The sequence below is a fragment of the Oryza sativa genome, chromosome 1, assembly GCF_034140825.1.
Source record: "Oryza sativa Japonica Group chromosome 1, ASM3414082v1".
Taxonomy (NCBI): Eukaryota; Viridiplantae; Streptophyta; class Magnoliopsida; order Poales; family Poaceae; genus Oryza; species Oryza sativa.
Genome location: NC_089035.1, coordinates 39,599,593 through 39,667,071, shown reverse-complemented (window position 1 = coordinate 39,667,071; position 67,479 = coordinate 39,599,593). Strand labels below are relative to the sequence as shown.

The 67,479-nt window shown below is 43.5% G+C and overlaps 11 protein-coding genes and 1 long non-coding RNA gene across 13 annotated transcripts; 6 read left to right on the top strand and 6 right to left on the bottom strand.

Moving 5' to 3' along the window:
- The first annotated feature begins 483 nt into the window (after positions 1-483).
- Positions 484-10,212, top strand: LOC4325108 (sister chromatid cohesion 1 protein 4). Its single transcript, XM_015760959.3, has 14 exons — positions 484-1,012; positions 3,971-4,229; positions 4,313-4,407; positions 4,506-4,555; positions 5,110-5,159; positions 5,558-6,333; positions 6,427-6,810; positions 6,892-7,036; positions 7,304-7,440; positions 7,617-8,392; positions 8,552-8,585; positions 9,131-9,239; positions 9,329-9,458; positions 9,741-10,212. Exons 1-14 carry the CDS (start codon positions 889-891, stop codon positions 9,837-9,839), a joined length of 3,168 nt encoding a protein of 1,055 aa, XP_015616445.1. The 5' UTR covers positions 484-888; the 3' UTR covers positions 9,840-10,212.
- Positions 10,213-17,583: 7,371 nt separating this feature from the next.
- LOC4325107 (formin-like protein 1) lies at positions 17,584-21,555 on the top strand. Its single transcript, XM_015773549.3, has 4 exons — positions 17,584-19,314; positions 19,404-19,609; positions 20,201-20,448; positions 20,539-21,555. Exons 1-4 carry the CDS (start codon positions 17,714-17,716, stop codon positions 21,364-21,366), a joined length of 2,883 nt encoding a protein of 960 aa, XP_015629035.1. The 5' UTR covers positions 17,584-17,713; the 3' UTR covers positions 21,367-21,555.
- Positions 21,556-25,530: 3,975 nt separating this feature from the next.
- LOC4325106 (beta-glucosidase 4-like) lies at positions 25,531-30,521 on the bottom strand. 2 transcript variants are annotated; one of them, XM_015794675.3, is made up of 14 exons: positions 30,334-30,521; positions 29,468-29,534; positions 29,333-29,391; positions 29,057-29,132; positions 28,838-28,912; positions 28,674-28,761; positions 28,282-28,507; positions 27,964-28,079; positions 27,385-27,596; positions 27,029-27,064; positions 26,852-26,886; positions 26,661-26,763; positions 26,015-26,123; positions 25,531-25,930 (listed from the first exon to the last, which is right to left on the bottom strand). In XM_015794675.3, exons 1-14 carry the CDS (start codon positions 30,418-30,420, stop codon positions 25,732-25,734), a joined length of 1,488 nt encoding a protein of 495 aa, XP_015650161.1. In that variant the 5' UTR covers positions 30,421-30,521; the 3' UTR covers positions 25,531-25,731. The 2 variants fall into 2 exon arrangements, with proteins under 2 accessions (XP_015650161.1, NP_001415112.1); NM_001428183.1 differs by lacking the exon at positions 27,029-27,064 and having other exon boundaries at positions 25,555-25,930.
- Positions 30,522-32,639: 2,118 nt separating this feature from the next.
- On the bottom strand, positions 32,640-34,834 carry LOC4325105 (small ribosomal subunit protein mS80 (rPPR6)). The gene has a single exon (XM_015794663.3). It carries the CDS (start codon positions 34,742-34,744, stop codon positions 33,050-33,052), a length of 1,695 nt encoding a protein of 564 aa, XP_015650149.1. The 5' UTR covers positions 34,745-34,834; the 3' UTR covers positions 32,640-33,049.
- A 2,775-nt stretch (positions 34,835-37,609) lies between these two features.
- On the bottom strand, positions 37,610-38,107 carry LOC136356425 (uncharacterized). The gene is made up of 2 exons (XR_010741215.1): positions 37,980-38,107; positions 37,610-37,898 (listed from the first exon to the last, which is right to left on the bottom strand). It is a non-coding gene; the product is annotated as an uncharacterized lncRNA (long non-coding RNA).
- On the top strand, positions 37,849-41,035 carry LOC4325104 (ribonuclease 2). The gene is made up of 9 exons (XM_015794714.3): positions 37,849-38,320; positions 38,418-38,446; positions 38,538-38,611; positions 38,761-38,862; positions 38,980-38,983; positions 39,409-39,500; positions 39,686-39,847; positions 40,222-40,309; positions 40,690-41,035. Exons 1-9 carry the CDS (start codon positions 38,100-38,102, stop codon positions 40,752-40,754), a joined length of 837 nt encoding a protein of 278 aa, XP_015650200.1. The 5' UTR covers positions 37,849-38,099; the 3' UTR covers positions 40,755-41,035.
- A 672-nt stretch (positions 41,036-41,707) lies between these two features.
- LOC4325103 (ribonuclease 2) lies at positions 41,708-44,541 on the top strand. Its single transcript, XM_015794703.3, has 9 exons — positions 41,708-42,002; positions 42,153-42,181; positions 42,322-42,395; positions 42,542-42,643; positions 42,783-42,786; positions 42,941-43,032; positions 43,245-43,406; positions 43,966-44,062; positions 44,153-44,541. Exons 1-9 carry the CDS (start codon positions 41,779-41,781, stop codon positions 44,221-44,223), a joined length of 855 nt encoding a protein of 284 aa, XP_015650189.1. The 5' UTR covers positions 41,708-41,778; the 3' UTR covers positions 44,224-44,541.
- A 479-nt stretch (positions 44,542-45,020) lies between these two features.
- On the bottom strand, positions 45,021-48,846 carry LOC4325102 (uncharacterized). Its single transcript, NM_001424300.1, has 5 exons — positions 48,688-48,846; positions 47,716-48,082; positions 45,825-46,942; positions 45,524-45,719; positions 45,021-45,298 (listed from the first exon to the last, which is right to left on the bottom strand). The coding sequence occupies exons 2-4, from the start codon at positions 48,056-48,058 to the stop codon at positions 45,651-45,653; spliced, it is 1,530 nt and encodes a 509-aa protein (NP_001411229.1). The 5' UTR covers positions 48,059-48,082; positions 48,688-48,846; the 3' UTR covers positions 45,021-45,298; positions 45,524-45,650.
- Positions 48,847-51,185: 2,339 nt separating this feature from the next.
- Positions 51,186-54,209, top strand: LOC9269568 (cyclin-dependent kinase B1-1-like). The gene is given in 7 exon segments (NM_001424299.1): positions 51,186-51,771; positions 52,288-52,349; positions 52,459-52,570; positions 52,650-52,743; positions 53,124-53,193; positions 53,511-53,649; positions 53,872-54,209. Coding segments are annotated over 7 exon segments (912 nt in total). The 5' UTR covers positions 51,186-51,429; the 3' UTR covers positions 53,965-54,209.
- A 721-nt stretch (positions 54,210-54,930) lies between these two features.
- On the top strand, positions 54,931-58,188 carry LOC107276811 (uncharacterized). Its single transcript, XM_015792396.3, has 4 exons — positions 54,931-55,945; positions 57,368-57,508; positions 57,595-57,647; positions 57,864-58,188. Exons 1-4 carry the CDS (start codon positions 54,992-54,994, stop codon positions 57,895-57,897), a joined length of 1,182 nt encoding a protein of 393 aa, XP_015647882.3. The 5' UTR covers positions 54,931-54,991; the 3' UTR covers positions 57,898-58,188.
- Positions 58,189-58,970: 782 nt separating this feature from the next.
- On the bottom strand, positions 58,971-61,862 carry LOC4325100 (60S ribosomal protein L5-1-like). Its single transcript, NM_001406189.1, has 9 exons — positions 61,766-61,862; positions 61,010-61,082; positions 60,835-60,926; positions 60,599-60,725; positions 60,428-60,507; positions 60,223-60,339; positions 59,922-60,056; positions 59,552-59,721; positions 58,971-59,467 (listed from the first exon to the last, which is right to left on the bottom strand). The coding sequence occupies exons 1-9, from the start codon at positions 61,766-61,768 to the stop codon at positions 59,350-59,352; spliced, it is 915 nt and encodes a 304-aa protein (NP_001393118.1). The 5' UTR covers positions 61,769-61,862; the 3' UTR covers positions 58,971-59,349.
- Positions 61,863-64,309: 2,447 nt separating this feature from the next.
- On the bottom strand, positions 64,310-67,224 carry LOC9271934 (60S ribosomal protein L5-2-like). The gene is made up of 9 exons (NM_001404913.1): positions 67,128-67,224; positions 66,334-66,406; positions 66,145-66,236; positions 65,909-66,035; positions 65,738-65,817; positions 65,539-65,655; positions 65,240-65,374; positions 64,884-65,053; positions 64,310-64,797 (listed from the first exon to the last, which is right to left on the bottom strand). Exons 1-9 carry the CDS (start codon positions 67,128-67,130, stop codon positions 64,680-64,682), a joined length of 915 nt encoding a protein of 304 aa, NP_001391842.1. The 5' UTR covers positions 67,131-67,224; the 3' UTR covers positions 64,310-64,679.
- Between the last annotated feature and the right edge of the window lie 255 nt (positions 67,225-67,479).

Genomic DNA, 67,479 nt, shown 5'->3' with positions numbered 1-67,479 from the left:
AAAATTCAAAATACTACACGTACTCCACGTATATACTACGGGGAAAGAAGAGTCACGCACACGTGACAGGTCTCAGCTAGTCAAGCGAGCACGAAGCCAACCGCAGCAGTTGGGAGACGGCGCCAACATCTCGCGAGACGATCCAACGGTAACCACACACCACACCGCCTCAAACCCATTACCCATCCCCCATCCAACGGCGCTCCTCCCCCCACCCCCAACACGATATCCTGATATTCTCCCGGTTTTCTCGCGAGCGGAAGCCCCTCTTCAAAAATCCGCTAATTTTACATTAAACCCCCTCCACCCATCCTAAAAAAGTGAAAAACACATCCACACCCTCGCCCTCGTACCAACGGTACGCACGCGGAGAGCCCCGCGCGTAATTTGTCAATTCTCCAGGGGCTAAATTGCGAAGCGTGCAGCACTTTTGCTTCGCTAGCTGCCTCTCCTCAAGTCGCTGCGAGTGCGAGTCCACACAACACTGTGAACTCCCCCCTCTCGAGAAAAAAAAAAAGATCCAAAATTTTTTCGCCCTTGGGTTCGAAATCTTCGTGCCTTCCTCCTCCTCGCGGCCTCCAATTCGAACGCCCCAGTTGCTCGCGCCGCCGCGGATTCCCCAGATCCCACCTCCTCCCCAGCTCGCGCGGCCCAATTCGAAGGCGGTTCTAGGGTTTCCCGGCACGAATTTAGGGTTTCGGGGGAGCTTCGGGGGGTGTTGTTCCTTGTTCCGCCTAGGGTTTGGAATTTGGGGGGCGTGGAGAGATGGGATAAGGAGGGTGTTGGGAGGGTGGGAGCTTTGCTTGGGGTGTGTGTGTGTTTGGGTGGTGCTGAGCTGAGCTAGGGTTTGGTGGTGAGGTGCTGAGGAAGGGAGGTGGGGGGTGGAAAATGTTCTACTCGCAGTTCATCTTGGCCAAGAAGGGGCCCCTCGGGACCATATGGATCGCGGCGCATTTGGAGCGGAAGCTGCGGAAGAATCAGGTCGCGGATACGGATATCGGCGTCTCCGTAGGTGGGTGATTTTGCTGTTTCACAAGCTTTTTTCTTTTCGGATCTACTACCATTTTTTTTTGTTTCTGTTCGAGCATGTTAGGGCCTCACACGTAGACTGCTAAAGCATTGTCTTTGCTAATGCTCGTTTGTGCTGTAGGAGGGGGAAAACATTTTTTTTCTCGCTTATTTATGGTTATATGTATTCTTACTGCTCATATGTTGCGATTAATTAGTAAAAGATGTTAGCTTTTTTGGGATAGTGTTAGTTCCTAGTTGACCTAGTTGTTGCTGGCAGAGCAACCATATTTTTACAACTATGCTAATGAGCTGTCTCTTCATTTTTGCTTATACGTGCTCGTCTGCTGGATTATCACTGTTGTACTACAGTAATAGGAAAAGAAACCACCTGTATCAATGCAGTCGCTGATTAGCTTCTTACAACTGATAGATTGGTAAAAAGTTTCAACCTTGAGTTGCACTGGTCATTTGGTTGTTAGTATTAATGCTTCATGTGGATTTTGTTATGCCATCACTAGAGTTGTAAAAGCTATATGCTTTTAGATGTCTGACAAATTGCGGATATAGTGTTTTTGTTCTTTCTCGGGGACAAAGAAAACACTAACTCCCTCACTAGTTACAAGCCACTTGTTCACTAATATGACACAATATTTTATTTTATTATGTGCTTTTACAGTATCCATCGTCGTCGCTAGTTGTTTTATAGATTTAATCGTAATAGTTAAGTACAGCTTATTAGATTGAGAATGCTGGTAGCTTGCCTTCAAGCAGAACTACTACTGGACTGGTTTTATCACGGATATAGTGGTAGAGATGAGATCTCTTTTTTTCCTCTGATGTTGCTCTGTTGCTAATGCTATTATATGCAAGTCAATCCAGTTCAAAATCTGGGTTTACGATGACCAGAATTCAATACTTCTGTGAAGGTCTCAGACAACATAAGTGCACAGGGTCTGTAGAGAAGGAAGCAAAATTGTAGCATAGGATTTGATTGCATGATAGCTGATAATGCATTTGTACACAGTGAAGCTTGTGTTAAGGATTGGTATCTGTGATGCATGTGGTATGTAAGGACTTGGTTACGGAATTCTAGTTGAAGTGTAGCAAACATGAGAAAGAACATCTTTTTTTTAGTGCCATGATCATGCAATATTGTGAAGTTGGTTAAGGCTCCGTGATATTAGCTGTCAAGTCGTGTCTCTACACAGTGAAGCTTGTGTTAGGAATAGGAATGTGATAATTTGTAAATGAAGCCCAGCGAACAGAAAGTTATGGAATTTAGAAAAGTGTAAAGCTAGTTAAATGTTGTTTTGACCAAAAAAAAAAACTACACAAGCATCATTCGGACAAATTTCAAGTAATATTGGAGTGTATATGGGGAATGCCATGAGCTATCCATAGATTCCATTCACAACTGGATTGGGGTGTATATGGGAATTTTATTGAAATATGCAAAGAGGTGCGCCCAACTAAACAATACTCCAATTCACTTTCACCATGTACATCACTTTCCTGCCAAATTTAGAAAGATATGAGGATTCCAAATACAGATTAAAATAATGTTCCAAAGGTACCAACTGATCCGTCTCATTATTTTTTAAAGCATACCATATACGGTCAATATAGAGGATGCGAACCCGACAATAAAGATATAGAGAGAGAGGACTCAAGAAAACCTCCAGTAGCTGTGTCCTGTATGCATGTGCAGCAAAATGAGTAAACCAGAAGCTTCTTTGGTTATTTTCCCATTTATTTAAAGGTAAAAGCAGGCTAGAGTGGCAATGGTTTGATGGAGATCAAGGCTGATAACAACATTATTTCCATCTCCTTATACCAAATTTAATACGTGTCTGTTTCATTGCATGCATATTGAAGGGTGACTAGTATACGACTTGAACCATGTAATTTGTAAAATAAAATAAATACGTGCATGTTAACCCACTTCTTACTTAGAAGATCACTCAAACCTACATAAGTGTATGTAGCATGTAAGAGCCATCGAGCAATGTAAGGTTCCATGCCATATATGCATGAGTTATATATTGAAGAAGGAAAAGAAATCATGTTTTGTTCGCATATGAGAAAAATGCAAGCTGTCGTTGTCTTCTCATTTCGTTCTTACCATTTTGGGATATATTTGTTTTCTTTCGTGCAATTACTGTGTAGTTACTTTTATGTTCCTAGCCTTTTTTTTTCCGTATTGCTTGCATGGGTTTTAGTAATGCCTGTGTCAATGCATGCTATGCCAATTGGTTGCCAGCTATCTTTGGTAGCCTTTAATTTTCTCCAATGGAAAAATGTGATCAATTTACTTTTTTATGAATGTAAATATTCCACTACATCGGAAATCTAGTGGTGCGGTGTACGCGTGAATGCCTTTGGCCTTGTCCAGGCACTACATATCCTTCCAGCTGTCCTACATCATCCTGTAGCTGCAGCTGCAGTCCCACATTGCTCAGTAGATCCACCCCTGGCCACCACATGTCCTTACATCTAATATGTTAATTTCTTCTAAAAGGATAGCATTGATGATAGAAAGCGCTGTCACGCCATCATTGGGCAAGCAAACCAGCTTATAGCAGTTAATTGGTGAAAAACATTCAACTCCATTCCTTTCTCCAAAGATAAAAATAGAAGTACTTAGATGCCACATGTGTCTGTTATGATTCTAAATAGTACTCCACTATTTAGTAGTATAAATACAGGAAAAGGTTTCCATTATAAGTTTATTATAACATCAACACATGGACTTAAAATCTTAGAGCAGCTGAAGCATGGCATTAACTCTGCCCATGATACAGGGCAAACCACCATGTGCATCACTAAAACACTCACTAGTGCAATTCACAGAATTTTGTGATGGAAATGTTATGTTTTCCTAACAGTGGTCATATATCTGCCATATGTCTTTTTTTTTTTCATTTTGAGCTTAGTATTAATAATCATTTTTTTCCTGCAGATTCAATTATATTCCCTGAAGTTCCGATTGCACTTCGATTATCAAGCCATCTTATGCTTGGTGTGGTCAGGATCTATTCTCGCAAGGTGAACTACCTATTCCATGATTGCAGTGAAGCGTTGCTGAAGATAAAACAAGCCTTTAGGTCTACTGCCGTTGATCTTCCCCCTGAAGAATCAACTGCTCCTTATCATTCTATAACACTTCCAGAGACATTCCATCTGGATGATTTTGAATTACCGGAGGCTGCATTTCAGGGGTAAGTTCATTGGTTTTGTTGTGATAAGTTTGTTATTTAAAATGTGCCCTTCAACTCTCTTAAGATTTTCCACCATGATCCAGTGACATTGATCATCATGTAAGCACAAAAGAACAGATCACCTTGCAAGACAACCCAGAGAAAACTGGATACTCAACATCCCAATTTGGCTTAGATGGTTGGTCCTTCTGTATTCACGCCATCTACTTTTCGTCATCTACTTTTCAAAATTTGAAGCCAGCCATTTAATCATATTAAGCATATCTCTATTTACAGAAAGATTTGGTGATGGCAATTCTTCACATATTGGGTTGGATTTGGAAGAGGTAATCTCAGCTAATATATCTTTTCTCCAAAAATTCATTGAAATGTTTGTGGTCTTCATCCTGCATTATCTTGTATGTGCTGTTTGGATCTTTTTTTATCATCTCAGTCTTCTCCGCATTATCATAGATGTACTTCCAGAGTAAATATTTACTGTCATGCTCCATAACATGGCAGTTCTTCACATATTGGTTTGTTTTTAGGTCATAATGATAGGGAATGCAGATTATGCAGATGAAAACTCATTTTGAGTTGTACAAGAATGTTTAGAGCATGAACATTGAACATAACAATGATTTTACCATGTACCAATTCCTTGCGGCCATTGTCTATGCCTTGTCTTCTGGTTGTATATTTGGCAGCTTTGGTTCATTACCTGTTAGTAATCAATATTTCTTTTGAGTATAGGGTAACACATGGCTAATAGATGACTGATTAATGGAAGCTCTCTATTTCTGGTTGTTGTGTTATTGTGTCCTATCACTTGATAAACTGCAATTCCAAAACAAAACTTTGTATATCTTCAGCAGCTAAATTTTATTTGTTTCCCCCTCAGGAATTAATGCTGAACAAGGACCAGTCAATTCAACTTGAGGCTGATGATGGGTAAAATCACCTCTTCCACTTTTTTTTATAAAAAATAGCTATTCAAGTCCCTTGGAAATTTTATCTACACGTCTCTGCTCCCATATAAAGGGTCTTTGATCCTATCTAAAGGAGCCTTTGTGGGTTTTCACAGATGAGGTTAAGTTTCTCTAGGCAATTTTATGTTTTCCTATAACTTCTGACCTTATATTGTACACTTGGACTGAGTCTGAATCAACCCAGGGTCTAGTTACTACTTTCTCCTGATTTGAGTCCAGATGGCCATACTGGGGTGTGACACTGATATATTTGCTACACGTGTTGTGATTTTTTTCCATGACATTTGAAAGTGGCAGCATCTTGCATTTGCCTTTTTCTGTATTTTTACTTTATTTACATTGGTTTGTGCCTCTCTTCAGCATTATTATTCAAGGTCGATCAGCAGTTCATCCTACCGATATGGAAGTTGATGATAACCAAAATAAAGATGAAAGCGCTGAAGGATACAACATGGAGGATGGACCTTCCAGTCACAACAAACTAAATCCGTTAAGTGCAGATGGTCTAGTAGGAAACAGTCTTCCTAATTGGCATACATACAATGTGCAAACACCTGATCTGAATGATATGCTATTGAACAATGATGGGAATGCAGGACCATCAGCTTCATACTATCAACCTAGTCCCTTCCCTTGTGATGAGCCTGCATCACCAGAGTTTGTAAGTGCCCAGGCCCCGGCTACACCTGGCCTAATGGAAGAGACTGTTCCTTCCAGAGTGCATGAAAGTCCTGTTCTGAGTCCACAGCGAAAAGCTTCACCATCAAGCAATGATGAAACTGCAAAGACAGCTGAAAATGCTAATGATCTTGTGGGTGCTGAGACGACTGAACTTGCATTGACAAAGCCTGTGCAAATTGAATCTTCTGGTGCTGTACAGGAGATTGATTCCTTGAGTCAACAATGTGCAACTGAGGAATTGCCACCCCAAGCTGAAACCTCAAACTTGGAAGCTACCATGGACAAGTCAATGATAAATACTGATGGTGTAGCTGCATCAGGTGAAGCTACAGCTGCTAAAGAAACCACTGAAGTGTCATTGGTTGAAAATTCTTTAGAGCTATGCGCTGATGGTCCTACTGAACCTGTGATTGAGAACCAAACACAGTTTAATGATGGATCAGTTGATGTGCAAGGTAAATTGACTATTCGTTGATTTTGTTTTTAAAGTCATTGTATTTGATAAAAAAAAGGTGAAATCATCTGCTTTTTGATTATTTGTTTTGCAGGGGGCGGTCAGCATGCACCTCATGCTATCTTAGCAACTGCAGATTCCCAAGTGAATGTAGAAGCATCAACACAAGAAATGGCATCTAACGATATACCAAGTGACCTACCAACCTTGGAATTTCCAGAACGTGAGAAAATGCTGTCAGCTCCAGACGTTGAATTGTACCAGGCAAATGACTTGGGCCAGGTAACTGCAGAAAAGGGAACCACTGAATCTGATGGAAGTAACAAAGTAGGTAGTCTCACTAGCAGAAAAAGACACTTGGAGGACAGTTTGCCAGCTCTCGAAAGTGCAACTACTGAAAAATTGTCTAGCAGACCACGTGGTAAAAGAACCATTGATGGTATTCCTGATGATGATGATTTACTGGCGTCTATATTAGGTATGGATGAACCTCCTCAACAATAATTGTGCCTGGCTTTTGCTGCATTGTCTAACACTAACTGTGTGGACTTGTATTTAGTTGGTAGAAGGACCCCTGGACTGAGGCTTGATTCAACACCAATACCACCTAAGACGTCATCTTTGAAACGTCCAAGGTTGACGTCAAAGAGTACCACACCGAAGAGAAAAGTGCAAATGGATGATGCCATGGTTATACATGCTGAGTATGTATACGCCTCATAGCCTTCAAACAAGTTTGTTGAATGGAACTGTGTGACTGTTGTTCTTTAGTGTTATGTCCTTAAATTTCTGCCATCACTGTCTTCTGATGGGAAACAAATAGTATATTTTTTCCGTATATTCTTGTAAATTTTGTGCAGTATATACATTGAGTTGATTGGTCCATCTCTGGAAATCAGATTGCGGACTATTTTGCTGTCCAAATTATTTTCTGCTGTGATATTATTTACTGAGTTTCTTCCATTCTCCAGTACCATACGGCAGCAGTTGATCAGCACTGAGGATATAAGGCGCATTCGTAAAAAGGCTCCATGTACCCGTTCCGAAATATGGATGATCGAGAAAGGTTCCTTAGAAGATGATATATTCCATGAGCCCATCTTTTCCTGTAAGCTACTTAAATTGGTTTTTATTCTCTGCTTCCTCTTTACACATTTACTGTATGTTCAATTCAATTAGGAAAGAACTGAAACAGAAGTGAAATTAGTTTTGATATATGAGGATAATTAGTGGTTAGTTTTATGCTCTGAAATTCTACTGATGCATGTTTGTGTTCCCAACTAGGCATGTGCAAGGAGCTAAACGATTTGCAATATCGGACCTATGAGATTGTTGCTCATCCCACCATTCATAATATGGAAATACATGTACGGCTAGACATGTCCCAAACTATGGCAGATGGCAGCAATGATGTTGGCACCTCTGGCGCAAAGGACAGTGGAAATCACCAAGATCATGTAGTGCTACCAGATGGAGCTGAGTCAGATGCGATGCATCCTGAAGCAACTGATGCAGCAGATACTAGAACTGATTTTGATTCACACATGCCATCTGACAAACAGGTTAACAATGTTGAAGGAGTAACTGAACAATTAACTGATAATGAGAAAGAAACTGCAGTTGTTGAGAAAGCAACCACTAATATGGGTGACAGTGCTCAAGTTGATTCACTTGATAAGGAATATCTTCAAGATGTTCCAGCTGATCTGCAGAGGAGCACAAATACAAATACACCTCTGTTTGTGCTAGATGACATGCCTGGTCCAGATGTGGTTCTGGATAGCTCTGATCCAGTTTCTGCACAAGCAGTGGATGATATGAAAGGGGAGTTGAGTGACATTGTCCATGACAATGTCAATGCATTTGACAATAAGGATATGCCGACTTCTGAGATTACCGTACTGGAATTTACTCAAAACGCTTCTGGTTTTCCTCAGCCAACAGAGGATGAAAATGTTCTGTCCGCAATGGGTGAAAATTCTGGATTGCAAGAAAATCATGTAGGATCTGTTATGGATCTGGACAATATGGGGCATGACTTTTCACTAAAGGAATGCAGTGTAAGTCCATATAGAAGTTTCCACTTGTCTTCAGACACTTGTCAGATGACTTGTGTTTCTCTTAATTCCACAATGTAGCATGCTATACAGTACTTGCACTATTTTATTCAGTCGTTATTTGAAGTCCATGGCATAATTGGTATGCTGTTCACATTGCAGGATTTTGGCAGTGCGATTCAGGGTGTTGACACAGGTATTGCCTTTTGTTCTGATACATAAGTGTAAACTAGTGTAGTAGTGTTCTAATATAATGTGGATTATGTGTACAATGCTTTGTAGGTGCAGCAGAAAACTAGCTAAATACCCATGCACAGATTTTCTAATAAATATATCATCAGTTCGAAACTCAAAAAGTGAGCATATTTATCCTGAGAATCATATGTAATTTGCAAGACGCATATTACAATGTCAAAATAAAAACAATCTTATTACAAGACGCATGCTCAGATATTCTAATTATTCACAGAAGGGTCAGGCTGACTCAAGAAGTGGCGGTGGGATTTCAGACTCACCATAACCACCATTCCTAGGTTCTTTTGTATTAGTAGAAATAAACATGACATTAACCTTCATGACTAGTGCAATATCCGTTCTTAATTGTATTTTATATGCAAATTTTGTGATGGGAACTTCCACACGCCCGTATGTGACACTGGTGGATCTTACTGTTCTAGTGTTGCATCGCGAGAGGTTTATAAGTTTTATGACTTGTGTCATATTTGTACTCTACACTTTCAGATTTTCTGATGTATGATGATGAGGTGGACTGTGATGAGGCTAATGATGATGAGCCTAATCCTGAGGAATTCCAGTCTCTTGATAACAGTGGATGGTCTTCACGTACTAGGTACGATTGGATTTCGTGATAATATTCTCAGGGTTTAATGCTCAATATTTTTTTGAGTTCTATAATGAGTTGTTACAATTGCTCTTCAGGGGTGTTGCAAGATATCTCAAAACTTTATTTGATGAGGAATCTGGTCTGGGAAGAAAGAGTGTGGCCATTGATCATCTGTTAAGTGGAAAGACTAGGAAAGAAGCATCAAGGATGTTTTTTGAGACATTGGTAAGACGGTTATGCTTTTCTGTTTCTCCACTCAAGAAATGGAATACCTACCTTCAGCTCCAGTGTGATTGGAGGCACCTAGAATTGCATGATCAAGAATACGCCATTCATTTTATATTGCATGTTTCGATTAGCCATCTTCTCATTAGACAATCTTACTGGCATCAACCAATTTCTGTAGTCATTGTCAAACTAGACCTGCAATGGTAGCTTAAATTGTTTTCTCGAATCATTTCTGTTGACATTATCCTTGGTACTTATTGTGTTCTGTTCCATTCACAGGTTCTGACAACAAAGGACTTCATAAGTGTGGATCAACCAAACTCCTTTGATTTTGTCAGCGTTAAGCCAGGGCCAAAGCTCCTGAAGTCAGATTTCTAGATCAAAAACCAGCTAGCGTGGCGCGATACATACAATCTTACCATATCTGTCACATTACCAACAACATACAGATCTCGCATCGCCGTGACCGTCATTTTTGTTTTGTTCTTTTTAATTTATCCTCCCTCTGTAGTATCCCCGCACTAATCTGTGTTTACTAGGCTTCTTGGGTAGGATTCTGTTGTACCCCCCTCCGTGTTGGCTATTCAGTGTATATATGATTAGCTCTTGTAAAGTTGCTTGTGTAATGTGATAGCATCAGCTCCTAAGTCCCCGTCTATTGTTGCTTTGAATAAACCTTCAAACCTGTATACTTCTCTGACTTTGAGCAACCTGTCGATTAATTTCAAATTTATTCAGATTCGTAGGTCAATCGTGAGAAAAGAGATAACCTTTTTTTGTTTGTTTTGCCTGAAGTGGAGGGGAAAGGTTGCTCAAAATTCTGTATTGGTATTATATCATTACAACCACTCTGCTGGTGATCCGAGTCACCAGCATGAACGTCTGAGTGACCATTGAGCAATGTGGGGCGTGTGATTAAAGCAGCTTTGATCCCTTTCTAGCACATACGTAAAGTGACACGCTGCTGTGTGCTCTCGCTATTCGCAGAAAATGTAAAAGCATCAGCAAATGCAAGACAGAATTGGCAGAGAATAAGGTGTTTGGAAAATGGAAATTCTTGGAAGGATGACAAGTATTAATCGACGGCCAAAAGGACAGGGGAAAGCCGACCAGAAATGAAGAACGGAGCAGCGAATGTCGGTGCCGAAATTGTTTTTATCTGCACGGTTAGCACAGGGTTTTCGTGTCGCGCGTCTCACTAGCTCACTGCTCATGAAAGACTGAAGTGAAGCCTAGCAAGCATTGCCACCTGACGAGTGACGACCATACTTTGATCGATGGATGGATGTATGGGCGCCGCAAGGCAGTTTGTCCCATTGTCCGGCATTGCTGCCGATTCCTTTGCCTCGTGCGCGCGGCATCCTCCACCAACAACGTCCGCACGAATTCCACGCCCAAACACCGGCAATTCCCGTGCAAAATCACGCGACACATCTCCGCGAACTCAACGCCACGCACGCGCGCGGACGCAAAGCCGCGCGCGCGAGCCACGCCGTTGCCTTGCCACCACGGCGATTTTCATGGCGTCGTGCGCGCGAGATGCCGAGATCCGCCTCGCGTGCCCAGCGCCATCCTGTCGGCTACAGTACGCCGATCAGTGGAGTTCCCATGGGTTGATCAGACGGACGGCGAGCCCGTGCGTGAACAGTAGGGTGACAAGCCACACCCAGCCAGTCAGCCACACGAAGTGGCATATATCTCGAGCTATAGCCTGACCTGACCTGCTGTTTAGCTTGTTACTACCTGTAGCGCCTCGGCTCTCACCAAGCAAGTGTCGGTGCATTGTTTTTTTTTCCCTTCTTCCTCTCTCAAAATATAAGAGTTTTTATCCAGATGTGACATATCATAGCACAACGAATCTAGACAGAGATTATATCCCGATTTATTGTATTAGGATATGTCACATCTAATAAAAAAATCTTATATTTATAGACGGAAGGAGTACCTGTTATTCATTACCATTAGTAGTACAACTCGATTGGTTATTATTTCTTCCATGAGAAATGTCCTATATATATAGCTAGTTTGGAAAATGTTTGCTTAAATTGGAAATATGAGATTAGCTTAATTATGTGATCAAAATCGATGCCCTTTGATCTAGAGGTGTATATATATGTACATATGTGTAAGCATGATTAGGCGAAGAAAGTTCAAGTGTGAGGTGTAACCTGTTATCTTATTCGGCGGATGCATGAGGCGCACATGGCATGTGACGCCGTACGCCGATGTTGGTTGATGCACACTAGCATGGATGATGTGTGCATTGTCCTCATTCCTCCTCCATTATATGGCTAGCTCTTCACAATGATTAACAAATAATTAAGCTATAAGCACGTCCCTCGTCTCTCAATTCCTTCCGATCTGAGCATTTTGTCACCACTTCCCTGTTCCGTCTAATTTAATGACCTAATCCAAGACCGTATCTGGGTTAGAAACCAACAATCTCAACGTTTCCTCTCACCTTAAAAGGGTACTAGTACAACGATGTAAAATTGTGGTACTACTACCTCTTTTCCTGTCGTCAAAAGGGAGATTTTTACATTAATTCCCTTCTCCTGTCGATCATCCAACTCATCAACTACTTTTGACCTAATATTTTCCCTTTTTTTCTCTCTTTTTTTTTCCAATGTGCTTGCATTACATGATTACATCCATGAAGGTTGGGCTGTCTGTACGGCACTCATTCATTCGTTCCTCTCACAAACACTGAAGCCTGAAAACGATTGAGAAGCAACACAAGCTACTCCTAGCTAGGAAGGCATGCAGACCTAACATAATCCAGCATCACTTAGTGGGTCTAATAAAAAAGAAACAAATCCAACAAGCAAACAACCATGCATAACAAAATGCTCATTGCCACCACAACTGCTCTAATCTCACTGTCTCTCTCTTTCTCTCCTTTCTGCACTCTGTTTGCTTACAACACAAGAAGAGGAGGAGGGTTTCGGTTCAGCAGTCGGCATCAGGCTCCATGCAGAGACATGGATGGATCCATCCACTGTGAAAAGGGTAGTATCGCTTTGTGATTAAAGAGAGCAGGAACAAAAGGGCCTGCGAAAGCTGGCCCAGAAAGTGCCGATCGAATAGATTCTGTCATTACCAGCAGCGGAGTATCTTCCTGCAGACATCTCACATTTGCATGCCTTCTCTGGAAAAGGGCACGCGAGTTTGCATCGTCACTGAACAGCTCGAGGTTTACCAAACCGTTTTGAGTAGGGTTATCGTCACCTACGGTTTTACGGTTATCGTGGTAACCACGTGGTTATCGCGGTAACCACGCGGTTATCACGATACTTTGGTTTTAAAAATTGAAAAGGTGGTTTTGTAAACTCTGCACAGCTCATAACATTGCTGGCTTCTCCAGCCTCTAGTGTCGTTGTCAACAAGAACAACGAGGTTGATTCTGATTTCTGAAATGTGAAGTTGGGTAGTAACAGCGAATCAGCGATCTGACATGCTTGCTCACTTCCATGGTGATTTTCTGAGCCAAAAAAGAGTGAACTGGAAGACAGAGCGCCCAATGCAAATAGTTGCAGTTTTCCGCGTAGTTAAGAGGGTGTTTGGGAACTAGGGACTAAACTTTATCCCCACTTTAGTCCCTCCAACCAGACACCACCTAAATTCTGTTGTGGGGGAACCTAGAGGAGCAAGCAGGAGTGACTCGTGAGCACCGAAGGTTCCAATGTACCAGAGTTGCATGCATCGGCCGGCGTCCAGAAGCAAAGACGATCGATCGGCTAGAAAAATTGAAGTTCACCGAAACCGATGGCCGTTCCATCCACCACCCGGAGCGCCAGAATTTTTCGTGGTTAGCACCGTGAAGAAAAAAAGGAGAAGAAAACAGTCACACGGCGCAGAGCGACATGCGTCCACTCCCCCGGCCCGCGGTGCTCTGCACCTCTGCTCGGCTTCGGCGAAGGAAGTCGCGGTCGGTCGGTTGCCGCCCCACGTCGATCGCGCGGAGAAAGAGGCGGAATCGCACGGAGAAATTGCCTCCGGATCACGGTGTTCTCCTCCTGCCCCATCCCGCACGCGCGCGTCGCGTCGCCCAGTTGGTTCGGTTGATCACCTGTTGGATGCGGTGCGGTTTGGTGAGTTGGCCTCGCGCGCATGAGTTGCATCGCACGCGCGTTGGCTGACCTAGTGACCTGACCTGCTGCGCGCGTGCCATCGACTTGGTAGCAGTTAGCTACTACTCCGTGCGCCGTGCATGCACGCCAAGGAATAATGCATAGGGAAGGGAAGGGAAGGGAAGGCTGCAGGCTGTTTGCGGTGTATTCCCTCTGTCCCTATAAAATATGAATCTAGGATCAAATATATTTAGATTTATAGTTTAAAATATGTAATGTAGGTTAGTTTTTTTTAAAACGGAGGAAATATGTTTTAGACCTAACGAAGTATAATAGACTGTACCGGCCGGCCGGCCCTGCAGCTCACGAATTGTACTAGTACGTGACATACGTGACAGGAAAGAGATCTACACTCCGTATATCGATATCATACCAATCGTACACAGGTAAAAATTCTGTATAGTAGATTAGTACTACTACCGAGTAGTCTAGTACATGGTGCCGTCCTGCGGATCGAGCACGGCACTCGTCAACGTTTATCTCGAGTCCACATCGATATTTCTGACACACCAAGCATAGAGCTTACTAATTTAATTACTGGTCTCTAGGTGCAGAGACACAGATCGATGGAGATTAATCCGTCTGACCTCCGCGGATCGATCGGCCTTCGCGTACGACGCAGCGAGGAGAGAATCACACGGGAAACTTCTGCGGATGACGGCATTTCTTCCGTGAGCTAGGCTCCGGCAACAGCAAGTCGGCAACAGTGTTAAACTACTCGTTATACAGTACACAACGGGAGTGAGCCAAGTGAAGGCTGTGCCTATCCACCGCCTTGCAGATCGATCGATCGATCGATCGAACGCGGTTAATTTGTACTCAAGCCTCCAGGTTTACCTGCAGTCTACTACTACGAGACCGCATCTGACAAAGACTAGTACTGTACGAGCTTACTTTACTCATCTCGAGGCTGCAAACTTAACCTCTGAGGGACAGAAAGATAGCAGCGATTAGTTTAGTACTAGTACTACTCCATAGCAAAGCTAATACTGCAACAGTAATAGTATAATCAACTAGTGCTAATAATGCACCGTGCTGATGATGTCACCCAGATTAGCCTAGCTGAATAATTTTCCGTCATATTATCTGAACGCCACGCAACGTGTCCCGTCGACGCCTGCGTAGTACACACACAAGACAAGACAGCTCTCTCAGGTCGCCATGGCGATCACCGGCCATGGCCATCATCGGTCTCTTGACTCTCGAGCAGCCGACATGGCTATGCACAGCACAGCACACAGTGTCACTGATCTGTTTGAAATTTGTACGTACGTGCAGTGCCATTGGGTGTGTACGTTGCTGCAATTAACGGTCGGGAGTCAAAGGCGAGAAGAAGAAGAAGAAGAAGAAGAAGCGAGAAAAGCCATCTGACAAAGACGATGATACTGCTGCTTTAGGTGAGTAAACCCACATCATTAAGCAGCTTAATGAATGCTCTATCTAACATGATTATTATCTCATCTCGTGGCCTGATAAAGTGAGAGACGAAAGTCACATATACTACTAGCAGTATTATGTGTGCGTGTCAGTGTCAAGAGTTATCATGCTTTAGCCGGTAAGAGTGGCTATCTTCGCTAGCTACATGTATGCAAGTATCATCAAGCTAATAGAGTTTATATATATTGCTCTAGCTAGCTGGTCCGTCAGGTAGGTCAAGTGTCCCAAGCGTACGTACGCCATAGATGTGCTCGTGCGGCGAGGTCGACGCACGGCCGTGTCGCGCTCCATCGTTATTATAGATGCACCATCATATCTCTCGTCTATTTCTCCGGCGATATGATGCGACCACCATCATCGAGCCCCATATTTCCATCAGATTAAGCAGACCAAGGCAGCCTGATGAACTTGATTAGAGGCAATTACAAATTTATCACTGCTTTGAATCGTTATTGTAAGACTGCCACTAGAAAATTATAAAAGTACTACTAGAACTGTCATTCAAATGACATCCTTACAAAATTAAAAATAAATGATAGTAAATTTGCAAATGTCCCGATTGATTAGGAGTACTAAGTAACATCAGAATTTCTGTACGTGCTACTGTGCATAGCTACACTACTGCCTTGGTCATTCACTCATTCACAATGCAATTAAAAGAGTACTTTTCCATATTAAAATAAATTAACTTCATATCAGACATGATAATTCTACTACTACGAATCTAACTAATAAACACGACTCGTCCTAGGGTTGTGTTCGCTTGAGGAGGATAGAAATGCGCACGGAAAATGGAGTAGTCCATTAGCGCGCGATTAAATAAGTACTAGCTATTTTTTTTTTCTAAAAGTGGATCAATATGAATTTTTAAACAACTTTCGTATAGAAACTTTAAAAAAACGTACCGTTTAACGGTTTGAAAAACGTGCGCGTGGAAAACGAGACGGGAGTCTTGCAAACACAGCCTAGGTTTATTTAACGGCGCCCCGACCTGCCTCCTCCGGTCCTGCACGGTAGCCTGGTATGCACGGGCACGGCAATTCAATGCACGCATCCATAATAGATCGATCGCCGGCGCGGGCCACGCACGCACGGCGGCGGCGTTTACGCCATATACTACCTCGAGTGAAGGTGGAAGAATCGCGTACATGGGGATCGGATCGCCTGGATGGTTTGTGAAATCCACGGGAGAGTACGTACTCTATCTACTGTACAGACCGCGACGCCGACGCGTCCGGGCTTTTTGGCATTGGCAGGCGGACGCACGCAGACGCAGGGCATGGGTTGATGGAGTACGTGAGATTCACACGCAGACGCACGCGGCTCCGGCCTTTTTTTCTCACGCGTCCCACGTTGGGGGGCTCTGGGACGTTGGACTGCCAACGGATCCCTTCTGTGCCGCTTGTGATGGCTGACTGCCGAGGTTTTCATTGCCAGTAACATCTCACTCACACACTGCAGTCGCTGATTAAATTTACCCAAAATTTACTACGAGTACTACAGTACCACGACGACTAATAACAAGTGGACCAGCAAGGACCGTACAATGTAAATGGAGGGGGTAAAATCTTGAGTAATTAGATGAAGAGGAGTGGCTATAGCTCGTGGAGTAGTGTATGTGACTGGACCATTGTATCATATCATCCAGTAACAAAAAAAAGGACCATCCGGTTTGTTTGAGTGTTTCCTCACGAACTCGATGGATCCAGCCACAGTCAAAGCTTTCGGCTTTCGTTTGCATGCATGCATGCTTGCTCGATCGATCAGCTCGCTACTTACTGGATACCAACACGTCTCATGTGTCTGCCCTGATTTCTAGCCGGCTGTTTCTTCGTACCCTAGCTGGAAATCAGATGAGCTCATCATCCTCACCGACTAATTATACTCGCTTCCATCGCACATCAATTTGCGGCGACGATCTGAAACTGAAAGTACCAATTAATTAACAACCTATACATCATTTATATGAGTATATTCCTACGTGTGATTGCATATTTGTATATATATTCAGTTGCTAACTCAGAACGCAAGCACGCTTCTAGCCAACAAACCGAAAGAACACCTAACATTTGGAGACATCTGAACCAAAAACGAGCTCAATTTTTTACACTCCTTAATATATATACCACTGATCATTCAGTCCCCACTCTAAATTATATATATAAAAAAACAGTTCTTTTCAGAGTACAAAATACAGTTGAGTTACTAGTAGCATTCTGCTCGTGCTTGTGCTTCTCCTTCCACACTTTGCCTATGCTCTCTCACTTGTCTTGCACTCTTCTCCAACTACCCTCTTCATCTCCACATTATTAAACAGCCCAAAAAACGGACAAAGAATGAGAACAAAACCAAGCAAGCCATCAACCACCACCTCTCTCCCTCTCCCTAATTAATATCTTCACCCTTCACTAATCACCTACCCTCATAGTGACCCTTACTTAGCTAATTGCCTAATCACAATTAGAAAAAGAAACAAAAAAAGCAAAAAAAAAATCATCAAAAAGCAGCCAAAATACTCCTCCTCCATGTAAGCTGTATCCACCACGACGACGTCCACTCCTCTTCTTCCTCCTCTCCTCCTCTCTCTCTCTTCTTTCTCTCTCCTCGCGAGATCTGTGGCGTCACTGACCTAGCTTGTTCTTGCTAGCTGCTGCTGCTGCTTCGGCGGTGGCGGTGTGTGTGGCAATGCCGTCTCTCCGGCGATTCTTGGAGTTGGTGGTGGTTGGGATTGTTGTGTGTGGTGTCAATGGCGGGAGTGATGGTTTGGAGGTTGCGGTGGCGAGGAGGCAGCTGCACCAGCCGTTCTTCCCGGATCAGTCGTCGTCGCCGCCGACGCCGGCGCCGCCCGGCCCCGCTCCGCCGTTCTTCCCGGCGCTGCCGGTGCCGCCGCCGCCGCCGGCGACGGCGGGGCAGGAGCAGCCGACGTACCCCGCCCTCGTGCTGCCCAACACCGGCGCCGGTGGCGCGGCGGCGACGGCCGCTCCGGATGGAGGTGGTGGTGGTGGTGGTGGGGCGAGGAAGTCGAAGAGCAGCGCGTCGAAGCTTGTCCCGGCGATTGTGCTGCCGCTGCTCACGGTGGCCGTGCTCGGGCTGTCCATCGCGTTCTTCTTCACGCACCGGCGTGGGAATGCGGCGCGCGGGGGAGGAGGAGGCGGCGGGTGCGTCGGTGGCGGGGACGCCAAGTTCTTGCACCCGGAGAGGGCGAGCCTCTTCGCGCGCGACGAGTTCGGCGGGAGCGGCGGCGCCGCCGCGCCGCCGGCCGCGGCGATGGATTACCGCTACGTGGGGAACGCCGGCATCGGGCGGATGGACGAGAAGAGCAGCGAGACGACGTCGTCGGGCGACGAGGCGTCCCGGAGCACCGGCGGATCGCCGGAGCTCCGCCCGCTGCCGCCGCTGCTGGCGCGGCAATGCGGGCCGATGGGCGCGAGGAGCCCCGGCAGCGGCGTCGGCGGGTTCGCGTCGCCGTCGTCCGGCGACGAGGAATTCTACTCGCCGCAAGGATCATCCAAGATGTCGACCTCGCACAGAACGCTCGCCGCCGCGGTCGAAGCCGCTGTGGCCGCGCGCGACCGCTCCAAGAGCCCCTCGCCCGGCTCGATCGTGAGCACGCCGTCGTACCCGTCCTCGCCCGGCGCGACGATGTCCCCGGCGCCCGCCTCGCCGCCTCTCTTCTCCAGCCCCGGCCAGTCGGGCCGCCGCTCCGTCAAGTCAAGATCCGATAGCGTGCGCACCTTCGGCCAACCACCGGCGCCTCCACCACCACCTCCCTTCGCGCCGACGCTGCCACCGCCGCCTCCGCCTCGCCGGAAACCGCCGTCGCCATCACCGCCCTCCTCCCCACTCATCGAGAACACGTCGGCGCTCAGATCCACCACCACCACCGACACCACCATCCCAAGAAACCCATTCGTACAACCACCACCCCCACCGACACACACCCACGGACCACCACCGCCGCCGCCGCCGCCGCCTCCGCCGCCGGTGGGCTACTGGGAGAGCCGCGTGCGGAAGCCTGGCACCGGAACGTCCAAAGAAACCCGGTCCCCGGCGCTGTCGCCGCCGCCGCAGGCCGCCAGCTTCAAGAGCGGTCTACCCACCGACGCGTTCCCCGGCCGCCTCGCGGACAATGCGGACCACGCCGCCGCCGCCGCGGCCGGCGGCGGCGGCGACAAGTCGGAGGAGACGACGCCGCGGCCGAAGCTGAAGCCGCTGCACTGGGACAAGGTCCGGGCAAGCTCCGACCGCGTCATGGTGTGGGATCAGCTCAAATCCAGCTCGTTCCAGTGAGAACTCCACCCAAATTCACAACCTTATTCAGTTCTTGATCTGTTTTTCTTTTTGTCTAAATCATTTTGTGGTGAATTCTTTGCAGGGTGAATGAGGAGATGATCGAGACATTGTTCATCTGCAATCCGGCGAACTCGGCGCCACCGAAGGAGCCAGCAACGAGGAGGCCGGTGCTGCCGACGCCCAAGACGGACAACAAGGTGCTTGATCCAAAGAAGTCGCAGAACATCGCCATCTTGCTGCGAGCTCTGAATGTATCCAAGGAGCAGGTCTGCGACGCGCTCTGCGAAGGTGAAGAACATGATCTTTCTCTTAACTTACTCATCACAATTTTGCCAGTTTCTGATGAACTGCATACTGCATTGAGTTGGGGATTTTTTTGAGATGTTTGCAGCAGTATCTGAATTGATGATACCTTCTAACTAATTGGATTCATTTTTCTCGTGGTTCTTGGTTGAACACACATGGAGCTTGTGAATCGAGATGTTTGTCCGTAGAATTTGGTTGGGCTTTAAATACATTGTCTGAAGAAGTGAATGCCAGCATACACCCGTTGGTGGTCGTTGCTGAATTTAGCCGTTTTTAAGCTGAAACTGACTAGTAATTGCTTCTGGATGACTGAATTAGGTGCATAGAGTTATACCTGCGGTGAAGATGGTTAGAGATACCATTGTTCTGATGTGAAAACCAGTCTTTCGATCTACTAGTATTACTACCGTAGTTGCTTGATATAGTATTACTACTTCTCTGCACATAGTCTTGACTTGGGTGCAAATAATTGCAAGATAGTTGCATTATTGCACCAAGTTTCTAGTCAAGTCAATGAGATTGATCCTTCCTATAGTATTATCCTTACTAACGTGGTACCAATTCACTGAGCAGGTAACACAGAGAACTTTGGAGCAGAATTGTTGGAGACCTTGCTAAAGATGGCTCCTACCAAGGAAGAGGAGATCAAATTGAGAGAATTCAAAGAGGAGACATCTCCTATTAAGCTTGGTCCTGCTGAGAAATTCCTTAAGGCAGTCCTTGATATCCCATTTGCTTTCAAAAGAGTAGACGCAATGCTTTACATTGCTAACTTTGAATCAGAGGTTAATTACCTGAAGAAGTCCTTTGAGACCCTTGAGGTGAGAATTATCGTTTCCGAGTTTCCTTTCATACTTATTATTATATTGACATCTTACCTATAACTAAGTACATGAAACTTTTCTTAACAGACTGCTTGTGACGAGCTTAGAAACAGCAGGCTGTTTCTGAAGCTACTTGAAGCTGTCCTGAAGACTGGCAACAGGATGAATGTTGGAACAAATCGCGGCGATGCACACGCGTTCAAGCTTGATACTCTACTCAAATTGGTTGATGTCAAAGGCACTGATGGCAAGACTACACTTTTGCATTTTGTCGTGCAGGAGATTATCCGAACGGAGGGCTCCCACCTCTCTGCTAGCAACCAATCAACTCCACGAACTCAGGCAAACCCTTTACGGGACGAGCTCGAGTGCAAAAAGCTTGGCCTCCAGGTAGTGGCTGGCCTCGGAAACGAGCTCAGCAATGTCAAGAAGGCAGCTGCCATGGACTCCGACGTGCTAAGCAGCTATGTCTCGAAACTTGCTGGAGGAATAGAGAAGATCACTGAGGTGTTGCGGTTGAATGAAGAAGTCAAGTCCAGGGAAGATGCATGGAGGTTCCATGATTCAATGCAGAAGTTCTTGAAGAGGGCTGATGACGACATCATCAGGGTTCAGGCTCAGGAGAGCGTTGCGCTATCACTTGTGAAGGAGATCACCGAGTACTTCCATGGTGACTCTGCGAAAGAGGAAGCTCACCCTTTCAGGATCTTCATGGTGGTCAGGGATTTCCTCTCAGTTCTTGATCAAGTCTGCAAGGAAGTTGGCAGGATCAATGACCGCACGATCGCTAGCTCGGTGCGCCATTTCCCAGTACCCGTCAACCCAATGATGCCACAGTTGTTCCCCAGGATTCATGCTTTGAGAGCTGGAATCTCAGATGATGAAAGTTCAGCCACTTCAGCATCATCACCTTGATCACCAGTAGTCTGCCAATAGAAATTTTTCGCAGAGTACTGTGGGAAACCTCCATAGGGCAGAGGGAGACCAACGGCGACGGGGTGTCAAATTTTTTTTTGAACCTTTTGTACCTGTAGATTATAGAATGTAAGAAGTTTTTTTGCAAATATTTATTTCTATATATAAGAGGAGATAAAATCTAGATCAGAGGAGGAAATAAGCAGTTCATGTGTTTGTCATCTTCAGTCTGTACATGACACGAGGTAGTGAAACAGCCTGTACAATGTACTAACAATTTCAAGTATGGCCAGTCTGCAGAATTCAAAGGTAAGCTGAACTCAGATGTACTTGGAACAGAAAACAAAATACATTGAATCCTAGTGCTGGACTGCTGGTGGTGCCAAGAAGAAAGAATCGATTGTGTTTTGTCACCATCTTTCCTGCACAAATGGTCCATACCACATACATACAACCATAGACTTTACCTGACAATTTCATCATTTTACAGTAAAAGAACCTCTCAATTACTTCATACTCTGTTCAGTTCAGAAATTTCACTGACGCTCAACTCAGAGGCTGACATTCTGAAGCCATGGAAGGCTCAAGTAATGGCTGGATTTTCTTACATTCTAACCCGTTTCAAAAAACTTATTTCACATGTAGACTCCCCAAAAAAATTATCACAAAAATAGACCTAGAACTCAATGCCAGAGTCCTCGGCTCGATGATGGACGTCTCAATGCCATTCTCGTTGACGCTGAGGATTTGGGCCAGTCTCCATGCAACAGATCTCCCGCACCATCATCACCATATTCAAGTCTTTGATGTTAAAAATATAAAAAGGCAAATAAATCATGATTTATCAAATTTCCCCACAAATTTGACAACCTAATAACAAATTAAGGAAAGTAAATCAAGATACATTGATTCATCAATTTTCCATGAAATTTGACACCAAATCAAATAATAGGGCTCGGAGAGGATGTGGAGAAGAGAGGAAAGTTGTTCATAGGTGACAAAGGGTCGGCGCCAAACAAACTAGCACTGACCCTCGAGTTTCATCGCCAGGATCTTTGGCGCGGAAACATTCCACTTCGGTCCAATAGCCTTGGCGCCAAATTATGGGTCTATTTTACAATAATTTTTTTTAAAAAGTCTATTTACCAAATATGTTTCAAAAAATGACCAAATTGTAAAAAAAAAAAACCAGCAAGTAATGGTTCAATCAACTTCCCATTTTGAGCATTTAAACATACATAATGCCTGTAGCTTAACTAACTGAACATTTCATTTTCCATGTGAGCTAGAATTCCCATGGCTTCATGGCATGCATAGTAGAAGTAGTACTCCGGGGAGAGAGAGAGACTCAGGCCTCGTTTAGTTCTCAACTTTTTCTTCAAACCTTAAACTTTTCCATCACATCAAAACTTTTCTACATACATAAACTTCTAACTTTTCCATCACATCGTTCTAATTTCAACCAAACTTCCAATTTTAGTATAAACTAAACACACCCTCAGACTCTCAGAGACGGTGGTTTGGGTGGCAGCTTTCGTTAGGTCCCCATCCCCATGTGAGGGTGACAACCATGCCTTGTAGCCATGCCCACAAAACGTTGTGGCATGGCGCCCCCTTTCCTACCAAACTCTTTCCTTGCCATTTTGCAAACCCCACATGGCTCACTTTGTCTCCTACACCTTGTGGATTCTCTTCTCTAATGGACTCAAATCATTGGACCCCAAAGCCAAGAAAAAAGCTCTTTGTTTTGGCCTCCAAACACACACACATGGATCAATTTGGCTGCAAATGAGATGCATATGTTCGTCAGAGACTATGATTAAAGAACTATGAGCATGCTAAGGAGAGGAAGCAAGAAATAGTCAGAGGTGATCAGGGTTTGCATTTCCTTTTTGAAAATAAACACGCTTCTCACCATTTACTGAAAACCGATAAAAACTAGCAAAAACCAACAACTTTTGGTAATGCCATACGAAAACCAGCTAAGATTGGTTTCCACAAACCATCCATTAGCGGTTTCACGAAAACCGATCTGTTTTATGAATCTTGGAGGTGATACTAGGTCTTAGATTAGTGGTAGCAGTTGGGAGTTGGAAGGTAGAGAGGACCCGGCCATGGCAATCTACTGGGGTAGAAAAGATTCTGAATTTTGGAAGGAGAGAACAACTGAACAAGCAAAAGAGGATGAATGACAGGTACTGAGTACTAGTATGATTTGGAGATGTGCTACTCAATTCTTGCAATGACGCTAAACCTTTTAAATATTCCTCCGCTACATCAGTCTCATGAGTTGCATGTGCAAACTACTGTTAGTAACAATATCAATGATGTCTTATGAATGTGCTGTGATTGCACTGTCCATGAAAGTTAAGCACTCTGAACTCTGAAGGCTTTTTGCTGTGAGCTCTTCACCGGTTGTGAATGATGTGTGCACAAACCATAAATCAGAAATCAACTAGAGTAGTAACATCCAGTAATATGTTTATTTTTTTTCTTCAGAAACTTCTTAATCGGGGATATGAGCCTGACAGGTTACAAAGATGTCAGGTACTTGAACAGAAAACAAAGGCTGCTAATTAACTTATTTTTTGCTGCTTCAGTCCAAGCAGAGCTCCTTCAAAAGAGGCAATTGATCCTTCAGCCTGAATCTACCTCTACTTGATCTAGCTACTACTACTTTGCTTTTCACAAGTAGAAAGCAAGGCAGCTTCTGCACCACATGGCATTCCTGATAAAATCAGGGATGCTAACACAAGAAAAGGTGGCATCTTTATCGTCTAATCAGAATAATTACGTACTTGAAAATGTTCCTCCATTGTACTACCATGCAATGCAAAATTGCAAAGAAGAAAAAAAATGCTTTGGCCTGTCACGTGAGGAGGAATTGCCCACGAATCAAAGCTTTTTCATGCACCATGGTTCTCACTTTTCGCAAAGAAGAAAGTTGCAAGGTGTGATGCCTTGTTTACGTAATCTTTAAAGGGAGGCGTGTCTCCTGAACGGGCTCCCGTTCTTCTTCAGATCAGAATATATACCAGATCGAGCTATTTCTCTGAGATGCTCTGAGAAAGGTTCAGGTTTGTGCATGAACCAGAGCAAAGGAAGCCAAAAACAAGATGCAAGAGAGTAATAAAAAAGAAGAGGACATCTTGGGCCTGCAAATGGAGGTGATCACTGGACCTAACCAGTTGACAAGAGGCCCTAAATGAATTAGTTATTGCAGGCCGAGTGTCACACTGTCACTGATGGATCAGATCATTGACTAGTTTCACACAATTGACATCTAAGCACAAAAGAAAGAGGCAAGGAAATGAGAGCAGAAGAAAAAAAATGTTTAGAAAAATATCAAATAGGGATGGCTGCGGTGGCTTAACCTTCATGGATTCTTGTCAGGCCTACTCTAGTTCAACCAAATGAACTAAAATTCATACTGCCTTTTACATTGGTTAGTTCAAATATGAGCTAACCATCAGAAATTTCAGAACAGAGAGAGTACTTCGTAGCCAGTGTTGTGTATTTATACTTTATTTGGTTAAAAACCAGAGTGGCTCAACAGGTAGAGTCCATCCCTGTAGCAACCCCTCTACAGAAACAGAAAGAGTATAACCAACAATTCTAAGAGTGCCAGCATCAGAGTACATCTGAAAGCTCTGAACAGCTAGGCCCTTGCAACGGCCTGATTCCTGCTCCTGACGCTACCATCATCAAAATCCAAAGCAGCAATGCAACGGCATGAAGCTCCATATAAAGTGACGAGAGAACCATTGCAATTTTGCAAAGGGGCCATGCTCTTGATGAGTATCCGTAGATTCTTGTTGACAGAATAAAGAGGCAAATCCTACAACAGATAGGCCCCTGAACAGAAAAGAAAGTGAAGGGGCCAATAGCTTCTATACAGGTTCCATGGGGGGCAATAATGGCAGGTCACTTTGTCCTTCACCAACCATCAGTCCATCATCAGTGACCTAACAGAGAAGACCTCGGCCCACCATCATTTAAAGATAAAGGGATATTCAGAGACTAGAATGTTAAACACAAACTTTTACAGTTTTACTACACTGGTAATTGCTTACTGGGGCCTACTGAAGGACAACCAAAGACTGATACAACAGCAGCAGCAAAGAAGCATGGAGATTATAAGCGTGAGGGCTGTAAACATGAGTGTTTGGCATTGATTCAGATTTTATTGGTATGGGCAAACCTCTGAATTTGATCAATGACAAACTAAATAGCACATCTGAGATGTATATCAATATAAGATACACTATTATGATGATGAATAGATACACTACATATATCAATATAAGATACAACAACAGCAGAAACGATTACTGTGTAATGTTCCTTTACTTTCTTCAGGATGGCCTAGTTCATGTCAGCTTTGTTCTCAGCGTCATCGCCCTTTAAGAAGCGCGAGAACCACCGGGCCGATGCTTTGGGATGCCGGGAAAGCCCATTTTTGTAATCAACATAAACAATGCCAAACCTCTTGGTGTATCCCATAGCCCACTCGAAGTTGTCCAGGAACGACCATGCGAAGTACCCACGAACATCAGCACCATCCCTGCATCATACAGTTAGTTGCATTAGTTGATTTTTAGCAGAAAACACTTAGACGCGTGGTAAACAGCAAGCAAAATCAACTAACTTGATTGCTTGTGCAACTGACGCGAGGTATCCTTTGAAGTAACCAACCCTCGTCGTATCATTCAAGACTTGGTCAAGCGTTGCCGATTGATCATCTTCCTCATCCATGCCTACATGAGAGAAACTATGGTAAAGGAAGCAAATATCAAATGTGACAACAATTTGAAGTGTGCTCGCAAAAACCTTTATCATCAGGTACAGTACTAGCGTAACAAACATCATACCGGGACATTTCACATACAGGATTGACAAATTTAATTCACTCCAGATTTCCAATAATGTTTTACTTTTACTACTTTGCATATTCTGACCGCTCCAGAAATTAAAACAAGGAATGGCCAAAGACTGTATCAAGAAATTTGCTTCCAGACCATATTTATAGGGTTCTCCAGCTTTGGTTTTTCATGTCTCATGTGCTATCTCTATAATCTATATAGACCTAGTAATGCATCAGTTGTGAGCTGTAGCTCTCATTCCTGAAGTGAAGAGTGAAATAATGTAAACCCTCAGAATGTAAATCGGTTCACTGCTCAATAGTCACAGGCAAACATACAAGTTAATTATGTAGAACAAAGGGGCATAAAGATATATATGTTAGAAAATTCTATGTTGCATCACATTCATTTTAGGAGGTATGGAAACCTTACCATTCTCAGTTACATATATCACAGGATTTCCATATCTCTTTGCTGCATAATTAAGTAATTTCCGGAGGCCCCAAGGAACTATGAAAAGCCACTCAGATGCGGCCTGCAAAAATGTTGACATGATATGTTAGGACATAATCCACAGAATTTACACGAGAGAGAGAGAGAGAGAGAGAGAGATCAGTTCTGACCCTTTCACCAATTTTTTCACCAGTGTTCCATTTTTCTGCAAAAAGTAAACAAATGTTACAAATAGTTTGATCATAAGGTTTTGCAAAAATGGAAGATATCATTTCATTTTGAATAACATAAAGGAGATCGCAGTAACACAAGCCAAACTGCAATAATGCTAGTATTGCCACACGGACCAACAAATTTGCAGTGTTTTACTCCAAGAAAACAGTCTGGAAAAATGAAACAGAGGAGTTATGTGGATTTCAAGTTCGTTAGTAAAGCGCTTGGCAATGGAGATGGAGTTAACAGAAAGGTTACTACACAGGTACAAACTGACAAACTGTTCTTTTAACTAGGCAATGGTCGCTCTTGCACATAAATTTAAAGTTTGACTCTTGCTAATGAAGCCTCTTACATCTATTATAAGCGGTTCAACAGTTTTCAATGCCTATGCATTATATTCTTTTGTTTGAAGTATAATTGTTGTTTGAGGTCTTATGCTGCAACAATTGTGTAAGAGAAAGATTCTGCTGTAGCTGAAGAATTGTACCTATTCTCTCCACTTGTTGTACTCGGTAAAAATAAATATCTTCTGGATCCTGATGATGAGCAATGAATCTTGAAGTATAATGATTTATTCCAACAAAGTCAATTTTGTTCCTGATAAATTCTTTATCTTTCTCCGAGAAGGTTGGAAGATCATCGCCCAGTCGCTGACGCATACTTTCTGGGTAATCACCGAAATATATTGGGTCCAGGTACCTTTAAGGAAAAGTAGCACCTATGTAAGACTATGACACGCAATATCCTAAGCCTCCCTGAGCCAAAAGATGTGGGAGCATTGTACCATGAAAAAAAAACATGTTACAATTTCTCTCGGTGTATACACAAAGCATTTATGCCTTGTGGGAGAAAATTCAGCATTTTCCCCATGTTTCAGGAAAAAAAAAAGATGCAGGACAATACTGTGCAAAGCATAACATTATACCATGAAAAAACATTTTTTGCCTTGAAGAAAAAAATGGTAGAAGCTTTCCCTTGTTTCAGAAACAATATTGCAGCATAACACTGTGCCAAAGGTAGCTAATGTGGGAAACTGTGACGCAAGTAATATGAGCAGAAATTATACCATCCTAGCTGAAAGTCAAGCCTTCGTTCTGCAGCAACCTGATCTTCTGTTTTCTCTGAAAATGGCTCTGCCCATTCACAATCGACAACCAAGCCTACTTCACCACCTTGCACAGCCTATTTTTGTATAATGTAAAACTGTCAGGAAAATAAAATGTTCTTCAACTACAAGGAACTGATGGAATAATGATCAGGGTGCCCAAATTTTCTGCTACCATATCTACCAATGGAAACACGTATCATCAGCACCAATGTCCTGACATAGGATTAATAGAACACAACCAATGTCCTGATATATTAGTATATCACTGAGACAGACCTTAAATTTCCTTCTGTAAACATCAACAGCAGCAGCATGAGCCAAGATTTGGTAGTGGGCGGCCAAGTAGCATCTAGCAGTTTCCCCTTCACATCCTCCAGGTGCAAAATGTCCAATTCCGTAACCATTAACTGCAGTTTGAAGAGGCTCATTGATTGTTATCCAATGCTTTACTCTGTCTCCAAAATTTGCAAAGCAAGCTTCTGCATACAGTGCAAAGTACTCCCTGGGATATTTTGACAGTAAGAAACTCACATAAACCAAATCAAGTTTGCAAGCACTTTAAACTAAATCACTCATCTTAATAATAATATCCCTTATAAATTGGTTATATGGCTGTTTAAATGACTTTTTAAATCATAGTGCAAAGTAAAGATGTCGTAGTGTCTTACACGATCTTATCAGAAAGCCAACCACCCACAGTCTGCTGAAGATTATGTGGAAGATCCCAATGATACAGAGTTGCGTATGGCTCAATACCTACAGCCAGACATGTCATTGGTTAATAACTAGAAACATTGCAACCTTGTAAGGTATTAAGTAAAGCATATGCCACCTTTCTCAATCATGAAATTTATAAGGTCATTATAAAAGGCAACTCCTTGCTCATTGACATTTTTCCCCAGGCCATCTGCAGGCATGATAAAATTAGTCTCAATCATAGAAAGATGATCTGAAGCATTACTGATGAAAAAAAGGATGTCATATATATCTGGAAATGCATGGCATGTGCAATTTTTGTATGTGAAGCTCTCATGTGATTAGCTCAACATACCAGGAAATATGCGTGGCCAAGATATAGAAAATCTATAAGCACGGAAACCCAAACTGGCCATGAGTTCAATGTCTTCCTGAAAAAACTCATCACAGACAAGAAGTTACTGCTCTATGAAAAAAATGCATTGTACAGAAATATGAAAGTGGTCTATGAGGAAAAGGACTAATGTTTGTTTAGAACAAGTTTCAGGGATTGTTTGCAATAAAATTAAAATGAAGCCAGTGTTGTTTCCCTTTTTTCCTTGAAAAGAAAGACAAGGAAGGCAATTGCTACCTTGTATCGATGGTAATGATCAACTGCAACTTCTCCACTGCTCCCATCTAAGATACGTTCTGAAAAGCACAAGCATTTGAACATTACCTAATTAAATTGATAGGCGCCAAAAACATAGAACCCAGGTAAACAAACCTTTGTTTTCTGTGAAAACATCCCATATGTTATCTCCTTTGCCTCCCTCCCGTCTCGCCCCTTCAATCTATACAGTAAAAGATTCATATATACATGATTTCCATTTTGGGAGAGAAAGGAAGTAGCACGGCTGTTCTTCTTCCTTCTATGAAATGAAACAACAGCAAAACAAACTTCTTTATTCCCTGCACAAACTTCTTTACTCAATGTTCCTCTCTTCTCTTTAGTGAAGAGAAAGTAAAATACAATTAGGCCTTATTTGTTTAATCCACACCTATTGTGGTGTGGAATTATTCCTCCTCAATCCCCTCCAATCACTCTCTCTTGAGGATTAACCAATCAAGGCCTTATTGGGTTAAAATTCTCTCTTGCCATAGCCTGTATTTTCCATTTTCAACTAAAGGTTGCACACCAATTTTAGTTTGTCTGTTAACCTTTTTTTTCCCCCATATATCTTCCTCATCCAACCATCGACTCATAAAAAAATTTCCACAAAAGTGGCACCTGGGGCCGATTGAGTATATGCACAAAAAGTAAGGCACATCATGAACATTAAATCTCTCATACAGGAGTTCTACACGCAGAATGCCAATTCAAGCTGTCCGTGTGATCACAATTCACAGTAAAACCAATCCACAGCTAAGTCTAAGCTGATCAGCAAGTTGAAACCGAAAGGGTACAACACCCACAGTGATGGCGCCACCAGAACCGAGAGCTACACTCACCCAAAATCCCAAATAAAGTTCTAACTCCATCCCTTCCCACCGGGGTACAGTACACTACTACTAGTAGTAGCTAGTCTAGTACAGTCACCACGGGCAGCAAGCAGATGCGATGCGATGCGACGCGACGCGGGCGGCGAGTACCTGGTAAGCGGAGGTGGCGACGCCGAAGACGAAGCCGTCGGGGAAGTCGCCGCGGGTCACCTCCGCGTCGCGCCCCGTGCTCCCCATTCCCCCCGGCGGCGGCGGCGAGGAGGAGGCGATCTCCGCAGCGTGCGCGACGCGTGGCTCGGCAGGTGAGTCGCGCGCCTCGCGTGGTTTCTGCCTGCGACGAGGCGTGAAGAAGACTTGTGCAAATAAATAGGAGGAGAGCCCACGTGAGCGGCCACGGGGGTGGGTGGCACGGGGACGAGGCGGTGGGACCCACCGCGCAGGCTCTGTCGACCCGGGAGGTGGCCCCACATGTCATACTGATAGAGGCAGGAGATCCGGATCTCGTTTGCGCCCCCACGACTCTATGCCCCCCCCTCCCCTTCTGTCCTTTTTGTCGTGCTTAGAGGTTAGTAACTGTAGTTCTTGCTAATTACTCTATCGAAGTCTTTAAAATTTTTTGGCCGGTCTTTGACTAATGGCTTGTTTATGGCATGGGTTTATATATTTCAAAATTCATAATTATATCGAGACTGTTTCATAAGGGGACAGGATCGTGCCATTTGTTTGAGGTCAAACAGCCCAATGTGCAAACACGCCGTTAGAAATACAGCATCAGCAGCAGCTTTGCATCATTCCATACAGTGACAGATCATGTGGCCAAGCTTAACAAGACGGGAAGTTAAATCGAACGAAAATTTGCGTCACAATTTAGAGCAACTTGTTCGAAAAACAAACAGCAACGAGAGCACTACTTCGAATAGAAAATAGGCACTATTACCAGCCAACTTGTTCTTGCCATGCCCATGAACAAAATGTGAGAGGATGCCGGCAGAGATTCCACTACAGAAACTCAGCGCACATTCAGCTCATCTCCAGTGGAGGAACAAAGCAAACCATGTAATATTGTCACTGCAATAATACTTTTGCTCTGTGTCCAATGGCACGCAAAAAAAGGATGCAGTTTGCAACTTTGCATCAGACCAAAATAGTTTCATGAACTCAGGATCTGATTCCGACAATCACCATGGACGGTCACTGATTGCTTCATTAGTACTACCTCCGTCCCAAAATATAGCTATATCTAGCACAGTACTTTGTCCCAAAATGAAGCTATTTTTCTAACTACCTTCTCCTCTCAACCATTCACAACCATTCTTTTTCACATACTTTCTCTTTTCAACCAATCACACACCTTCTTCAATCATTCTCACCTACTTTCTTAATACCCGTGCCAACCTTAAAAATGCTTGCATTTTGGGACGGAGGAAGTATATAGTAACTCCATTTTGGCTTTACCTAATGAAAGAAGACCTTGATCATGGCCAATCAATGCATGATTCCTTCTTGTCTGCATAGCAATTGAATACATTATCAAATCAAAAAAGAATATATTTGTGTGGTTGTGCAGCTCGTGATAGCTTCCACCCAACAGCCCGCTCACAGATAACCAATCGGTACACATAACAGCAACAGCTAGACACAGCTCCTGACGAAGTAAGAAAACCGTCGATGTCTTTTCAGAGGGTGCCGACAAAGGCTTGAAAGTAGGAGACTAGACAAAACTCTAAAATGACATGATGCAATTCTTTCTACCAAATTCAATTACGACAAGCTGTTTCCAATTTCTCACAGCTGATCACCCAACAGATACTGATACATTGAAATGAATAACAGTCTGTTGTAATAGATGCAAGGGATTAAACCAAAAAAGTTTACAATTATCTTACTACATTATGGTAATTCTGTTAAGTCAGTTGTCACTTTGTCAATAGTAACAGGTGATCCAATAAAAAAGTTCCAAGTAGAGTTTGCCTATTTAAGGTGGGAGTACGAACAAAGGATTTTCCTGGCACGACTTTCTCTAGACTCTACTACACTACTCTAAATATAAATGTCTGTAATGCTAGGCAACTTGGTAGTCTGCTCTTTTTTGTTTTGGAAATCAAGTCAGAAAAAAAAATCAAAGCAGCACAACATATGATGTGTACAGTTGCTCCAATACTATTGAGCTACCAGTCACCATAAGACAGTGATACAACAACAACTAAGAGGCTATTAATACTAACTGAATGCAAGACAGCAATTCATCATGCAAGAGAACTGGGACGAGGCTATTACAACGACCAGGTCCAACCGACCAAATACAATGAAACTATATTATCTGAATGGTGGTGCACTCATATAGGAACTAAACTACATTTATCAAATAAAAGTTATCTACTTGCACACCAAATTATTCATGCATGTCCTAGTACCAGGTCAATGAAAAATATCTTCCCTAAATCAGATTCCGATGCTTGAATAAATATACAATCACAGTTCACTGACATTTTGGTATTTTTTACATCATAACTGTCTACATGTTCTTTGATATAAGGTTCTAGAGGTACCTGCTGCAACATTGACATTTTTGTTCTGATCTGTAGCTCTGTACTCTCTCCTTGCAAGGCATGAGATCATATGGAAAATAAAATATGGAATTCTCTCAGTTCTAAAGAAGTAGGAATTCTAGACCAAAATTAAATCTCTTCCTGTCAGTCTAGCACTTACAATATAATTGCAAGATTATTGTAGCATCTAACAACAAACAGACACAAGTACAAAAGCTGATGTTTCTCACAAGCTCACCAGAGAAGCAGAGAGCAAAAGAAAGCACTGCCCCAAAATTGATTGGCAGCTGTGTCACTGCAAGCGTACCAAAAAGAAACTATGCTTCTTGGCTGGCTTTTGACAGCTCATCCATTTCCAATTCCTTGACTGCTGCTATAAGGCTTCGAGTAGTGCCTTTAAGGCATAATCCACCATCCTCCATTTCCTTCAGGAGATTCTCAGCAGTTCTCCAGTCCAAAGCCTTGAGACAAAGTGACTGGATAAGTTTGTTGTACTCATCCATATTTGGCTCCATCCCATCTTCCTTCATCTCCTTTAGGCACTCCAAGGCCTTCTCAAACTCCTCCATCTTGCAGTAACCACGAATAAGTGTGTGATATGTAACCCTGCTTAGTCTTGGATGAATCCTCTTAGCATCACGAAGTAGTGCATGGGCTTCATCCATCATGCCTCCTTTGGCGTAGCCACTCATGATCACACTGTATGTATAAATGTCGGGGCAGATCCCTTGGTTCTCCATCACTCTCATCAAACCCTTTGCATCCTCCATTTCTCCATTTTTAGACAATGCCGTGATGACAAAGTTAAACACTGCGCTACCAGGAGCTGGGCCTAGATTTACCATCCTCATCAGCACTTTCTTTGCATCTTCCACGTTGTTTGTATTACACAAACCATGTATAACCGCAGCATAGGACTGGCCAGCATCCTTAAGAGATTCCCCCTGGTACTCTTCCAGCAGCTCAAGAGCTGTATTAATGGTCTCGTCATTCCTCGCCAAAGCGCTAACAAGGAAAGTTAAGGCCGAGGTCGGAGCCTGCACCTTCTTTTCCTTTGCAGTTATGTATACTGAATGTGCCTCCTTCACCTTCTTCTTCTTGCAAAAGAACATCACAATGTCACCGACCTTCTCGCCATCGGGGAAGCAGCCAGAGCTAATCATCCCATCGCAAACTCTCCATGCAGCATCAACCATGGACTTCCTCCCAGCTGCTTGAATCGCCAGATAATAGCTGTCGCCATCCGGAGCGCATCCTAACTCACTGAACATGTCAAACGCCTCCAATGCAGCCTTTGACTTCTCGAGCTTCCAGAACATCGCAAGCAGTTTATTCAGCACCTGTGTATTCACTGATCCAGGCACAGCTCCCATTTCCTTAACCAAATCCCAGAGCAAATATACATCCATCTTGTCGATCTCATCGGAATCAGCGATCTTGTCGACGACTATCTCAAGATTGGCGAGGCTCTTGGCCGCGGGGTTGTTCTTCCCGGCAGATTTGAACAGGCGGAGCAGCTTTTTACCGGAGCAGCTCTCGGCGGCGGACACGAGAATGGCGGCGAGGAGTGGCTCGTTGAAGTCCACGACCATGTCGGCGAGGGCGGAGGGGATCTGATCCTCGGGGGTGGACTCCACGACGGCGCCGACGCGCGCGGCCAGCACCTCGTCGACCACAGCATCGGCGGGGTCGGGGGAGGCGTCGGCGGCGAAGACGTCGTCGGCGTCCCCGGCGTCCTCCTCCCAGAGCGAGGCCAGGTTGTCCTCCCCGGCTTCGGTGGGATCAGAGGCGAGGCCATCCTCCCCGGCATCGGTGGGATCAGAGGACGCGGAAGCAGCGCCGCCGCCGGCATCCGGGAGGGGCTCCGGGGAGGAGGAGAGGAAGCGGGAGAGGGGGCGGGGAGGCGGTGGCGCTCGGGTTAAGGCTCGAAGTGGAGATGGCGGCGGCGGGAGAGGCCTGTGGATGGAGGAGCGGAGGAGGAGGAGAGCACGAGCTCCCGAACGCCGCCACATCTCCTCCTCGTCGGCGGCGGCGGCGGCGGCGGCGTGGTAGCTGTAATGTGTGGAGGCGGAGGAGTCACTGGTCGAGTCGAGGTGGGAGGCGGAAGGTTTCTTTCTTGCTTTCTAGGGTTTAAGGCCTTGATGGCGCACTGGACTGGGCCTGATTATTTTTGGGCCAATATGAAACTTTTCTCTTTTTCCCCTAAACTAAATTGCCAGTTATTTTCAACACATTTATGAATTTAGATCCACGATTGCGTTGATAACATCTAGATAAATCATCTTTTTCCCATTTTAGATGAAATATAAATTTTTAAATCATTATAATTCAACATACAAACTTCAAATCTATTATGAATCTAAGAACCGAAAGACGGGAACTGTGCCAAACAAGGCCTATAAGCCTCATTTCCAAGAATCATCGCCTTCACTTTCGAGATAAGTTTGAATCCAAATCTTCGATGGAATTATCAGCATTTCCATGGAACATATTATGATGGACTCTTATACTGACCAACAACAGAGGAAATCAAAGCAGATGAGGATTTTATTCCAAGCGACACCAGGTTTTAGTTACATACTGTAAGACACAAAATAGACATTCAGATTGAGCTGCTCATTTCCAGGTTGTATGATTCTACTGTCTATTGAATCCAACAGGCTACATGTCAAAGAAATAAAAGATACATGGATCCTTCAAAAAAAAGCAACAGGTAGATTTGCAATGTAGGAGTAGTAGCAATCTCCACCCACACAACACACATCTGAATGTGCATCTATGCAGTGATCTCGGATTTGGCATTCTTAACATTTTCTTCATCTTTGGTTGATGCCGCTGCTGCTCTGTCCTGCTCTTTCTTCTGCGCCCTTATCAGTACACGTCTTGCCCGGGGACGCATCTCACGCACTTGGCGTGGTGGCATCACAAAAGGTTCAAGAGGGCGATCATGGAATGGATGCTCATTTCCAGAAAATATCCTCAGTTTGCGATCCCTGTCCTGTGATCAGAACAGTGCATGCTTAATAAGCAACAACAGCATTATATGAAGCTTTAGCAATTTGAAGACGAGAATTGAAGGAAAATATAGATGTTTTACCACACACCAGAGAGGAAAAGACTTGATTTCTCGGACAGAATAGAGTTAAATCACATAACAAAGAAACACCATGAAAGATCAGTATACAACTATCATGTGGAACATGAACCAAGAAGGTATGATTGGATTTACGGTATGTTGAAGTTGAACTTGCTATTCAATACAGTTCTCTTGAAAATCCCCACCCCATAGAAGAATTGTAAGATAAAGTTCAGCAAGGCTAAGAGACCGAAACTATAGGCTTATTATGGTAGGTTGAAGCTCAAAAATCTTATCTTATTAATGTAATTCCAAACTAAGAGACCGAAACTATAGGCTAGATGTAGAACAGGATTCATATTGGATAGCTATCTAGATGTTTCAATTATAGACTCCATTCCTTTTCAAGGGGAAACAAATGTATACAGCTTCCTTCGCTCAGTGCAATATAAACACAGATATGCTGCTTGCTGCAATAATGAAATAATCAAAAAAACTTGATTTTTCACCATTCAATCAGCATGTCACTGCAGATTCTGTATCCCTACAATTTTTGGGGGTATTATGAGGAATCATTGGCAGGATGAATACACTACCAGAATCACAATACGTAGCAAAGGCAACTCAAAATATATATCTACTGCTGTATAATTGTATTCGATCATCAATATGCCATCTAGATCCATCAGCACACCACTGTTTATTACAACTCTAGAGTTTCACAACTCATGAAGCTAGTCCACATCAAGGACTGATGTGAATCTCTCTATACTGAACCTAACTGGCCTAACTGGCTCTACCGTGAATGGATGTACTACACGTTTGCAAAAAGCCAACAGCTCGTCCCTTGCCCGTGGTATCCCAGCTGCTACAAACGACCTCCTGCAGGCCACGCTACAAACGACCACATGCAGGTTATGCTATCTCTAGGATCAGACTCACATTTCATCAGTATCAAAGCCTAAAGGCAAGATAAACACGCATGTCGCTCTGGTATCTGACGGTTTCAACCAGCTGCAGTATGCACATTCTCAATCAGCAGACAACCAAATAGACCCCATCTCGGCGATCACCCACTCTGACTGCGGCTACACCAACACTGGTACACCACCTGTGAACGAAAGCTCATGCCCACGAGGAGAACCTGATGGGCGACGGCTCCAGCCGAAACCCAAAACACCACACATCCCTCCACTCCACCTGGTGCTTTGCAGAGAGCACACGCGCACAAGCTCCTATTCCACGGGGCACCGCGCCCGCGCCGCCGCCATGGGTGGATCCAGGTTACATTAGGTCTCAGCGCCAGCCGAAATATGCGAGGGGAGGACAGCGCGGCTCGCTCTACGGAGACCTCGATGCCATCTACCGGAGAGGAGGTAACTGACCTTGAGGTTGTCGGTGAAGGCCGGCAGCGCCACAACCATGTTGATCTCCCGCGGTGGACTTGTGGCCGGAGACGAGAGGGGAAGAGGCGGCAACGGCGGGGGAAAGGAGAAGACGATGGAGTCGTGGGAGCGACTCTTTTGTCTCCTTAGTGCTTAGTGGGCCCCACAGGCCCACCTCATTATATGGGCTCAATTTGGGCCCAAGTTTGGCCTTCTTCAGATTGGGCTCCTTTCGTTTCCAACGAGTTTGAGCCTTTTTTTTTTTACCTCCCTTTCTTCTTCTTTTTTCTTTTTCTGAACGCGCACAATCCTTGCGCATCGATATATTAGAAGGGAAAAATATATTTTACAACTAATACCTGTTAGTCATCAGGGTAACAGGAAATAGGTGGAACACTGAAAGACAATCGGGCGCCTGTAAACAAGGAAAAGGAGAAAGAGCTTGTAGATTTGCATACATTCTTTCAAAATTTGCATAAATTTCACTTGCATTTTAACAAATTCAAGTTTATCCTCCCAAATAAACAAAAAAAAATCTTTTAAATCCTCCCTTGCCGCTCACATCGGCAAAGCAATAGTAGCTTGCAGATGATTTTCTGCACCCTCCATGGAAGCAAACGAAGCCCAGAAATGACATGGCAAGCAGCTTTCACGTAGCTTTGTGCTAAGTGCAAACTTCACCACCAAACCAAGCCATCTGCAACTCTGCAGCAAGGCCGCCAAGATAGATCATCGACGTTAACCCCGATGCGATGTTTAAGCTAATAATCCAAGTCAAAATCATACCTTGCCATGCTCTCCAAGCTACTCCAATTTTCTGCGATTGATGCGGTAATGGACAGTACAACTACCAGTACAAGATCCGGGTGACAAGCCAAGAAAACGCGGCCGCGCGGGAGGAGGAGGATGGAGGAGAAGAGGCAGCGGCTGGTGATCTCTCTCTCGGCGCTCTGCCTCGCCGTCGCCGTGATGTCCGGCGCGCTGCTGCCGCCGCGGGCGTCGGCGGCGGGAGGGGTCGGGAGGAAGCGGCGGTGGGCCGGGTTCGACTACTACGTGCTGGCGCTGCAGTGGCCGGGCACCGTCTGCCGCCAGACCAGCCATTGCTGCAGCTCCAATGGCTGCTGCCGGTGACCCCCCATCCCTCCCTTTCTTGGCTAGTTTCGCCATTGTCAGCTTGGATTGATTTGCTCACCTGGTGCTTCTCCCCCTTTTCCGTCTCTGCAGCTCACATCCGCTCAAATTCTTCACGATCCGTAAGTGTGTATGAGTTCTTGCGGATCAGAAGCTAAATTTATAATCGATTGTATCAATTCGTGAATTCATATTCTTAAATTGTTGGAATAGATGGGCTGTGGCCGCAGTACAGCTATGGGGGATGGCCATCCTGCTGCAGGCCAACCACATTCGACGGCAACAAGGTGGCTGCCAACCACCCATCTTATCTTCAGAATGGGATATTGGGATGTGGTCGTTTTCCCCCCCAATTTGATGAAGAACTGCTAGCTTCTTGCTGTAAGATTGGCATGTCAATGTGGGTGTGTATTTATCTGGTTTTACCTTGTGACAGATCTCGAGGTTGAAGACGATACTCGAGGAGTACTGGCCGTCCTTGTACTGCGGCTCTTTCTCAACCTGCTTTGGTGGGAAAAGGCCATTTTGGGTGCATGAGGTAGACATTGGTATCTAAATGAGATATGTGATTTGATGAGGAGAAATTACTGACATCTTACCCTTTTTTCCTCTTGACTCTTGTTCATGTGCTGATGCTTTACTCGACATTCGTCAGTGGGGTATGTGATTTCTGAACTTGTTGTTCTGCTCCTTAATGTTGTCAAAATTGTTATTCCTAGATAAGATAAGTACTACAAAATTCCTTTTGTTTAAAATATCATGTTGCCAATGCTTGAGAAAAGAATCTTTATAGTTTCTTACACCATGAATAATTCCTGTCCTCGAATCACTGAAGACAGACTGACTGCATTCCATGAGTTTTTTTGAACATGACAAATTTAGTTAGTTCCTCGTATGTATTAAAAAGGGACTGCTTTATGTCTTTTTTACGTATAATTTATCTGGTCACAAACAGACAGTTCAGAAGCTGCATGAAAAGGTTTGACCTCTAATTGGCAGGAGCATCCCAACCTAAACTTTCCTAAGCGTGCCAGATGATGCGGCTCCATTTTTATTGTATCTAATACTCCACATTTTTGGGCAGAAACTCATGGAACATGTGGTTACCCTGAAATACAGGATGAATACGACTACTTCTCTACAGCACTGTACCTTTACAGCAAATATAATGTGACGGTTAGTGGATAGTATTTGGTTTCATGATATGAATTCGTGAAACTATAAATAATCACCTCCCATCTTAATTCAATATCCCGCGTCAAAAAAGAATCTTAATTCAATATTATATACATATGCGCAAGGTATTTGAGGTTGTAACATTTCCTCAGCACATTGATATAGTTCTCACTCTGGTCTTGCAGAAAGCTCTGAAGAAAGCACATATTTATCCTAGAGGAGGCAGGAAATACTTAGTTGGTCATATCGTCTCTGCTATTGAATTTTCCTTTGGGGCAATGCCATCTATTGTGTGTAAAAACGGCTCAGTTCAAGAACTGAGGCTCTGCTTCCACAAGGATTATCAGGTAATTTTGATGTATTTGTGAGTGAAGCACATTATTATGTCATCATGTCCTTACATATTCAGATTTGATTAAATCGGTCAAAGTAGGAATTTCTCCTGTTATAGTGATATTAGAAGGGCAGGGCCTAATTTTTAATCGAGTCACAGTAGGCCCTAGATTATGCAATAACAAAACATACATATTTTTTCAAAACGGCTAAACATAGAGTGTTGAGATAGACAACTGGAATGGATATCCCAGGCTCCCAGCTCTCAAGTGTCCTTGAAATTATTATTTTTACTATGTGGCTTTCGTGATAAACATTTATCGTCAAGTGCAGATTCTTCTGAGCATTTCTCAAATTCATAATTGAACTAAATAGCGTATTTTTGCAGCCTCGCGATTGCTTAGTTGAGGGTGAGAACTCTGTTAGAAGAAACCATTGCCCTCGATACGTCACTTTACCATCATATAAACCACACGGTGAGTTATCTGTTTGTGCCAATTATCAGTCACTGAAATGAACAGACAGTACATGCAATAGAAACTATGTTTTCTGAACTTCTGAAATAGTACTAGGTTTTCTGAAATAGTACTAATTGAACAATATAGTTCATTTAATCATCTTCTTCTTGAATTTATGTGGCTTTACCTTCTCTTGTTTTAAAGATAGGTTTTCTGAAATAATTCTCTCAGTTTTGACACTTATTATCTGGAGAAATGCATGCCTTGTGCTAATAGAACAATAGTATAATTGTTTCAGTCATCTTCTGCAATTCATGTGACTTTACCTTCTCAATGAAAACATACCTTGTTCATCCCATGTGTTTTCCCTTTTTCTGACACTCCGGTTGCACTTGCAGCATTTGGCAATTCTACAGAAGGAATCAGTAACCAAGTCAACGTTGAGCACCAATCATATCAGTAGATCTCACATCTCACTGTGAGTATTCTACAATATAAACACGGCTCTGATGACTCAGGAATGAGATGTACAGCAAGAAACCCACTAGGCACACATACAGTAACGTCTGCATCTGTAATTCTATAATGCAATTCAATTGATTATAAAGCAACTGAAAATCCCATGCTGAGTTATGCAGAACTTTTACTGCATCTCAGTTTCTGTAAATCTGTAATTCTGAATTGTCTGCAAATTTGCAGCATCCCGTCATTTCCAAATTCAAGCGCGCCGTTAACAATTGCCAATCTCATGTTTTTGTGTCAAAACCATTGTGCTAGATTTCATAATTTGTCAGCAGCTATAATATTTTCGCTGAATATCACATCACAGCGTTTATGTTCTCAGCGAATATTTCGCTGAAGTCTGGGAGCTTCGTGCTCTCTGTTCCGTTCACTTTACGCATCTCAACCTATCGCTGTACAAGCGCCTGCTTTCTGATTGACCTTGGATTATTTGCGTTCTAAGATTTGTTTGATCAGATGCTGATTAATGTCACCTTTTGGCCTTAATCATATAAGGAATATTCCAAAGTTACCAAATCCACATGCCATGGCATCCCGGGCCAAAATGGTAATCAGCCTCCGGTTGCTTCACCTTGCAGGGCTCTTTATCTTAACCAATCTGGAAAAAAATTCACATGAATTCTGAGAAAAAATGTGTAGAAAACAACTCGAATACTTCAAAGCGAATAACAATCCATTTGAAGCCCACTACTTTGAAAGTTTGAAATGGATGAATTTTGCGGAAAAATATCTCTCGATAAAAATGCTAACCACCAAATCACTTGTAACTAACTGAAAACAGAAATGGTGCAGTAATTTCTGATTTGGCGGCGGGAGGGCCCCACCTGTCAGTGAGACGACCATCGCGGTAACCGCATCCAAATAAATCCACGTGGCCGCCACGCCGAGCGAATTGACCGTACAACCAAGCCGCAGAGAAGAGGAAGGCGGAATCAGTCGAGGGCGAGGCGGCGGCGGCGGCGGCGATGGCGACGGCGAGGAAGGCGCCGCGCATGGTGGCGATCTGGGCGGTGGTGGTGGTGGTGGTCGCCGCCGATCTGTTCGGAGCGGCGGTCGCGCGGTCGGCGTCGGCGCGTCACGCGGTGGGGAAGAAGCAGCGGGAGTTCGACTACTTCGCGCTGGCGCTGCAGTGGCCTGGCACCATCTGCGCCTCAACCCGCCACTGCTGCGCCATCAACGGATGCTGCCGGTAGAGCCTCCTCCTCCTCCTCCCCGTCTCCTCCCACCGCCGCCGCCGCACGCGCGCGCTCGTCGGCCGGTTTTGGTGGTCGTTACGATTTTCGCGCGCGCGCCGCGACCTTCGGAGATTTTTTTTCCCCTGATGCGGTTGCTTTTGCAGCTCGGAGCCGCTCCAGACGTTCACGATCCGTAAGTGCGCCGCGCGGCTGCTCGATCGATCGGTTTAATCCCACCCTCGCGTTCGATTTGGATGCCGTTTGCTGCTCGAGCGAATCAATTTCTGATTGATCGATGTGTGTGCGTGTGTATTTTGCGTACTGGATGAACAGATGGGCTGTGGCCGGACTACGACGACGGGACCTGGCCGGCGTGCTGCCGCCACACCAGCTTCGACATGGACAAGGTACTTGGCTGCAGAGCTCCTCCTCTTTGTAGCTCGAATGCTCGATGCTTACACGGTTAATTGAAAGAGTGACAATGACAAGGTGGTTGTGCTTTGGTGCTAACCTTATCGATGCATGGATTCGTCATTCGATTTTTGTGGTGTAGATATTGCCCCTGAAGCCGACGCTTGAGAAGTACTGGCCGTCCCTCTACTGCTCATCCTCTTCCACTTGCTTCAGTGGCAAGGGGCCCTTCTGGGCTCATGAGGTATATAAAAGTTTCAGAAGTCAAGAACTAATGGATTGGATTATACAAGTATACCTCTTTTGGATTTGCAACTGACCTTTTGTGCTGTTTTCCTGTCTGTTTGTCATATGGTATTCGATCATTCGCGGCATATCTTTAGTGGGGTAATGTTCTTCAAATCATTCCACCTTATGTTATGAGCTTTCTTATTGTTTAACTTTCTAACAGGAAGTTATTGATTCCACTTGAAATATCACGTAGTTATATTTACTAGGCACTGATTTGTCATTACTCAACTCAGCTTTCTTTTTTTCTCAGAGAAACATGGAACATGCTCATCCCCGGTAGTTAAGGATGAATTAGAGTATTTCACCACTGCTCTTGACCTCTACTTCAAATACAACGTCACGGTAAGCATTTGGGCTTGGGCTTACTAGTTGTAGGCTTGTAGCATCGAGTTGATTTACTTTCCAGACAAAAGTCACTGTGTCACAAATTACAGCAACAGTAGCCTTTTGTCCAAATAGGTCAGGGTGTTATAAGGACAAGGCCCAAGTTGAGCCACATGCCATGGCACAAAATCTTGTCCTTTTTCCTCTGATTAAATCGCACCGCATTGCAGGAAATGTTGGCAAGTGGTGGTATCCATGTTTCAAATGGTAAACAATATGCGCTAACTGATGTCATTGATGCCATCAAATGTGCTTTTGGGGCCTCACCGCAAATTGTTTGCAAGAAGGGCTCAGTTGAAGAACTGAGGTTATGCTTTGACAAAGATTTGAAGGTTAGCTCTCCTTTTTGTTCTTCGAACAACTTCCTACAGTTTGTATCATGAAAATTATGCTGCTTTTAGAATGAACGACCAACAGCATGCACATTTTGAAATTATGTTCCTACAGGCCTGCAGTTTCATTTGCTAAAACTCAAGCATTTACCAACCTCAAACATGCTACATCTTTCTATATGTATGCCTAATAGTGAAAACAAAAAACTTGATCACTGTTGAAACACCACTAAACTGTACGGAATTCAAGGTGATTATATGCATCATATAGTGTTTTCTGCTTGTGTTTCTTCATGCCCCTATTAAGGAATGTTTTATCTGTTGTGTTGAAATTTCTAAACATGTGCTGCATAAATTTTGACTGGTGAGTATTTTTCCCAAACTAGCTACCCATGTGAATATTTTCCCCAAAAGTTGGGAATGTGCGCAGTCCTGCACGTGTTATTTGGCAATGTCTCACATGGTCACATGTTGCATATGCTGTACAATAAAATACTATAATCTTTCTTTTTCAAAGAAAACCTGTACAATATTGCTAAACTCGGTGGTATATTTCCAGCCCCTTGATTGCCTTACTACTACTGCTACCAATGAAAACGTATCGAAGAAGAAGTATTGCCCTCGATACATCACCCTGCCAACATATGACCCCATAGGTAAGTTCAGTTGCTGGAATGTAAATCATTGTTCCAACTCTTGATGCGCATGCTAATCCTATTGTCTGATTCGTCTGAACATGATTGCAGTACATGCTAATTCTACTCGGGAGATCATAACAGTCGAAAGTGAGGTCTATGGATATCTTTACACATCCTAAGATACGATTACCGCGAGCAAGAATTACATGGCCATGATGAAGCCGGTAGTTCAGGGCTCTTAGCTGCTTAAGACATACTGGGGCCGGCATTGAGGTTCAAGGAAATGTATATCTAGATAACTCGATTATTACATTTGTAAGCACGGCACGCCAGAACAACGGAGAATGTGATTGTGTCTGAAAAATCAATTGCTTTATGTACTATGCAAGGTTGGAAAATAGTTCGTCCATGTATATAGTCATTGGTCAGGGTCATCTGCGACTGCAATCTGCTGAATTATAATGGACAGTGGCAATCGGTCTGAACTTTTCTGGCTACGAATATCTATCATGTATGTGCCCAGAGTACGTGTTGACATGGAGCAAGTCATCACGTGAATTTTGAGTACAATTCGTTAAGATCGTGCGAGACATTTTCGAGTGAAGAACTTTATTGTGTTGTCATCGTCAGTTATACATGTTCCCTTTGTACAGGTGAAAATGCACACTTTTGCACACCGGCAATTGCAGCAAATACAAACCAACAACTGTAGAACAGTACTCCCTCCCTCCGTTTCGAAATGTTTGACGCCGTTGACTTTTTAGCACATGTTTGACCGTTCGTCTTATTCAAAAAATTTAAGTAATTATTAATTCTTTTCCTATCATTTGATTCATTGTTAAATATATTTTCATGTAGGCATATAATTTTACATATTTCACAAAAGTTTTTGAATAAGACGAACGGTTAAACATGTGCTAAAAAGTCAACGGTGTCAAACATTTCGAAACGGAGGGAGTATAAATCAAGCGAGCATGGCACAAACAGCAACCAATTTTCATGTAGAAAAAGGTCGATCAAAATTCTTAAGTCACCAGCTGCGAACTACAGCATAAGGCGGTAAGGCCCGCAGACCGGGGCATACAACTTTTAACAGCTCTAGTCAAGTCTTACAACATTCAGATGTATTTTCACTTTCCGCTTTCCAGTGAAACCTGCCAATTCAGTGTCCTAGCCTGTAATTTTTCAATGGAATCAACCAGCACGGTACTTTGGTCATGTAGCAGCGGCTAGCACGTCCAGAAATGCATGAATCTGCAAAATATGACAAGTGTCATCAAAACTTCCAATAAAAGCAAAATAATGTTGAAGCATTATTGATTCACGGTTATTAAAATGATAAAGATGAATGTGGAGAGACTGCCAATAGAAAACAAAAAGCAAAACCAAGTATATATTACATGTACTTATCAAACTATGGAACTTCACTAAAGAAATAAAGGATTAACAAGTGGGGGGTACAGGAAGTGACTAACTTACTCTCAGAATTCATGGCCTAAAGATGCGCATCTGAGGTTGGAAAACAGAGCGAAGCCTGTACATACATCTCCATGACCCCATGAATTCACCCGAAAACTGGTGGGTTGTTGAACTCATGTTGTGAGGATCATCTAAAGCAAGCAAACTTTAGCCATGTTTTTAGATAATGAGAGGAAAGGTGATCTGGTATGTCTGCCTGCAGTAGTAGCAAGACAATCATAAGTATACCGAATAAAATAGACGGTGTTAATTTAGTGACTTCACTGAATGAAAAGTGTTAATAAAAAAGAAGATAGCATACAATGTCCCATGAAGCAGAAAAGCCATCAGTTGAAAGATACCAACATCCATGGTGCGATTCAATGCCCCTCCTATTGGAGGTACCAAGTTCAAGCAGCTGATCAAGATCGTCCTCGTCAGAATCATATCTCCGTCGCTTTCTCTTCCGATCTCTCTTTCTCCTTTTATGGCTACCTCTTATGAGATCCTCATCATCACTGTCTAGTGCAATTGAGTTCCCATCATTTTGGACCAATGGGTAATCATCAGCCTTGCGAAATTCTATTCTGTTACAAGTGAACAGATGCTCACAAGAATCAGCTGATTTGCACCCTTTTGACAATTCACAGAAAACTAGCCAGGACTGGATGCCTATCCACTTAAGTGCGTCCGGAAGTTCTGTATCCACAAATCCCTTCATGAGAGCAAAATGATCAGCATCAGTCAATTGATTAGTGCTCTTCAGAAGCTCTTGCATCTGTCCTTGTTCTTCCTCTTGTTCTTCATCATTCATGAGGCGCCAAAGTTGTCTGCCCTTAGAAATGACACAGTTCAATAGCACAAGTTCATCAAGAGATATGTGATCACTGTGTGCTGACAAAAGAACCTCAAGCCAACAGCATGGGAACACCATTTCCTTGCACTGTGAATTCAGCTTGATCAACTTCCCCAAAGCTCTCAAGAAATTAAGAAGCCTTTGTTCATCTAAATGAATAAGAAGATGTTGAGAAAGAGAAGAAAACTGCTCGTCCATCAAAAATTCATCAACTAACTGCCATGCATCTCTGGAATTCTCCTCATACATCAAGTAAACGAATTGATCTACAAAATATTCTGTGTCAATTTGCAGTATTTCACCGTCTTTGACGGAATCAGCAAGCTCTTCAGAAGACCAGAAGTCTGGGACATACTCCAGGAAATTTTCCACAGTCCGCAGAACATCGAGATCACGAAAATAATGGGGCTTAGTAGCAACAACAGCAGGAGACTGCCCATGCTTGCCTTTCCACTCAAGCTCTTCCCAACAAATATCACGATTCACAAATGCAAATTGAGAAAGTGCCCTAGCACCCTTCTTATGTGTCAATTCACCAGTAACCGCAAAGTGACCAAACCACTGCATTATCTGCTTTGGATTCCCTGTAGAACATAATAAATGGAATGTCACTATGTCAGAAAGAATAGATGCTCATGCTCCTGCCAGTATCAAACCAGTCTTTCTGGGTTGCAACAGAGACACAGAAAACTCAATATGCTTTGTATATTTGATTCAGGGCTTACTACAGCTGCACAGCACAAAAAGTTACATGGATGTTTAGCATGTTTTCAGTACACAAAGGCACTCACCCTACAATCTCTCTGACAAATTACACTAAATAAGATCATACAATCATATATGCAAGTATGCGAGAGCCAACTCATGTCAGTCAGTCCAAGTTGAGACCTAGATCACAGCCAAAAAATGGTTCTATACCTAAAACACAAATAGAAAAAGGCAGGAACAAAGCATGATGTTACTGTAGTGGAAACACCATTTCATCTTCTTCTAGTGTATGGCACATTTGTATTAATCTAAGAATGTGTTAAACTACTTGCATGAGTGAGGGACTGAGGGGCGGGCCACTAGTTACTACCCATTATGTGAAGAAGTAATTCAAACTGAGTGTACGCAATTATGCATAATTCCATATCTTGTATTGCCAACAAGCCAAACAGGCTTAATATTTTTATGCAACTGTAATAGAGGAACAAATGTCATATTTCTAGGTAAATCCCTAAACAGATATATCTCAACTAGAGTATGTTCTGGATACTGAACAGTGAGTCGCAGCAAGAAAAAGGAATATAAAACAGATATATGTGAGCAGCAGTAGAAAAATTCAGAGCATCGAGTTCTTAGTGTAATTCCTTACCTTGGAAGAAGTCCTCTAGCATCTGGCATTTCTTTGCTATAATAGAACCTGCTTTTTTGGGCTTTTTGTCAAAAATCATCCGCAGCAAGCGGGCAGCGACATCCCGTTTGGAATTTTTCATCCCCAAGAGATTGAGAAACAGGTCCCGCTGGCCATATGGGTCGAGCAAATGAATGGATGAGACCGTACTGCAGAGCCACATCCGAGCCTCATACCCACCTCCAGACTTTATAACCGACCTGATTATAGGCTCCACCTTGCCAAGAAGAGATCGCCTTGCTTTTACAGCATCTGTATCAACACTACCACCATCTGTGGTCCCTTGAAAAAAGAGTTGAACCATCTTCCAAGAGAGATTTTCTACCTCCTGAAATTGAAAGTTGCAAATTGCAATAACAATGTTTCACATTCTCCAGTCCTCATTGAAGTAACGCATATAGGTAACACTAAAACCTTAGATTGCCAAGTAAAATTCAACATGGATTTAACTTAGCCGAGATTTGATCCCAACACCTATTTATCTGTTGAAACGTCATAGGTAATTTTAATCGGAAACCCTAAACTGAAATGCAAAATTTAAAAGTTCCTGGCTAGGAAATAGAAACCGAAGCACAACAGGTACCAACTGAGACCTCTACGGCAGCGGGGCAGGTTAGCGTCTCTCACGATTCACGAACACCTCCAGGCCGACCAAGTCATGGAGGAGGAGGCGAGGCGGAGATGGGAGGCGAGGCGGAAGAGCAGCAAAGAGGAAGGGGGCGACAAGGAAAGGCCCCCTGCCCGAGGACGGCGGGAGGATGTGGCGTGAGGAGGAAGGCGGCGGCGGTGGCGGCGGCGGATCGAGCAGGCGAGGAGAGGAAAGCCTCACAACTCCCCCGAGCACCACGATCTCTCTCCAGCTCCAAGAGGACTCCGTGATTGCGACCAAATTCTCGACCAATTTGATGAACAGATTAGGAGCGCGACGCTTACCAGCTGGGCGCGGCGGGGGTTCCCAGTTCCCACTAGGGCACGACGAGGAAGAGAGGCGGTAGTATGCTCGTTGCGGTGAGCGGCGGCGGCGGCGGCGGCGGCGGAGCACCGAGCAGCGCGGCGCGGAGGATCGGAAAGAATGAGGCGGTGACGGTGAAATTGGAGAAATTTGCCACCCAATTCACATACTTTTTTTTTCTCGATTCATACTATCATTAGTAAATTTCAGAAAACTAAATGTTTTATGTTTTATGGTTGAAGTTACAGAAAAACACACATATTTTAACACTTACTCCCTCCGTCCCATAATATAAGGGATTTTAAGTTTTTTGCTTGCAACGTTTGACCACTCGTCTTATTCATAAAATTTTGAAATTATTATTTATTTTATTTGTGACTTACTTTATTATCTACAGTACTTTGAGCACAACTTTTCGTTTTTTATATTTGTAAAAAAAATTGAATAAGACGAGTGGTTAAACGTGGCAAACAAAAACTTAAAATCTCTTATATTGTATGACGGAGGGAATAGTAATTAAGTACATATATTTTTTTGGTAGTTTTTTTTTTCACAAAACCACAATATCAATGAATGGATTCACCTGTGAGATGACGTGGTTATTTTACCTAGGATGAGGACGTGGCATCCTATTAATTTCATGAGATGGCTGGTAATAGGATGCATGTCATTGTCCTATGTGGAACAACCAAGTCGACGTGGCATCCTATTAATTTCATGAGATGGCTGGTAATAGGATGCATGTCATTGTCCTATGTGGAACAACCAAGTCATCTCACGGGTGAATCTATTTATTGATAGTGTGGTTTTGTGAAACTACACTACCAAAATATATGTACTTAAATGCCAAATGTCAAAGCGTGTGTAGTTTTCTGCAACTTGGACCATAAAACATGTAGTTTTGTGAAATTTACTCTACAGTCATACTCCCTCCATAAAAAAACCAAACTAGTACTGAACGTGACATATTATAGTACAATAAATCTAGATATACCTATGTCTAGATTTGTAGTACTAGGATATGTCACATCCAGTATTAGGTTGGTTTTTTATACGACGGAGGGAGTACGTCTTTTGAAATGGGAAAATCTAAGGCCTTTCTGGTTTTCTGGTTTTAGTGTTAACGAGAGACTGTATAGGTACCTTAACAATATAGTACCAGTCCATCAAGCAACTAGAAAATATATTCCTATCTGTTTCAAATAAAAATTTATCCTTAAACTACTCATTCGATACACGATCCGATTACATGGTTGTGTTCAGAATTAAATCTTTATAACAAGCTCACACATGATTATGTTTTGATGAAAAAATACAAATTACTTTTATAATATTCTAAATTACTTTTAGATTTCACTAAATTACTTCTTAGACATATAAAGGTAAATTTAATAAATCCTAAAAGTAGAAGTAACTTAAAAAAAGAAAGTTACTTTGTCACGACATTAAAATTAGATCCGTTATGGAGGTAAAAATATGAGTATATCCAGAAAATTAATTTAATCAGTACAAATTATGCAATTCACTAAAAATGATAATAAAATAACAACTCACAACATTATGATTATATGAGGTAATTTAATCAAATCGGAAAGTAATTTATATATATGATAAAAGTAACTTACATATATAATAAAAGTAATTTACAACATAGACATTTCTTTCATCAAAACATAGTAATGTAAAATCCTGTTGTAAAGATTTAATTGCAATGAACACAATGGTATAATTGGATTATATATCGGGTATAAGTAATTTAAAATAAAAAACTGTAAAAAGAAAAAAAGATATGTATAATTTGGTATACTAGTAGGCAACCAGCTCTAAGATGAATCTCTGGTCAAGACAATATAACTTGCGGTTTCAACGTAGTCATGTCCTTTTAAAATATATCACCAAAACTATGAATTGTTTGATTCCATATCACCATTACTCTCCTTGTCTGTTTCTCTATATATCGCCACTACTGTCACCATTCCCCCGCATGTCAGCTACACACAAAATAATAAAAATTGGTGTGGCCCATGTGGCCCCACAAGCGAGGATGAAATGTATGTCCCATGGTTTTAATTATTTTTTCGGGATCCAATTGCCACGTAAGCGCCACGTCAATATCATGTGAGACGAAGACTTAGCCAAAGGAGTCACGTCAGTTAAAACCGAGCACAATACTACCGAGGGAACTTGTTTGCACGGTATTGTAAGATGGGAAATACGCTATACCTGGTTTTTGCATTCAAGCATGAATTTCAGATTCAGCGACAAATTAAGAGATCTAAAGTGAACTTATTCATGCCCCCACTGCCAAGTTCGCGTAGCCCACAGGCCACAAAGCCCATAACAACATCAAAGCCCAACCCCAACCCACTACCTCCCCTCAAGCACACAACGCTGCACATCCCCGCCGCTCCGCGAGTTGAAAAACTCGTGTTCCCTCAGATCCCGGCCGCCGCCCCCCCCCCCCCCCTCTCTCTCTCTCTCTCTCTCTCTCCCAGCGAGAGACGCGCGGTCTCTCTCTCGTGAACTGGAGAGTGGAAAAAGAGTGAGGAGACGACGCGCCGCCACCCACCCACTCGACCGTTGCCACCGCTGCTTCCCTTCCCCTTTCCATCCCCCCTCCTCCCCACGCTCCTCCCCCATTTCAAATCCCCCCCCCCCACACACACCCCCTTCCACCGCCGCCACCGCCGCCGAATCTAGGGTTCATCGGGGATTCGGGATCGATGGAGAAGTACGAGAAGCTGGAGAAGGTGGGGGAAGGGACGTACGGGAAGGTGTACAAGGCGCAGGACAGGGCGACGGGGCAGCTGGTGGCGCTGAAGAAGACGAGGCTGGAGATGGACGAGGAGGGGATCCCGCCCACCGCGCTGCGCGAGATCTCCATCCTCAGGCTGCTCTCCCAGTCGCTCTACGTCGTCCGCCTCCTCTCCGTCGAGCAGGCCACCAAGAACGGCAAGCCCGTCCTCTACCTCGTCTTCGAGTTCCTCGACACCGACCTCAAGAAGTTCGTCGACGCCTACCGCAAGGGCCCCAACCCTCGCCCCCTCCCCACCAACGTCATCAAGGTACACCTCTTGCCTGATTATCCCGTGTCTTCTCCGCTTCTGGGTTGGTTGCCTAGGTGAAAATCGGTTGCAGCAACCATGTTAGTGAAAATGAATGAAACACTAGATGTATGAGTTTTCAAATGACATTATTGATTTTTCAGTTTTTTTTTCACTATTCAGAGGCAAATACTGGGCCATGGAAGTGTGGATCAAATTAAATACGAAATGGAAAAAAAAATTAACAATCCTTATAGTTCCTATGTCTCTCTTTTTTTATATATATAATCTCTGATTGTTGGAGGTTTTTCCTTTGATTATTGTGAGACCTTTTACAAACAAAGATAGATGATGCACGACCGACTAATCGGTTAGTGGTTTCATATTCTGTCAAGTTGCACATTGCTCTAATTGCATAGAATTCACAATTGTTGCACGTTAATTATGCATACAACAACAGTGATCCAAGTTAGTTCTCTACAAATTTTATATGGCAATGAAAAGAAATGACTTCTTTTTTTTTTCAATTCCCTGCAGAGCTTCTTGTATCAGTTATGCAAAGGAGTCGCACATTGCCATGGCCATGGTGTCCTTCACCGGTTGGACTCTGTTCTCTCCCTGTGATTTATGTTGCTGGGCTTATCAGCCCCATACAGCATTGCAGTTGTTGATAACATGGTTTATACTTATTCCTGCTCAATTTTGTAGTGATTTAAAGCCACAAAACCTGTTGGTCGACAAGGAAAAGGGGATATTGAAAATTGCTGATCTTGGGCTAGGTAGGGCGTTCACTGTTCCTATGAAAAGCTACACACATGAGGTAATGTTTACACATCTCATCTGGGCTAATTTCTGAACATGCTCTAGCAATTTCCTTATATGTCTGTTTTGTGTTGCAGATTGTGACTCTTTGGTACAGAGCTCCTGAAGTTTTGCTTGGATCAACACATTACTCAACCGGTGTTGACATTTGGTCCGTTGGTTGCATCTTCGGTATGCTCCTTTTGATCTTTGTTACGGCTTTGTGGGGGCACTTCATTCTTATATTTGAAAAACCAAAAGCACAACCTGGATACAACTTTTAAACAAACGCACTAGCAGATTCATGGTCACCTGTTTATATCAACCTTTAAACAAAGGAGAGGTAGATGTGCACCAGCAGTTCTAAAGTTTTTCGTGTATGTGTTATCAAGGATTCTTTAGTTTTGAATGTGTGTGTATATTTGAGCTCCAATTTTTCATCGCTGTCATGATCTTTGAATTTCTGGCTGACTAAGCAGCATATATCATACTTTTGCTTCAAGTTTTTCCCTTGCTTTCAGTACAAAAAACATACTGCCTCCTCATTTTGATTCTCGTACTGTTCTATACAGCTGAAATGGTCAGAAGACAAGCTCTTTTTCCAGGTGACTCTGAGTTGCAACAGTTGCTTCACATTTTCAGGTCTTTCTTCCTTCTGCCTTTCATGATTAGCAAGAAGTGCAGTTATCATAATATGAGTTACATTGCTTATCTGCTAAGACAATGGTTTAATAATTTGATAATCGGTAGTTATTGCTGTAGATGATGATTTTTTTTCATAAATCCATGTTTGACATAGTCTGAACATATAGCTGTGTGATGAAAAATTGCCATGCTAGAATTTCATAAACTACTTTCTGTATAGTGTGTGATAGTTTGCCTCAGCCTGTATACCTTATGGTAATTTATTCAGGGAGTATTATGCATTAAGCCATTGACTAAAACCGACTTCTTAATAGGTTGTTGGGAACTCCTACTGAGGAGCAGTGGCCTGGAGTAACTGATTTGAGGGACTGGCATGAGTTTCCACAGTGGAAGCCACAGATTTTAGAACGTCAAGTCCCATCATTGGAGCCTGAAGGAGTTGACCTTTTATCGGTAAGAAAACTGATCTATACTGGTTTTCCATTTTGTCACTATTCGAAATTATTTAGGCTGTAAGATAATTTGAAGTTCTCCCTAATTTAATAGCTTCAAAGGAATCTTTTATGTATGATTTTGGTTGGTTTTAAATTGTGCCCAACTTCTCTTGATTTGCTAAATTGTGTTCAATTTTTCAACAAGATGTGAGGTGATAATATTGTGAATAATTTCTTGCAGAAAATGCTCCAGTATAACCCAGCAAATCGGATCTCAGCAAAGGCTGCTATGGAACACCCCTACTTCGACAGCCTCGACAAGTCCCAGTTCTAGTTTGTACCATGTGATTGACGAAGTCCATGTTCTGTTGTGTCATTTGATTATAAACGTGTTGCTGTTAGCAGCAAGGAAATTCGTTTTGCCTACTTAGCACCCTACTTTGTGATCCAACAAGGAAATCCGTTTGCCATCTAGGCAACTTGAATACAGTTTGAATGTAAAATGGGTTTGTTTCTATGCTGTATGGCATATGTATTATGGACAAGAAGGTTGCAATATATTTGCCTGTTTCTTTGACGAAGTATTGCCAAGCATTAGTTTCCACCTTTACACTTGCAATGATTTTATTAGTCGTTGTTTAGTAGATTATCAAATTCATTCATGTGCTCTGAGGGGCGATTTGCTTATATGTTAAAAATCTTTTTTGTGCTCTAAAAAGATGAAGCCATGGTCCAATATTTGTCACCGTAATTAGCTGGGATGCTGAAAATGATGAAGATGATTGATTAAGTTTGAAACTCATGAAAATAAAGATTAAGTTGGTGCACATAAAGCGAGAAAACTATTAGTACATGATTAATTAAGTTTTAATTATTATAAACTTAACAAATTGGTATATTTGATATTTTAAAGCAACTTTCATATAGAAATTTTTTCACAAAACGCACCGTTTAGTAGTTTGAAGAGCGTGCTTATGGAAATCGAGGTAAAATCTTAATCTTGAGAAAAAAAACATCAATTGACTTTCAATTCAACTTTAGTGAGATCAAGCATATACTATTAGTTTACGTTTTTTGAGCGTGTACTACTTTTCCGTTCCAAAATATAGATATTTTTTAGGTTAACACGGTTATTAAGAAATTAGTATGTGATAATTATTAAAGAAAATGTGTGATTAATTGAAAAGAGAACGTATGTGAAAGAGAATAGATGTGATTAGTTGAGAGGAAGACGTAGGAAAAAAAATTGCTTCATTTTAAGACAAGACACTGTATTATAAATAAATTTTTTTTGGATAAACTATTGTGCTAGAAATAATACCGAGGTAATAGGAAACTCATTTGCGAGTGAGTATGACATTATGTGTCATGCACACAGGTCGTCCACTCGTCCAACTTGGTCAAGGAAAATCAAATCCTTCGTCAGGACTCAGGACCCACCTGTCAGTGACGGCGCGCGCCCGCGAGTCACGGCGTCGGTCCGCCACTTCTCGCGTGTGTGCCGGGGCCCGACTATAAAGTGGCCCCGTGGTCCCAGTCGACTTGGAGTCGAAGCCTTCTCAGAATCACATCCAGAACATTCTAGATCCTTCCAGAAGCACGCGAGAGAGGGGAGGAGAGAGAGAGCAGTGGGGGAGAAGAGAACCATGGAGAGCGCGGGGAGCGGGTCCGGCCACGCGGCGACGCCGGTGAGGTACGTCGCCCTCCCGCCACCGCGGGGCGTCCGCGACGGCGGCGGCTGGAACGTCCTCGTGCCGGAGTCCATGGCCTCCGAGTGGACGGTGGCGCACGTCCGCGGGGTGGTTCGGGTGGCGTCGAGAGGCGGCGGCGCCCCGGAGGTTTCCGTCGACATGGCCGCGCTGCAGGCCGCGCTGAACGGCCGCCGCCGCGGCGACGACGACCCCGACCTCCATCTCCGCCCGGAGCGGGGCGGGGGCCGGGACGCGCTGACGCCGGTGAGGTACGTGGCCCTCCTGCTACCACGAGGCGTCCGTGACGGCGGCTGGAACATCCTCGTGCCGGAGGCCATGGCCTCCGAGTGGACGGTGGTGCACGTCCCCGCGGCAGCTGGCGTGGTTCGGGTGGCGTCGAGAGGTGGCGGCGCACCGGAGGTGTCCGTTAACATGGCCGCGCTGCAGGCCGCGCTGAACGGTCCCCGCCGCGGCGATGACCCCGACCACCTCCATCTCCGCTCGGGCCACAGCGGTGTGGGAGGAGGTGTTGCGGAGCGGGGCGGCGGTGGCGGCGCCGGCGGGCCGTGCTACGTCCCTGTGGTGTTCGTCCTCAACACCAGCAAGGAGGCCGAGAAAAAGGAGGTAAAGTATTCTCTCTGCCCTTTCCGTGCCATTTGCTTCACGAAACATGGAGCGGATGCCGCAGCAGCAGCGCCGCGGCGAATTTGCGGCGGTGGTACCGTGGTAGCGGTAGAACTCCATAGGGTTGTCGCCTTGTCGGATACTCGGATCTCGCTTGCTGGGGAAGGGCAATGCTCCAGGCGAGCAGCGGCCCAAAGTTTGGTTTGCCAAAATTATCGATGCCGTGATGGGATGAGTTGTTGATTGTTGTCAGTTCTAGTGGTGTGCTAGTTTTTCCGATGATGTGTCGCTGTCGCTGTAGTATTTCGTCGCCGCATGGATCGTTCCATGTACATGTGTGGATTCATTGTTTTACTTCACCTTACTTGATATAAAATAGTAGAGAAATGCACATAGTTATTTTTAGTCAATTATTTTTGTTGACGTACAGGTTGATTCAGCTGAAGGTTATTGAAAAATAATGTTCTGATTGCTTAGTAATTGAACTTGCGTGTCACTACTCACCAGTATCCACATATCGTTAAATTCATTTTACCTAATGCAAAATTTTGTGGAGAACACCTCAGTATATTATACTTCAGTTAGCTTTATCACTGTGAATCTGTGTGAGGGTTCCTAATGCTTTGTGTATGCGTGTGGTACTGGTAGACTGGTAGTACCTGAAGCTGTTGGATTGGACGTGGACATGTTATAAAAGTAACTGTGCTAAGCTGGTGCTTATGCAGTTTCAATAAATTTGGACTAGGACATTGATGTGCGTATCTATGCATTGTTCACCTAAAGAAATGAACATATATAAGTTACCTATTATTATTGATTCCGTTATTGCCTACGTATGTTATTGTTTGTTTTGTCTAAGTACACTGGATAATAAAACTTCACATAAGCATGCTAATTATGTATGTTATTGTTTATATAACTTGTACGTTTTGTGGGCACTGAAGGTAGAGTCTCAACTGTGATTCTAAAGAAACAATGGATGGCTAATTATTAGTTTGTTTTACTCAAGTAAATAGGTGAGCTTAATTAGATATCGTTGTTGTGTGATTAGCAACTTTGATTCTTTGAACGACTGTGCATGCTATCTTTGCTTGGTGACACGCAGATGCAACTGTGGATAGATCGAGTAGTTGGAACACAGACATGCATCTGTAATCAGTTAACTCTTCATCCTTTAACCTCTAACTTCTGAAGTTGTCTTCTGCCCTCTAGCTGTGTTCATGTTTGCGTTACAGTAATAAAATGGTGAACTGACAGTGATCACAACAGCTATTCTGTTCAGCCGTTTTGTTTACTGAGTGTTGAAGTGTAGTCTGATGTACACTATGGCATTCATTGGATGTCTCTTTTTTTAGTACTTTTGAAAACTATGCCACAAGCCCACAACTAAATACTTCCTTTTGTTTCTGTGCTTTCAACCAGCACCAAGCACGCATGATCAGTCTGCTCATGTTGTCAACCTTTGCTGTCTACCTCCTCTACGCTATGCAGCACATCTCCAAGGATACGTTCCTCACAGTGGAATTGCTTCAGTTTGTGGGCCACATTGTTATGTGGGCTGTGGTGAGTTATTGTCTCACTTCTAATCATTGACCCTTAATTTTTGTCATTGTACTATCCTACTAAGTTGCACCAACAATTCACAACAGGCCTCAAGAGTTGCTCGAAGCACAAACAGAAGTGAGCCTCGTCTTGTGCCAAGGTAACTCAATCACATCATCTTATATTCTTATGGGTATTTCAATTTGTTGCTGCTCCGTGCTCCTCCAAGTAGCTCTATTTAGCCCCTTGACGCTATATTCTTACCCAGCCTGGCATTACAGTTCTAGTCAAAATGTGTTCTTTCTGAACTGTGTAATATATCCGTCCTTATGTCTGGTCACTTACTCACTCACTCACTTGATGTTGTATCTTCCAGGTCTTTTATTACTGTGACCAAGAAGAACGCGTGAGAGAGACAATCAGTGTGCTCTCTAGTCTCTACCCCTTCGTCAGATGTTCAAGATGTTGGGAGTTTTTGCTACCTCGAGGCGATACTGTCCTCTGATGTCGCTTCTATTCGTTGGTTTCTACTTAGTAGTTAGATTGGCAATGGAAGTTGTTCTGCTCTCTTACCCATATCTGTGAATTGTGGATGTCTTACCGCTGCATATGTAGCAATACGGCAGAAATGATCACGAGTTTGCGACAGTTTGCTTCACATTTGCATGAGTATATTAGAGGATTAGTACTTTCAAGGTGTTGCCGGTAGTGTTGGCGTTCTCATGAACTCATGCTTGGATCTACATGAAATTTTGATATGCCTGCATTGTTCCTAAACTGATTCCTGCAAGCCGCTGCTCCCATAAGGCCGTAACTCGCTTCTAGTTGCAATACCCGCATATATTTTAGATTATATATTATCTTAGTTTGCATGTTTATGTATTAACCCATTAACTTTGACTAAAATCTGCGTCTGAAATGTTGCTGCGAAATGGCTGTCGTTTAAATTAGTCCATGAAGAGCTACCACCAAGTGAGATTCTCTCGCTTTGGCTTACTTAGTAAACCAATTTGAGATAGATTTGGAGCATCCGAGGCAGTAATATGTGAAATTTGAGATAGATTTGGAGGCGGTGTGCATTGTTAGCTATTACAAACCAGTTGTAAAGACTCTTAAAACTGGAGCATCTAAGACAGGAGTGTGTGAAAAAAAAATTGATTGAAGAGTTTTTCTCATGCTGGACTGTAAAGACTCTTAAAACTGGAAAATCTGAGACAGGAATGTGAGATTAAAAAAATTTGATTGAAGAGTTTTTCTCACGCTGGACGGTCAACAAAAATGTGTGAATACTTTTGATTGAATAGTTTTGACTCATGCTGGACGATGAACATTAGTTAATTAAGAGTTGTTGGTTCGTATACTGCCAAAATCTCTTCATATAGAACTATATGTCAAAATCTATCAAAACAAGCATCTATATGCTTCGCAATATCATCAACATAATGGATGAGCAAGCAAGCAATCAATCTCAAACCAAATGAATGCCTCAACAAGCGATCAAACCTCATCTAGTGTGTAAAGCGCCCAAGGGAACTCCAGTTTAGGACAATGCAGGCAAGAAGACCTGAAGATTGACTGCCCGTTGCTAAAAAGGAAAAAGTAACATAAAACACTGACAAGTGAAGAGCCAGGCAGAACACATTTTGATCAATATCCAAACGGCAGCTTCTCACATAAATAAGATAACCGATAGCTCCAGGTTGAGAACCAAAAACCGAAAGAAATAGGTTCTTTGAGCGGAGTTCAGAACATAAACAAAAATGCCTGTTGCAACTTGCAAGACTATACAGGTGAACTTAAATGCCATATGGAGTTTGTTTGGCAGCATAAAGATGGAACTACTGTGATAAGGCTAAACTCTTTCACTCATCATCCTCTTCCTCGTCATCATCATCAGCACCAGCAGAGGAGTTGAGAGCATTCAATCTTTCGACAAGACTGGCCTTCCTCTGTTCGTAGGTTAGCTTCTTGAGGTTGTATCTGAGACAAAGATGCAAGTTAGTTACAATCATACATGGACATCACAAATAATCTTTCCAGAAATCATCAGCCAGATTCATGTACCTCTTGTGGGTCGCCGGTTCCTTCTTGGTTGATTTGGCCATGGTAGGATCAGCACGGATGGCAGCATGGACCTTCTTGTACAGTGCTTCCATGCCATCAGCATCAATTCCCTTCTTGAGGTACTCACTGAAGTGGGCTTGGAATTTCTCAGGTTCCTCCTCCGCCATAGACTGCAAGAAGTACATAAGTAGAAATTTTAAACTGATGAGAATAAAAATCAAGCAGACTGAGCTAAACAGTAACAAATTTTCCAGCCTGCTTATAATGTTTTAGTCAATATTACAAGCATCAAGGCAGCTACATAACTCCTAATACAACACACAGCAATGTCAAAATAGCACGAACAATTGATCTAATAGTGCCAGCTCACCCTCATGTAGTCAGCCACGTGCCCACCGTAGATGTACTTGCGGTGAATATCAGAATCAAGCTGCTTCTCGTCCTTCTTGAACCCAGCAAACCTCTTGTCACTGTGAGGAATGTCAAGACCACCATCCAAAGCTCCCTGCAGAAGAAAAGAGAAGTATATCCACATGAGCTACTAATACAGATCAACAATCCAAAGGTTATCGTAACGGTTGTGTTTCTAAAAGAGCTGAGGAATTTGATGTTCAAGTGATAAATCAACTATTATTACAGCAGCCAACAGTTGCGATCAAAGCACAACACACCTTGAGGGCACCAAAGACACGGTTTCCAGTGGTTGTCCTAATGAGGCCAACATCCAAGAGAGCACGGAAAGGCCGCCTTTCATCAGCTGGTTCAACATAGTAGTCCTCCCCAGTGGCCTAACCAAAGGAATCATACATATCAAGATCAAAATCAGCATGAGCATGAGCATATAGAGTAAAAAATTTATAAGGATTGTATTTGTACCTCAATATTGCCCTCGTACTCCTGGTCCAAACCACGGAGCTTGAGCACACGGCGAGCCAAAAGCAAGCCAGTGCAATAAGCTACACAATGCATCAAAACAGAGGAATTAAATTGCATTCATACAGCAACACAAACCAGCATTCTGCGTATTCATTCAACTGAGGAAACTACCTGCCGCATAGTTGGTGAGACCAACTTCAAGACCATAGCGAGGCAGCTCATGGGAGTAGGCAGCAGCCATCACGATATCACCAGCAATGGTAGCATAGACAATTTGAGCTGTGATATCTTTGTTTGTCTAATGTACTATTAAGGCATACAGTATGATAATAACAAATATATAGTATAATAACCAGAATTTACGAGGAAATGCATAAATATCATGATACAAAGAACAAAAAGGATACAAATCTCACAACGAAGCGGTACTTCGGTGTGTTGTACTTGTTCTTATCTTGGTTGGTGAGCCTAATCCTGGCCCTGTAGTCAGTCTTGCCCTCTGCAAACAATGACAAATGAGATTAAGTACGTCAAAACCTTGACTTGACTTGGAAACGCCTCGGTCTCTTGAACTTGACTTACGCCTCCGTCTCTTGAACTTGACTTGGAAACGCTTGTGGTAGGCATTGGTCTTCTGGGTCTTGACAAACCCTCCCTGGAGAGACATTATCATATTAATACAAACAGCATAAAAACTGAAGGCAAGCAAACATGTGAAATAGACTTAAATTTGAGAACTTCCTAAACGCATATCGAAACACTGCAATTTTATTATCAAGCAGTCAGTTAGGATAGCAAATGTATTGGTGCAACTAGACAACGGAACCATCTAAAATCCAATATCCAGAAAAACTGATAGAGCTAGACAAGCATATGAAATTTGTGCTGGTTGTAGCAATAGATAGTGTTTGTGACAACTACTATACTACCACTACTGGGATGTGGCAACCCACCTAAGTGGCTCTACTGAACAAAACAATCAAGATGGATGGCACGAACTACTGCAAAATGCAACCGCGAAAAGAAGAGATGCTAGCAACATCAAATGGGAAGCACGACGACCGAAATGCCAAAATACATTATCGTTTAAGCAAGAAATCTACATGACACCATAGATCCCTACCGGATCGAAATGGATCCCGAGAACCGAGCATCATATCCATCGCCACAAACGCAAATAACCTCGCAGCCGCACTACCAATCACCCACCGAGCTAATCAAGGACACCCATGAACCAAACCGCGACGCAGCGAATCAAGAACGAAACAGCACAGCACGCAGCGACCGATTCTAGCAGGGCTGCAAGGAGGTTGAGAGGATGGAGTGTGAGGATCTTACCATGTCGCTCGCCTGCTGTGGCTGCTCCGCTGCGGCGGCGGCGGCGCGTGGAGGAGCGAGGAGAGGGGAGAGGTGGGAGAAGGAATAGTTAGGGTTTATAGCGGCGGCTGCCCTCGAGCCCTTTTATCCATCCACTCGAAGAAGAAACCCGAGTCGCGCGAGCGCATCGGGCGGACGGATGCGGTGCGGGAGATGGATCGGACGGCTCAGATCGTCTTGAGGGGTTGCTCTCCGCGGCTTGATGGGCCTCAGTCTGTGGGCCTGGGAAAGGAGATAATTCCTCGTTGGAATAAGTCCGTTTTGCGTCCCTTTTCTGTTACGCTTGCGTGAATAATATCCCTCAACCGGAAAACTGGGTATAACGCCTCCTTCTCTGAAAACCAGAGTAAATCACCTCCCTCGCGGTTTCGGAGACGGTTTTGTCCTACGTGGCAGCTTTGATTCTGCTGACTAGCTGAGTCAGCTTATGGGTCCCACTCGTCAGCAACTCTCCTCTTCCCCTATTATCTTTTACATCTCCCGTGGCGCCAGCGAGACAAGCGCTGAATGGAGGACTGGCGGAAGTCACGGCGGCGGTGTTCCGGCTCCGTCCGCGTTGGACCAGCGACGCGCGCGCTTGGGGAGGTGAGGCGGCGACACTACCGATCTCGCTTAAGATGGGGGATGCCGAAGCTCGGGGAGGTCGCGGTGGCGGCGTTCCAACTCCATCAACGTTGAACCAGCGACGCACGGTCAACAACCCCTGTGCCGCATCCTCCCGTGCCAACTCTGTGTCTGCCGGCGTCCATCTCCGTCGGGATGCCAGGGACGTCGGGGACATGTGCCGCCGACCACGCCCCACCATAGTAGAAAAAGTCGGACCGAGGACTGACCCGATGAGCTTGTCGGTTCACTGGTTAGACCCCGGTTCATCGGTCGGACCGTGGTTCTATGTATTAAGTAAATTAGTGTTCATTCCGTTCAGTAACATAATCACATCATCTTATATATTCTTATGGGTATTCAATTTGCTGCTGCTCCGTGCTCCTCCAAGTAGCTCTGTTTAGCCCCTTGACGCTATATTCTTATCCAGCCTGACATTACTGTTCTAGTCAAAATGTGTTCTTTCAGAACTGTGTAATCATCCGTCCTTATGTCTGGTCACTCACTCACTCGATGTTTGTATCTTCAGGTCTTTTGTTAATGTGACCAAGAAGAACGCGCGAGAGACAATCAGTGTGCTCTCTAGTCTCTACCCCTTCTGTGTCAGATGTTGATTTGATAAAACTAATTTAGTATTATAAATATTAATATATTTGTTTATAAACTTAGTCAAATTTGAAATAGTTTGATTTTGACCAAAGTCAAAACGTCATATAACCTAAAACGGAGAGAGTACTTAGTAGTTAGATCCACGCTGGAAGTTATTCTGCTCTCTTACCATGTACTTCCTCCGTCCCAAAATGAAGCTATTTTTAAGGTTGGCACGGGTATTAAGAAATTAGGTGAGAATGATTGGAGGAAGTGTGTGATTGGTTGAAAAGAGAAAATAGGTGAAGAAGAATGTTGTGATTGGTTGAGAGGAGGAGGTAGGTGAAGAAATAGGTTTATTTTGGGATAAGACACTGTATTAGAAATAGGTATATTTTGAGACGGAGGGAGTATGTGAATTGTGGGTAGTACACATGACGGCACCATATGTACGTTGCAATACAGCAGAAATGATCACGAGATGCGACATTGCTTCACATTTTGCATGAGTATGCTGACGAGATTTCAGTATGCTTCGTTGTTATATTAGAGGATTAGTACTTTTAAGGTGTTGCAGGTAGTGTTAGCATTCTCATGAACTCATGCTTGGCAAGTTGGCATAATCCGATCATATAGATCTACATGAAATTTTGATATGCCTGCATTGTTCATAAACTGATTCCTGCAAGCCGCTGCTCCCGTGACTCCCTTCTAGTTGCGGTACCGCTTATTTTTATTATCTTAGTTTGGATGTCAATCCATTAACCCATTAACTTTGACTAAAAATCTAAAATCTGCTTCGGAAATGTTGCTGCGAAGTGGCTGTCGTTTAGATTAGTTCATGAAGAGCTACCAAGTACCAAGTGAGATTCGCTCGCTTTGGCTTACTTAGTTGTAACAAACCAATTTAAAAGACGAATTGGTGAAAATTGGAGCATTCGAGGCAGTAATATGTGAAATTTGAGATTGATTTGGAGGCGGTGTGTGCATTGTTAGCATTACAAAACCAGTTGTAAAGACAAACAGGAGAATCTAAGACAGGAATGTGTGAATTTTTTTTTAGATTTTATAGTCTTTTTCAATCCTCATGCTGGACAATCAACAAGAATGTGTGAAAATATTTTATTCAAAGAGTTCTAACTCATGCTGGACGGTAAACTTTAGTTAGAAAATAGTGATGGACTCGTATTTCCTGCCAAAATCACTATATAGAAACCATATGTCAAAATCTGTCAAAACTAGGAACTACATGCTTCACATTGTTATCAACATAATGAATGAGCAAGCAAGATGTCAATCTCAAACTGAATGAATGACACAAGCAAGCGATCAAACTTCATCTAGCGAGTAAAGAGCCCAAGGCAGCTCCAGTTCAGAATAAATGCAGGCAAGACCAGCAGATTTGACTGCCCATTGCTAAAAAGGAATAACATAAAACAAAGACAAGTGAAGAGGCAGGCAGAACACAATTATATCAATATCCAAACGGCAGCTTCTCACATAAATAAGATAACTGATAGCTCAAGGTTGAGAATCAAAAACCGAAAGAAATAGGTTCTTTGAGCAGAGTGCAGAACATAAACAAAAATGCCTGTTGCAAATTGCAAGACTACAGGTAAACTTAAATGCCATATGGAGTTTGTTTGGCAGCATAAGATGAAACTACTGTGATAAGGCTACTCTCTCACTCGTCATCCTCTTCCTCGTCATCATCATCAGCACCAGCGGAGGAGTTGAGAGCATTCAATCTTTCGACGAGACTGGCCTTCCTCTGCTCGTAGGTCAGCTTCTTGAGGTTGTATCTGCAGCAAAGAGATGGCAAGTTAGTTACATCATACATGGACATCACAAATAATCTTTACGAAAATCATCAGCCAGCTTAATATACCTCTTGTGGGTAGCCGGTTCCTTCTTGGTCGATTTGGCCATGGTAGGATCGGCGCGGATGGCAGCATGGACCTTCTTGTACAGTGATTCCATGCCATCAGCGTCAATTCCCTTCTTGAGGTACTCACTAAAGTGGGCTTGGAATTTCTCAGGTTCCTCCTCAGCCATAGACTGCAACAAGTACATAAGAAGAAAATTTATCCTGATGACAATCAAAATAAAGCAGACTGAGCTAAACAGTAACAAATAATCCAAACTTTATATAATGCTTTAGTCAACGTTATAAACATCAAGGCAGCTACATAATTCCTAATACAACCCACAGCACGAACAATTGATCTAATAGTGCCAGCTCACCCTCATGTAGTCAGCCACGTGCCCACCGTAGATGTACTTGCGGTGAATATCAGAATCAAGCTGCTTCTCGTCCTTCTTGAACCCAGCAAACCTCTTGTCACTGTGAGGAATGTCAAGACCACCATCCAAAGCTCCCTGCAGAAGAAGAGAAGTATATCCACATGAGCTACTAATACAGATCAACAATCCAAAGGTTATATTGACGGTTGTGTTTCTAAAAGAGCTGATGAATTTGATGTTCAAGTGACAAATCAACTATTATTACAGCAGCCAACAGTTGAGATCAAAGCACAACACACCTTGAGGGCACCAAAGACACGGTTTCCAGTGGTTGTCCTAATGAGGCCAACATCCAAGAGAGCACGGAAAGGCCTCCTTTCATCAGCTGGTTCAACATAGTAGTCCTCCCCAGTGGCCTGACCAAAGGAATCATACATATCAAGATCAAGACCAGCATGAGCATATAGAGTAAAAAAATTATAAGGATTATATTTGTACCTCAACATTGCCCTCGTACTCCTGGTCCAAACCACGGAGCGTGAGCACACGACGAGCCAGAAGCAAGCCAGTGCAGTAAGCTACACAATGCATCAAAACAGAGGAATTAAATTGTATGCATACAGCAAGACAAACCAGCATTCTGCATATTCATTCAGCTGAGGAAACTACCTGCCGCATAGTTGGTGAGACCAACTTCAAGACCATAACGAGGCAGCTCATGGGAGTAGGCAGCAGCCATCACGATATCACCCGCAATGGTAGCATAGACAATTTGAGCTGTGATATCTTTGTTTGTCTAATGTACTATTAAGGCATACAGTATGATAATAATAAAGATATGGTATAACAACCAGAATTTACGAGGAAATGCATAAATACCATGATAAAAAGAACTAAAAGGATACAAATCTCACAACGAAGCGGTACTTCGGTGTGTTGTACTTGTTCTTATCTTGGTTGGTGAGCCTAATCCTGGCCCTGTAGTCAGTCTTGCCCTCTGCAAACAATAACAAATGAGATTAAGTACATCAAAACCTAGCTATATTACAAGCACAGAATGCATGAGCCACATGAAAGGATTATATTGAACTTACGCCTCCGTCTCTTGAACTTGACTTGGAATCGCTTGAAGTAGGCATGGGTCTTCTGGGTCTTGACAAACCCTCCCTGGAGAGACATTATCACATTAATACAACAGCATAAAAACTGAAGGCAAGCAAACATGTGAACTAGACTTAAATTTGAGAACTTCCTAAACGCATATCAAAACACTGCAGTTTTATCATCATGCAGTCAGTTAGGATAGCAAATGTACTGCAGCAACTACACGACTGAACCATCTAAAATCCAATATCCAAAACACATAAATCTCTGATGCGTAGGAGTATAACTGATAGAACTAGACAAGCATGTGAAATTTGTGCTGGTTGTAGCAACTAGATAGTGTTTGTGACATCTAGTATACTTCCACTACAGGGATGTGGCAATACACCTAAGTGGATCTACTGAACAAAACAATCAATATGGATGTCACGAACTACTGCAGAATGTTACCGCAAAGAGAAGAGATGCTAGCAACCATCAAATGGGAAGCACGCCGACCGAGATGGCACAACACATCGTCGTTTAAGCAAGAAATCTATATGACGCCATAGATCCCTACCGGATCGAAATGGATCCCAAGAACCCAGCATCATATCCATCGCCACAAACGCAAAAAACCTCGCAGCCGCTCTACCAATCACCCACGGAGCTACCACCACATAAAACCTTCACGAACCAAACCGCAACGCGGCGAATCGAGAACGAAACAGCACAGCACAGCACGCAGCGACCGATTCGAGCACGGGCCGTAACGAGGTAGAGAGGATGGAGCAGAGGATCTTACCATGTCGCTCGCCTGCTGTTGCTGCTCCGCTGCGGCGGCGGCGGAGGGGGAGGAGCGAGGAGAAGGGAGAAGGTGGGAGAAGGAATGGTTAGGGTTTATAGCGGCGGCTGCCCACGAGCCCTTTTATCCTTCCTCTCGAAGAAACCCTAGTCGCGGGAGCGCATCGGGCGGACGGATGCGGTGCGGGAGATGGATCGGACGGCTCAGATCGTCTTGAGGGGTTGCTCTCCGCGGCTTGATGGGCCTCAGTCTGTGAGGCTGGGAAAGGAAATGTTTCCTCGTTACCAGCCCAAATAAATTTGCAGGCCAGCATTAGTCCCATCTTCTACGAACGGATGGCCTGCAGGGGATT

Bases quoted from the DNA above. Each gene is read 5' to 3' on its own strand.
- LOC4325108 (XM_015760959.3), top strand. From the start codon at position 889: ATGTTCTACTCGCAGTTCATCTTGGCCAAGAAGGGGCCCCTCGGGACC. The intron at 1,013-3,970 runs GTGGGTGATTTT...TTTTTCCTGCAG, and splicing joins GGATATCGGCGTCTCCGTAG to ATTCAATTATATTCCCTGAA. The intron at 5,160-5,557 runs GTAAAATCACCT...GCCTCTCTTCAG, and splicing joins CAACTTGAGGCTGATGATGG to CATTATTATTCAAGGTCGAT.
- LOC4325107 (XM_015773549.3), top strand. From the start codon at position 17,714: ATGCCGTCTCTCCGGCGATTCTTGGAGTTGGTGGTGGTTGGGATTGTT. The intron at 19,610-20,200 runs GTGAAGAACATG...TTCACTGAGCAG, and splicing joins CTGCGACGCGCTCTGCGAAG to GTAACACAGAGAACTTTGGA. The intron at 20,449-20,538 runs GTGAGAATTATC...TTTTCTTAACAG, and splicing joins AGTCCTTTGAGACCCTTGAG to ACTGCTTGTGACGAGCTTAG.
- LOC4325106 (XM_015794675.3), bottom strand. From the start codon at position 30,420: ATGGGGAGCACGGGGCGCGACGCGGAGGTGACCCGCGGCGACTTCCCC. The intron at 28,913-29,056 runs GTATGTTGAGCT...TCATGCCTGCAG, and splicing joins TTGGCCACGCATATTTCCTG to ATGGCCTGGGGAAAAATGTC. The intron at 28,080-28,281 runs GTCTGTCTCAGT...ATACAAAAATAG, and splicing joins TTTACAGAAGGAAATTTAAG to GCTGTGCAAGGTGGTGAAGT.
- LOC4325105 (XM_015794663.3), bottom strand. From the start codon at position 34,744: ATGTGGCGGCGTTCGGGAGCTCGTGCTCTCCTCCTCCTCCGCTCCTCC.
- LOC4325104 (XM_015794714.3), top strand. From the start codon at position 38,100: ATGGAGGAGAAGAGGCAGCGGCTGGTGATCTCTCTCTCGGCGCTCTGC. The intron at 38,447-38,537 runs GTAAGTGTGTAT...TTGTTGGAATAG, and splicing joins GCTCAAATTCTTCACGATCC to ATGGGCTGTGGCCGCAGTAC. The intron at 38,612-38,760 runs GTGGCTGCCAAC...ACCTTGTGACAG, and splicing joins CCACATTCGACGGCAACAAG to ATCTCGAGGTTGAAGACGAT.
- LOC4325103 (XM_015794703.3), top strand. From the start codon at position 41,779: ATGGCGACGGCGAGGAAGGCGCCGCGCATGGTGGCGATCTGGGCGGTG. The intron at 42,003-42,152 runs GTAGAGCCTCCT...TTGCTTTTGCAG, and splicing joins GCCATCAACGGATGCTGCCG to CTCGGAGCCGCTCCAGACGT. The intron at 44,063-44,152 runs GTAAGTTCAGTT...ACATGATTGCAG, and splicing joins GCCAACATATGACCCCATAG to TACATGCTAATTCTACTCGG.
- LOC4325102 (NM_001424300.1), bottom strand. From the start codon at position 48,058: ATGGTTCAACTCTTTTTTCAAGGGACCACAGATGGTGGTAGTGTTGAT. The intron at 46,943-47,715 runs GTAAGGAATTAC...TATGTTCTACAG, and splicing joins GCTAGAGGACTTCTTCCAAG to GGAATCCAAAGCAGATAATG. The intron at 45,720-45,824 runs GTATGCTATCTT...CTACTACTGCAG, and splicing joins TTTCTGCTTCATGGGACATT to GCAGACATACCAGATCACCT.
- LOC107276811 (XM_015792396.3), top strand. From the start codon at position 54,992: ATGTGTCATGCACACAGGTCGTCCACTCGTCCAACTTGGTCAAGGAAA. The intron at 55,946-57,367 runs GTAAAGTATTCT...GCTTTCAACCAG, and splicing joins AGGAGGCCGAGAAAAAGGAG to CACCAAGCACGCATGATCAG. The intron at 57,509-57,594 runs GTGAGTTATTGT...AATTCACAACAG, and splicing joins ACATTGTTATGTGGGCTGTG to GCCTCAAGAGTTGCTCGAAG.
- LOC4325100 (NM_001406189.1), bottom strand. The intron at 60,340-60,427 runs GTACAAATACAA...TCCTTTGGTTAG, and splicing joins AGTACGAGGGCAATATTGAG to GCCACTGGGGAGGACTACTA. The intron at 59,468-59,551 runs GTACATGAATCT...TCTTTGTCTCAG, and splicing joins GAACCGGCGACCCACAAGAG to ATACAACCTCAAGAAGCTAA.
- LOC9271934 (NM_001404913.1), bottom strand. The intron at 65,054-65,239 runs GTGAGCTGGCAC...TACTTGTTGCAG, and splicing joins ACGTGGCTGACTACATGAGG to TCTATGGCTGAGGAGGAACC. The intron at 64,798-64,883 runs GTATATTAAGCT...TCTTTGCTGCAG, and splicing joins GAACCGGCTACCCACAAGAG to ATACAACCTCAAGAAGCTGA.